Source organism: Vombatus ursinus, unplaced genomic scaffold (assembly GCF_900497805.2).
Source record: "Vombatus ursinus unplaced genomic scaffold, bare-nosed wombat genome assembly UNPS02012179.1, whole genome shotgun sequence".
Taxonomy (NCBI): domain Eukaryota; kingdom Metazoa; phylum Chordata; class Mammalia; order Diprotodontia; family Vombatidae; genus Vombatus; species Vombatus ursinus.
In genome coordinates, this window is record NW_020951957.1 from 12,671,108 (window position 1) to 12,743,196 (window position 72,089).

Consider the following 72,089-nt stretch of genomic DNA (forward strand, 5'->3'; position numbering starts at 1 on the left):
AGTGATTTAGAGCATTTGAGACTATTTCTTGCAAGGAGGCCAATAAGTGGAAAGAATGAAAAGACCCAGAGTCAGAAGATGAGAGTCTTGTTTGAATAACATCAAGGACACCAGTTTTATTGGGTCAAGATTAGTGGGGTGGGTGGGGATGGGTAGGGGAAGAGGGATCAGGTGTAAGAAGACTGGAAAGGTCATTAGGTTATGAAGGGCTTTGAATGAAAAAGGGATTTAATGTTTGATCTTCTTGTTAATGAGAAGCCATGGTAGGTTATTGCATGAGGTGTGTGGCAAGCAGGTCACAAGCTTAGACCTGTGATTTAGATCTGTGACTTTTGTACCTGATTGAGGGGTAGACTGGAGTAGGGAGAGATTTTTTCTGAGAAAGGGTCCATAGGCTCCACTAGTTGCCAGAGGTCCTTGATACTGAAAATTTTAAGAACTCTTGTTCTATAAGGAACGAAATCTATCAGTTTCCAGAGGCTTAGCTATGTGTGGCTTTTTTCTCCAAAGGCAGAATCTTACCCTTCAGCAGCCTAGAATATTCAGGACACAACCAAGAAACCACAGGCATTTAATCTATTTTTAAACAACTTCCTCCTGTTCCCTAAGACTAAGTTATCTGAGCTAAAAATCTCTGAAAGTTATTGATATTATAACTCCTGTTTAGTTGCCTTTCAGGGGAAATCTCATGCTCCAAACCAATGTCAAGGATTTTTGCAAAAGAATTACATAGGAAATGTATAGGTCTGAAGTACAGTTGATTCCATCAGCCCTCCAGTCTCCCAAGGTCATTTTGGTATCCAAAGCAAACAAATGGGAGAGGGGAAGATAAAGAACAAAGGAAAGTTAGGGAGCCCAACAAGGCACCTCTTTACACTTTAATTTTTTATTTCAATTTCCTACAATGACTATATTCAATGAATATATATATATATATATACACATACATATACACACATATACTACACAATTTTTATGTCTTCATATATACTTATTCTATAAATCATATATATAATATAAAACATGTTATTTATTTGTTAAATCTATATTGTTAGTAATAAGCCTCAGAACCTTTTAATCATGTCACTTATAAAACTTACAGGGCATTTACCTCAGAGGCAGAAGCCTCATATGTAGTGATTTCTTTTGTCTCTGCTACTAGATTGTAAGTTCTCAGGGCACAGGAACTATGTTTTATATGGTTTTATGTGTCTTTTATAACTTGAGTGTCTCAAAAAATTTCTTGAATTGAATCACATAGCAGGAGTTGATATGCTGTACTGTGCTTTTTAGTTTGCATTTTTATTTTAACTGTAAGATTTATGAAAAACAAGGCCAGTACTTTTGATATTCTGAATTAATGTCTTCTACCTAACATGCTGGATGACGGAAAGAGTTCACTTTAAGTACTGTTTACACACTGGAGGAAATGGACTAGAAGTATGATTGGAGAGAACTTCTTTTAGAAATTAATCTTCAACTTGGCCCTTGGCTTACGTGTCTTCATCCAGTATAAATAAAGAACAGTCTTGCAAGATAGAAGGCATCAGGCTCGGACATTATGCCTGAAAACAGCGTGTCTATTCTGCTACTGCTGCTCCTCTGTTGCTTTGGATGTGGGTCCTGTGGGAAGGTCCTGGTGTGGACAGTGGAGTTTAGCCACTGAATTAATATGAAGACAATTCTTGATGAACTGGCACAAAGGGGTCACATGGTAACTGTGTTAGTGCCTTTTCTTACATTTCTCATTGATTCCACTGACTCCTCAGGCCTGAACTATGAGGTTTATCCTACACCATTTATAAAACAGGACACATTAAACTTACTGGATACTTCTTTGTGGGATGTACTTTACAAAAACACTAGTTTTTCATATTGGGAAAAAAAGCAGAAAGTTTCTGAATTTTTCTACTATTTCCATCCTTTTGGAAAATCAAAGTGTGAAAATGTAGTCTCCAATCAGACACTCATGGAAAAACTGCAAAAAACTGGCTATGGTGTTCTATTTACAGATGCTGTTTTGTCATGTAGAGATCTGATAGCTGAGATGCTTGAAATCCCTTTCATAAATAGTCTCAGGAGGAGCATGGGGAATGCCTATGAGAAATACTATGGGGGACTTCCTTCTCCTCTTTCCTACGTGCCCATGCCCCTGACAAGGGGGACCTTTATGGAAAGGGTGGACAATATGCTACACTTTCTCTTCTTTGACTACTTCTGGTTCCATTCAATTCAGAAAAAGTGGGAGCACTTATACAGTGAAGCATTAGGTAAGATGGGTTGTTTTCAGGAGTGTTCTGGACTCAGCCATTTTACATTCAGTTTTGCTGCCAAGTTGAATACCATGGACTTCACTACACTAGCTTAAGATTTTCTCCTTTGTTGATCATAGAGAGACTGGGAAAACTTCAAGGACAGTCTTTTTGGTATAAAGAAGCAGGTGTGTAGAAAGTATAAAGAAGACTGCCTTAAATACAGCATCTCTATCCAGAATGACTGGGCTACCATTCTAGTACCAAATAATCTTCTTGTAGCAATAAATAACAAACAATATTCATTGGGGGAAAAACACTGGCTTAAATCAATTTTCTTTTCCTGATGTGTTGTTAGTGTTTTCCCATTCCTGATCTATCTTCATGATCCCTGAATAATCCTATGTTTCCAATTAGTATCTACCATCAAATCTTATGGGTAGTGTAACTGCCTCTCTCAATTATTTACTCACTGCCACTAAGGCCTTCTTGCAACCTGGAATTCCTTTCCACTGAGCTTTGCTTATTCCAAAAAAATAATATTTATTTTCCCCTTTTGATTTCAGCAACCTAGCTCTCTGAAATCAGCACAGAAAACTTCTTCAGCTTTCTTTTAAAAGATTTTTATTCCTAACTACTGCCATGGTTTCAAAGGACAAAGGTTAATAATTACAGAAATCTCCAGTTACTTGAAGATCTTACATGCAAAGGTGAGAACTTAACCTCTCTTACTTTCTGATCTTTTGCCTTCCTCACTATCTTCATTAAATCATTAAATAATAAGAGAAATAGAAACTTTGCAAAACAACTTTGAGCATTCACCTCACAGCCATTAGATGGGCAAAGATGACACACAGTGACAGAGTTCATGTTACAGGCAATTTGGGATGTCAGGCAAGCTAAGACAGTTCAAATGGAGTTGTAAATTTGTCCAACCATTCTAGAAAATAATGACTGCAATAATACAATAGATGACAACACAAAAAAGCCTGTAGTACCCTGATTTATTATGATGACTAGTTTCCCTCTAGGAGCTCTAATAAGGAATTAGACCTCTCTCCTGTCAGCAGAGAAGTGTGGGGCTTGGGGTATGGAAGGTAAGACTGAAGATTGCAGACTCATTAACTGTGAGGGCAAAGTTTGTCCTGATGAGGAGTTGACATTGGTAGGAACTCTTTTCACTGTTAACCACTTGTCTGTGGTTTAGTAGATGAGTCCTAGAGAATTAAGGGATTCAAACAGAGCTTAAATGACTTGCTTAAAGTCTCTAGAAGCTCAGCTCTCTATATGGGTATAAGTCTGCCTTCACAAAAGAGGCTCGTAATTCCATGTTTCAGGCAAATAGAAGAAGGAAAGAGGACTGCCTTGGACAATATTAGAGCAAAATAGACTTGATAGACAGATGGATAGACAGACAGATAGATAAAGGTAAATACATGTACATATATACCATAGATAGCTGTGTTTCTATATAATTTGTTTTCTTTATAATCTTATGTATTTTATTTTCTGCATTTGAATACATTGTTCTGAGATGGGGGCCATAGGTTTCACCAGACTGGTAAAGGGGCCCATGACACAAAAAGTTTGAGACCCTTGGTCCTTGCACACTTGTACAGGTTCCTTGTGAAGAGAGGTGTGAGAAAGGAAAGATGCACAAGCCAGAGAGAATGGTTGCTGGAGTGAGGAATTGAGAGGAGAGAAATGACTTCAAATGCTACTGTTTCCAATGAATTTATCCTGATTCCTCCCTAAGGAAATACTCTCTACTTCTTCTGAACCCTTAAAGCATCAGGTTTAGAACACTAATTAAGCTCTTTCCATTTTCTCCCTTGTAGTTATAAAGCATTTTAAAGCTATTACAAATAGCTTGTTCTGTCTTCATGACAATCCTGAGATGTAGATGTTATCATTATCCCCATTTTACAGATGAGAAAAATGAAGCAGACTGATAATTACTTGCCTAGGGTAATACAGCTAGAGCTTGAGGGTTTTTGAAAATTTGATCTTCCTAGATCTAGGTCCGTTACCTCATATTGTTGCTATCAATAAGCTAACAACAATAAGAGCAACAGCAAACTTCTCTGCTACTATATTGCAAGTAACAAGAAAAATCAATCAATTAATAGGCATTTATTAAAGATCAATAATAAGTTTGGCATTGTGGTAAGTGCTAAGAATACAAGAAAGAATTTTTTTAAAAGCCTGAAATTTCCACCAGTTAAAAATATTACATGTTAAGGAGGGAGACAACATGTAAATGCATTCATGGTAGTCTAGTTGGTAGGCTCAAGTAGCTGGGGCAGGTTCTGTTCTTGTCACTCCTACTCAGCTCTCTGAAATCACTATTCAACCCTTCTTTGGCTTTTTATTTTATTTTTATTACAAATAACCTCAAATAGGGATTGAAAATAACAAAGACAGAAAAAGGTTAAAGGTATCACAGACCTTCATGTTGATCAAAGTCTTCCATGAAGAGGTACGGGAGGACTAGATGTTAACCCTTCTCATTTAACTATTATTACTGGTGAAGCCTTTTGTCTAGATTTAGCCTATACCATTAGGGGTCCCAGTCTTCCTGGTCTATATAGTCTAGCTGAGACAGAGTCAGCTTGCCAAGGTTATGAGATTTCTAAACCAGAATTGGGATTGGGTGTAGCCAAAGTAAATAGACACCTAGAAAGTACAAAGTATAGAACCCTATCTAGGGATAATTATATAACAGAGTTAATATTATGCCCACATTTGTCTCCCTGAATTCCAGAAAATTACACTGTCTCTAATAGTTAACATTTATATTATCTTTAAGTTTTGCAAAGAACTTTGTACTCTCCCACTCTGTTTTCATAATGCCCCTGGGAGGTTGGTGCTATTTTTACATTGGTTTTCCAGTTGAGGAAACTGAGAAAGATACAAAGTGACTTACTTGGGATGGCACAATAATTGCCTAAGATAGGGTTTAAACTCCTGACTCTATGTCCAGCACTATATTTCCTTTGCTGCCTGACAGCCCAATACGTATATATTTTCTGGTAAATTGAGTCAGGTCTGCTCTACATTGAACAGCTGTGTAGTATGAAAAAAAGAATGTTAGACACAGGGTCCAGAAAATCCTGGCTGTGAGATTCTCTAGGTAAGTGACCTTAGACACTTCACCATTTTGGGCCTTAATGTATAAACTAGTTAGTCTATCAGTTAACATTTATCAGTTGCCTATTCTGTGCTAGGCACTGTGATAAACAGAGGGGGTTAAAAAAAAGAGAGCTAAAAGACAGTTCCTGTCTTCAAAGGACTCAGAAACTAATGGAGGAGACAACAAGTCGACAAAGACGTACAAACAAGCTGTGTATAGGGAAAATGCAAAATCGTTAAGAGATGGAAGGCGCTAGGAGTAAGAAGCCTTGGAAAAGGTTTCCTGTGGCAGATGGGACTTTAGTTGAGAAGCCAGGGAAGCCAGTAGGCAGAGATGGGGAGGGAGAACATTCCAGGCATGGAGGATTGCCAGATAAAATCCCCAGAGCTGAGAGATGGAGAAAAATGTTGATGATGATAATAAGAAATCCAATAGATATATCTACCTTTTCGGTTATGGAAAAGGGGATTTGTAAGTCTTAAGGTGCTGCATAAAGATGTTGAGATAATTATCATCATTCCCCTTACAGGCTCACCAGGAGGAAAGTGCTTTTAAAGTCTAAAGTTCTATGTAAATATCAGGGTTACAGATGGAAACTGGACCTGTGATTTCATTGGTATAAGGAACTACCAGTGGAGTAAACACCCTCTATCAAAGCTAATTTGCAACTTCTTAGCAATTTATAGTCCTAAAGTGTTGCCCAGAGCAGAGGTGTCAAACTCATGGTTCCATGCCCTACAAAATTCCTGTAAAGGAATTAAGTATAATTTGGAAATGTTTACCAAAACATCAAGATCATCTAGCGCAAACTTTCTCATTTTACAGATCAAGAATCTAAGGCCCAGAGAGGTTAGAGTCTTTCTTAAGGTCACAAGGGAAGCTAGGGGGCACAGTGGTTAGACAGCCAGGTTTGGAGTCAGAAATAGTCCTCTTCCTGACTTTCAAATCTGGCCTCCGACATTTACTGTCTGACCCTGGGCAAGTCCCTTAATGCTATTTGCCTCAGTTTTCCCATCAGTAAAATGAACTAGAGAAGGAAATGGAGAGCCACTCTAGTGTCTTTGCCAAGAAAATCCAAAAGGGGGTCACAAAAAACTGAAAAACAACTAAACAAAAAGGTCACAGGACTGCTATATAGCAGAGTTACGATTCTGACCCAGGTTCTCTGACTGTAAATCCAATGGTCTTTCCAGAACTCCACTCTGACTGCTATTGGGACTAATGCCAACTTCCTGTTTCTGGGATGCTTCCCAAATGACTTTACTGAACTAGGATAAGAGATGGACCAAATGCCTTTTTTAGCCACTTTCCTATTATAACCAGCAGGGGGCACCGTGGAGGGGAAAGAATTGCTGTATCTTTCCCAAGAAAACCCCGAAGGAGGTAAGAAAGGGCCACAATTAATCGACAAAACAACACCTAATTCCTTTCTATGCCGAGGAGTGGAGCAGAATCCTCCAACACCATGGGAATCTTTACCTACATGGACTAGGTTTTTGGGTGGAGTTTTCCCTCTAGTCACACCTTTTTCCCTTACTTCTCTCCCTACATTCAGAGTGGAAATTGCCTAGCTCTGCATTGTTGTTGTTGTTTAGTATTTCTGACTCTTTGTGACCTCATTTGGGGGTTTCTTGACAAACATACTGGAGTGATGATACTGGAGGGGTTTACCATTTCCTACTCCAGTTCATTTTACAAGTAAGGAACCAAGGCAAACCCGAGTTATGTGACTTGTCCAGGGTCACACAACTAGTAAGTGTCTGAGCCTAGATTTGAACTCAGGAAGATAAGTCTTCCTGTCTTCAGGCCCAATACTCCATCCACTGTACCATCTAGCTGCCCCTAGGTCTAGATTTCCTCTTCAAAATGACCTGCTTTAGCTATGAACAGTGAATGAATGATTCACTTAGGAAAAAACCCTGGTTTAAAGTCTTCTTGTTGAAAGATTTGTCAAAGTATTAATATAATAATAACATAACTTCTGAGTCTCCAGACCAGGCCCAACACCTGGTTACTAGAACAGAATGAATTCTCCTGATGTATTTTTTATTCTTGTGTATATTTCACTAGCCACTGGAATTTCCCATTAATCCCCCTCTGAACTCTACCTTTGAGTTCCTTCAAATAAGAGTGCTTGAATGCTTGGAAAAGTTGGTCAGAAGATTTTGCTGATTGCAATTCCTTGCAACATAGATTTCACGAATGCAAGAAACTAATCAAAGCCAAGAAATCAATGAAGTAATGAAAGTGATTAATAACTGAAAAAGGTCCATTACGTCAGGAAATTAAGAAGTCCTCACATAAATTGATGCAAAGCAATGTGAGCAGAAACAAGATATTTATGTTTATGCTCTAACAGCAATATTAAAAAGATGAACAATTTTGAAAAACTTAGGTACTCTTCTATATAAAATGACCAACTACAATTCCAGAGGACTCATGATGAAACATGCTCCCTACCTCCAGCTGATGGACTCAGAGTGCAGGTTGAAGCTTTTTTTTTTCCTTGAGGGTGGGGCGAAGGAGACATGGCTAATGTAAGAATTTGTTTTGCTGGATTATACATGTTTAGTGGGCTTTGTTTTTTCTTGTTTTCTTAATGGAGGGGCCAGAGAAGTATGAGGGACAGAATTCAGAACTAAAAATAAAATAAAATTGAATTCAAAATACTTTTTAAAATAGATTCAGAAATCTTTTTGGGACCATCAGCTTAGTTGAACAATGGAGAAAAAAATCTGATTGCAAAGAGTTGAGAAAGCAGTGGAAAATGAAGAAGTAGAGACCACTGAAGCTGAGACAGCTCATGTGTACTAACTGTTCTAAGAGTTTATTAATAAAGAGCAAATGAGATGATTTAGATGAAATGGTAACTGGGTGGAAAGATCTAAGGAAGTGGAAGAAATGTAGAGTGAAAGACGAAAAGGAGATGATTGATGGAAGAATCAATCACCTAATCACATCACTTGATCATAGGAACCTAGGTAGAGGCTTAATCTTGGGGAGTTGGAGAGAATGGTCAATCATATGGTAAATTTTCAGATGTGGAGAAAGAGTGATGAGGAACATCAAATAAGGTGGCCTCCACTTAAGTAAATGCAAAAACAAGATCAGCATGCTGAGAATGAGTGGTGCAGGGGTAGATTTGAAAGCCTAAAAGAGGGAAAAATGTTTGTTAACCAATGTAAGGAAAGAAAAAGGAAATACATAAAAAATGAAGAATTTAATTAAAGAATTTCCCTGCAACTGTGTGGTGCATCTATACAAATGCTGTAGCATTTTAGTGGAAGGCCAGCTCATTCTGGATAGAGTAAAATGTAAGGGCTTCAGAGTGACAAGGAATGGATAAGTAATCTCTCTGAGCTTCAAAGAGCCTATGTCTTTCAAATATATGTTAAATTAGGGGGTCAGAATAGACAATTTCTAAATTCCCTTCCAGCTCCAAAGTCTTTGTTCCTCTGATCCAATGGTAAGAAAAACAGTTTGAAACCATAGAAGTTAAGGACTGAAAAAATGCCATTGCTGATTAAAGTATCCTAGTACTTCAAGTACAGTCACCCTTTCTTCAAATGTTGGATGGCCTTCTAAAACTTTGTCAATAAGAAAATGCCTGTTTCTTTTTGATATTGATAACTCTTTTTTAAAAATTATTTATATTTTCAGTTCTCCCCAATCCTCTGAAGAGGCAAGAAATTTAATATTCATTATACATATGAAACCATGAAAGAAATTTCTCTATTAGCTATCTTCTTTTAAGAAGAATAAAAAGAAAAAAATATGCTTTAATTTATACTCTTAGTCCATCAGTTTTCTATCTAGAGGTAAATAACATTTTATATCATTAGTCCTTTGGAGTTTGTGGTGGATCATTGTAATGATCAGAGTTACTAAATCTTTCACAGTTGATTATATTTAGAATATTGCTAGGTTTTTGAGAAATAAGACTTTTATCAGATAATTTTAAATAAATTTCCCCTCAGTTTTCTGCTTTTCTTCTAATTTTGGCTTCACTGGTTTTTTTGTGCAAAAATATTTGCAATTTTATGTAATCAAAATTATCCACTTTACTTCCTGTAAACTTCTCTGTCTCTTCTTTGGTTCTAAACTCTTCCCCTTTCCATAGTACTAACAGGTGATTTCTTCCATCTTCTCCTAATTATCACCCTTTATATCTAAATCATGTACTCATTCTGAGTTCTTGGTATATGGCATGAGATGTTGGCATATATCTAGTTTCTGACAGACTATTTTACAGTTTTCCCCTCAGTTTTTGTGAAGTATAGTAAGTTCTTGATGCAATAGCTGGGATCTTTGAGTTTACTAAACACAAGCCTATTAAGATCAATTGCTTCTGTTTATTATGTACCTAATCTATTCCATTGATTAGCCACTCTTTCTTAACAAGTACCAAACTGATTTGATGATTGCCACATTGTAATATAGTTTAAGATCTGGTACTGTTAGAGGCCCTCTACCTTCACATTTTTTTTTCAGTGATTCCTTTGATAGTATTGATCATTTTTTCCTCCACATGAATTTTGTTGTTGTTATTTTCTAGCCGAATAAAGAAATTCTTTGGTAGTTTGATTGGTATAGTACTGAATAAGTAAATCAAAAATTGATTTTTTACATTGGTTCCACCTACCATGAATAATTATTACTTGTGGGAAGAGTATTTTGTAATTAAATTCATATACTTCATGTGTATGTCTTGGCAAGCTGACTCCCAAGCATTTTCTACTATCTGCAGTTACTTTACTTGGTATTTATCTTTTTATGTTTTCCTACTAGATTTTGTTGGTAATGTATAGAAATTCTAATGATTTGTGTGGGTTTTTTATATTCTGCAATTTTGCTATGAATGCTGATAATCTTTTACACAGTTCTTCCTTTCACTGAGCCCAAGTTTACTTCCCTATAACTTCTAGCCTTTGGTCCTACCTCTGCCCTTGTAGCAGCCACCTCAAGTAAATCTCCTCCTTCTGCCTAATGGCTTGGTAGGGATTTGACAGTTTAGCAGCCTAAGAATTCTCTTTTGCAGCTTTGAACATACCTAGGTCATTTAGCTGTTTCTCACAAATGCTTCCTGGTACTTTCCATTCCTGTTGTGGGAGTCCAATTTGTCCATCACTTCTCATCATCACTGTACTCTAGATCAGGTCAGACCAGTGAAGTGGAGCCACTTCTTCCTTTTTTGCTTTTCTTTTCTTTTCTTTTTCTTTTTTTTTTTTTTGCTAGACACTATATTCAGTATTTACTAGCTGCATGACTAAATCACTTCATTTCCCTGAGCCTCAGTTTCTTAATATATAAAATAAGGATAATGCTTACACTATTATCCTCTATAATACATGCATGGTAGATGTAAGGAAAATGCTTTGTAAACTTCAAGGTGCTATGTAAATGTGACTACACACATATATAAATACGTACACACATATCTCAGAAGTGATTAACTTTGCTCTTAACACATAAATACACACACACACATACACACACACACACACACACACACACACACACACACACAGAGTATCCTAAAAGTCTTAGTGCACTTTTTACCTACTAAAGCTGGAAGTTTTTAGAAGACACTGCATGTTATTTCTATTTTTGTTGTTCAGATCTGTGATTTCATCAAGGTTAGGAACTCTCTGATATTGAAGCTCCTACTGGTGCACATAAGCAAGTTGTCTGTAACTTCTAGTCTTAGAACTAGAAGTGGCATACGGAGATTAAAAACCCTTACCCAGGGTCATGTAGCCAGAATGTGTCAGAGGCAGGACTGACTCCAACACCTGTACACAGGCTTTAATTATAATTATTATTCATTTGCAATAAGTATTTTAACTCTGGTCATACTGGTGCTATACTCTTGGTTTTATTCCTGCCTCACTAAGTGCTCCTCTGATTCTTCTAAGTTTGGGTACCTTAACTGAAATTGCCCAAGGATCTGTCCTTGGCAAATTTTCTTTTTCTCTGTGTTCTTTCCCTTGACTGAAACTTCATTTCCATTACATAGATGACTCCCAAGCTGGTATCTCCAGTCCTGATCTAACCTATCTATGGAACTTCATTCTTGTACTTTCTGCTAACTTAGTAGTTCCACCTAGTTATTCCTATAGGCACCTAAATTCACCATTTCTAAAAACTGAACTCTCCCTCATTTGGAAAAGAACAACTGGGAAGCTCATAGGTTTACTGCTGCTATTTACTATCTGTGTGACCTTGAGCAAGTCACATTATCTGTGCCTCAGTGTCCTTATCTCTGAAATCTAGGAGTTAAACTGAGTGACCTTTTAGGTCCCTGATATTTCTTGTTCTGTGGTATTGTGATTCTCAGTTACTTACAATTTTTTTTTTATTTTTCAAGTAAGTTTTTTTTAATTATTAATTTATCCCTCCTAATCCCCCCACTTCCACACCCACCTTGAGCCATTTTTTTAAAAAAAATTCATTAATACATACCTACATGGTCTGGAAAAATAAATCTCCACATTAGCCATGTCCAAAAATGTATGTTTCTCTCTTCGTTTCAAGTTTGTCACCTCTTCGTCAGGAGGTGAGGGGTATTTTCATCTTCATTCTTTTGGACTTGCTGCATTGATCGTAGTTCTAAAATCTTTCAAAGTTATCTTTCTCTACAAAGTAATCATTGTACAGATTATTCTGCTTTCTTCACTATGAATAAGTTCATAGAAGCATTCCCAGTTTCCTCTGAAATTGTCTATTCCATTATTCCTTTTTAAAGACATTATTATTTATTTATTTTTAGCATTTTTTTGTTTAATATTTTGAGTTTTGAATTTCCTCCCTCCCTCCAAACTTTACCCCACCCATTGTGAAGGGAAGAAATGTGATATCAAGTATGCATGTGAAATTTTGCAAAACATATTTCTATGTTAACCATGTTGCCAAAAAAAAAAAAGAAAAGAAAGAAAGAAAACAAAAGTGGAAAAAATTGTGCTGCAGTCTACATCCAGACTCCAACAGTTCTCTCTCTGGAGTCGGTTAGCATTTTTCATGATGAGTCCTTCAGAATTTTCTTGAATCATTTCATTGATCAGAATAGCTAAATCATTCAAAGTTGATCATCATACAACATTGCTGTTACTGTGTATTATGTTCTTCTGGTTCTGCTCACTTCAGTTTGCATCAGTTCATATAAGTCCTCTCAGTTTTTTCTGAAGTCATCCTTTTCATCATTTTTTACAGCACAATAGTATTCCATCACAATTACATACAACAACTTATTTAGCTATGCTCCAATTGATGGCCAACCCCTTGATTTCCAGCTCTTTACCACCACAAAGAGTGGCTAAAAATATTTCTGTACATGTAGGTCCTTTTCGTTTTTCTTTGGCCTCTTTGGGATACATTCCTAATAGTGTATTGGTGGGTCAAAGGCCACATACAATTGTATAACCTCTTGGGCATAGTTCCAAATTGTTCTCCAGAATCAGCTTATAATTCTACCAACAGTGCACTAGAGTCCCAATTTTTTTCATATGCCCTCCAACATTTGTTTTTGTTTTCTATCATGTTAGTCAAGGGCAACTAGGAGGCACAGAAGATAGAGTGCTGTACCTGGAAACAGGAATACTCATCTTCATGAATTAAAATCTGGCCTCATATATTCTCTAGCTGTGTGACCCTGGGCAAGTCATTTAATTTTGTTTGCCCCAGTTTCCTGATCTGTAAAATGCATTAGAGAAGGCAATGGCAACCACTCTAGTACCCTTGCCAAGAAAACCCCAAATAGGGTCACGAGGAATCGGACACAATTGAAACAACCGAACAACAGCATGTAAGACAGTCTGGTGGGTGTAAGGTGGTACCTCATAGTTACTTTGATGTGTATTTCTCTAATCAATAATGATTCTGACCTTTTTTTCCTATGACTATAGTTAGTTTTGATTTCTTTTTTTGAAAACTGCCTGTTCATATCCTTTGAACATTTATCAATTGGGGTCACTTCATGATTTGTTATGACCCAGTAATATTCCATTTCATTTATATAGCAAAATTTGTTCAATCATTTCACGGTAGGACAACTCTTTAATTTCTAGTCTGGGGTTATCTCCAAAAGAGTTTCTTAAAATACTGTTGCACATATAGCTATTTTTCCTCTTTTTTTTGCTGTCTTTCTTTGGGGGTTAAGACCTAGTAGTGGGATAACTAGTACAAACACTATCATAATTTGATAACTTGATGCATAATCCTTGTGATATATTGCTGTTATCTCTTAGCTAGTATTTTATTTAAAATTTTTGCATAAACATTTATTAGGGAAATTTTCCTATAGTTTTCTTTCTCTTTTTGGCTCTTCTTGGTTTAGGTATCACCACCATATTTATGTCATAACAGGAATTTGGTAGGACTCCTTCTTTGTCTGTTTTCCCAAATACTTTATATAATATTGGGCTTTAAGTTCTTTAAAAGTTTGGTAGAATTTGCTTGTGAATCCATGTGGTCCTGGGGATTTTTTCTTAGGAAGTTCATTGATGATTTCCTTTTCCAAGATTGGGTTAAATATTCAATTTCTTCTTCTGTCAATATAGGCAATTTATATTTTCATAGATTTTCATCCATGTCACTTAGATTGTCAAATTTATTGGCATATAATTGAGCAAAATAGCTCCTAACCATTGCAGTAATTTCCTCTTCATTGGTGGTGAATTCATCCTTTTCATTCTTGATACTAGTAACTTGGTTTTCTTCTTTCCTTTTTAAAATCTTCTTTATTGATTTTTTTCATAAAACTAGTTTGTAGTTTTATTTGTTATTTCTATGGTTTTTTTACTTTCAATTTTATTAATCTCTCCTTTGATTTTCAGAATTTCCAGTTTGGTGTTTAATAGGGGATTTTCGATTGTTTTTAGTTTTTTTTAGTTGCATGCTCAATTCATTGTTCTGCTTTTTTTCTATTTTATTGATATAAGCAATTATATATATTAAATTTCCTCCAAGTATCACATTGGCTACATTCCATAATTTTAGTATGTTGTCTCATTGTCATTTTCTTTCATGAAATTATCTATTGTTTCTATGATTTGTTCTTTAATCCACTTGTTTTTAGGATTATATTATTTAATTTCCAATTAATTTTTAATCTCTCTTTCCATTGTCTATTGTTGAATGTAATTTTTATTGCATTATAATCTGAAAGGATGCATTTACTATTTCTGCTTTTCTGCATTAGGTTGCAAGGTTTTCATGTAAATTTTTGTGTAGATGCCATGTTCTGCTGAGAAAAAGGTGTATTCCTATATATAACAAACTTTTTCTGCATGAGTAATTGGCAGAATGGGGATTATTAGTTTCAGTGAAAATACTGACACCCAAATCAGGAGAGCTGGAGTTGTCCCAGATCCAGGAGATAAAGACCATATAAAAGATTACCTGTATTCTAATCTATAACAATCAAGGTAGCTGTATGGTACAGCAGGAAAAGTATCAGATCCAAATTCAGTTCTGGCTTCAAATCATGCCTCTGCTGTTTATCACCTGTGTGGCCTTGTACAAGTCACCTGACCTCTCTTTCCTCAGTTTCCTCATCTATAAAATGAAAGAATTGAACTAGATGCTCACTAAGGTCCCTTCCAGCTCTAATTCAACGATTCTATGACATATTGTTGATATACCGAGCAGTGATTGTTTTTCTAAATGCTAACTCTAAGACATTTCTCCTCCTCCCCCTCTTCCTCTCTTAAAAAGGATTTATAACCATTTACCTGTTCCTGTATCCTTTTTTTTTTTCAGACATCATACCCGTGCTGACTCCTTTTTTGTGAATCTGTCTTAAAGAGACAGACTGCTAGATGCCCTGGTCATGATAGATTGTGTATAGAACCAGTTATAGGAAGAGAAAAAAATTTAATAGGAAAGAACTGTTTTTTGGTTTAATGTATATCATGTAAGTCACTACCCTTCTTCCCATCCCCACTCCTGCCTGGAGATGACTATGTCTCAATTAGCTTCTGAAGAAACCCTTCCACCTGGACATGAAGAATACTAAACCATCAAGCTCCTGCTGCCCAAGAGCTACCATGGTGCTGCTGAAGCTCTCAGGCACTGATAAATCTTAGGCTAATAGACTTATAGTCAGAAGACAGCTTGCCAGTATCTAGTCCAACCGATTCATTGCTGTGTGACCCTGATTAAGTCATGTAACTGCTTAGTGCCTTAGTTTCCTCATCTGTAAAATAAAGGTATTGGACTCAAAGGTTCCTTCCAGCACTGGATTCTATGGTCCTAGGATCCTTTATTATACAGATAAAGAAACTGAAGGCAAGAAAGATTAAGTGATTGGCCTAATGTCACACAGCTCATAAAGGACAAGGCAGGGATTTGAACTCAGATTTTTTGACTGACTCTTGATCATTCTTTCCACTGCACCACTCTGTCTCACTTTGTTAAATGTAACTTTCATTCTAAAATTTCTTGGCCTGGTTTGCATGAATAACCTTCATTCTCTCAGGGCTCTAAGAAAAAATTGATTTGCCTAAACTGGGCTCAGAATGCCTCCTGCTGAAATATCTAAGCCATGCTTCCTTTTAAGAGAAGGTTCCAGATATTCTCAGAGCATTGGATCTCCACTTCCCCTACACCCCCATCACTTAAATTAGACCAGAAATAGCCAACTTCCATGTGGTTAGAGTATGAAATTAAAAAGGACAAAAAGCACAAAAAGAGGGGGATAGGATCAGAGTAGGGCCACATCTCATGGACTCCTGAGGGACTCAGGGTGTTATGGTGGTGGTGCCAAACTCAGATAGAAACAGGGGCCACTAAATTGTATATGAGGGCAGGCCACGTATTGCTTAGAAAAACCACATGTTCACATTCTATATGTTTTATTGTATTTTTATTTATTTTGTTAAATACTTCTCAATTACATTTTCATCTGGTTCAGGTGCACTCAGGAGTATTATGGACCACATATGGCCTGCTGAAGTTTGAACATGGTACAGTTGAGTAACTCATGCTTGTAGTTTGTTGACAGGCAATGACTAGGTTTGTTACAAGAAAAATGAACATACAGGTGGAACCCAAAGAGTTCACAATCTATCCAGAAGTTTGCATTTTTATAACAGCAGGATGAAGGAGGGAGGAAATACCAGAAATCTCCACCTACAGGGTGGAGGGGGGAAAGTTGCAGTATAGGTGGGAAAAGGACAAAACTCCTCCCAAAAGAGAAGGGCAAGATGATGGCAAAGGCCACATTCTTTTCCCTTGGGAACTGTTAGACTATGAAGATAGGATGATCTAATAATCTACAAGGACTCCAGTTGCACAAACAAGTTCTCAGCCTAGTGCACACTGACTGACACCTGTCTTATCTCCCAGGGACAGACAAGGAATCCAGTTTGAGATGCAAACAATGAATTATGTCAACTGGGTGATAGGGAGGTGGTGGTGGTGGGGTGGGGAATGGCTTCATCCTTGACAGATTCAGGGCCTCCTGCATGCTTTGAGTCCAATGTTTCCAAAAGATATGGCAACTCAGAAAGACAAATTCAGGGGACCCCTTAACAGTCCTTGACAAGTTATATACCTTGGCTGGCATCGATGTGACAGATTTATAAAACAGGGCCTCTGTCATAGTCATTCGGCATTTAGAGGGTAGTTACAAAACAACTGCTGCCTATTCTCTCAATTAGAAAGCACAGTTCTCTAACAGAAAGATCCCTCTTTCCTATGTGACTCACATGGTGTCCTAATGCCACAGGCAAAAGGTCACTTGGAAACATAAGGACAGGTTTGACAACAGATATTTATGAGAAATAATATGTAATCCATCAAATGTATTCTTTAATAGAATAAACACAAGAAAAGAGAAGTAAGGTTGGTCTAGGGCAGGGTTTACCTTGCCCTCTCAGTGGTCTTGAGTCCTTCAGGTAAATGTGGAGGAGCTCCCTGAACTTGTTTTCTTGAGTTGCCTTATTTTCCAGAGATGAACATGTTCCATCTCTCCGCACACACACACACACACACACACACACACACACACACACACACACACAAATGAATGTAACAGTAGTCTTATGCAACTGAAATCTATTAAACTTCCAGTGTCCTTGAAGCCAAGCCTGGTTCCAACCGGTCTGCCTAGACTGATAAACTGTTTGTGTATCTGGGGCCCTTTCAGATAAGCAGAATATCTTCCATCCAAGGTCCAAGGTTCCCAAACCCTCTGCCTCCCTCTCCCTCCCCCTCTCCTACTGTTCCCTTCTTCCTCCCAACTCAGTCCCATTTGGGAGAGGATTGCCCTCCACTCCTCCCAAGAGACCCCTCCCTTTTTTCTGTACTCCCTAAATACTCAAAACTCTGTCTGCATGGTGAGATCCTTTGGTATAAGGAGTTCCCACTGCATGTGCCTCTCTTTTAACAAATCAAGTAACTGCCCATGTCTCGTGGAGTCATGACTTTTGGTTAACGTAAGCAAGGCCTTGAGATAAAACATCCACAGTCACTAGCTCCCCCCAGCCTATCCATTTACATAAAGACCATTTCTCGTGGACTTAAGGAAGGGAGCTGAGGACATGGCAGGAGCCAGCAGTTGTCATAGGATTACTGTCAAACCTCCCTTCTCTCCTAGTCTTCCTCTAGAGTTCCCTAACTCAAGCAGTAGCCATGGGTGGACAAAAACAAACAAAATAAAACTCTGCACCCTCCTTGACCAGGCAGAACTTCATTTGGTTTTCTCTCTTCCTAGACTGGTAAGAACTATAAGTCCCTTGGTTTTGTGGCCAACCAACTAGTGGTCTGTGGTTGTTGCATAATGATCAACCTAAATCCTTGAGTAAAAGTTAAATACTCTTCAGTCTGACTCTTTAAAAGAGACTCTATAAGACATTTTAAAAAATTTCTGTGGAATATGGTTATACTATAAGCTGCTTAAGCACACAAAGGGGTAAGTTCTTTTTGTGTAAAATTCACTTTTTTGAAAAACCTTATCCCCCCAATAATATGAGATACTTGGGAGGCACTGATACAGTACGACAGAAAGAGCTTTGGATTGGAAACCAAGAGACAAGAAGTAGGCTTCTTCCACTTTCTAGAGCACTCTTTATCTTCCTGAACCAGTGGTCTCCCTACATAAAATAAGGTGGTTGAAATCCCCTTGAGTTCTGAGATTTTGTGACTCTAAAACTAAATTAGGCAATGCCACATACTCTACAACTTCACTTACTTGTTTACTTGTTTATTCATTCATTTGAGGCAAATTTTTATTAGAAATTCTTTCATGATCTTTTCGTGCACAACCCCTGCCTTTGCAGATAACAGAAGCTGGAAAAGTGAGTTTTATGGTTAAATGGAGTTAGGAATGATGGGCAAGATTTTCCTAGAAACATACATCACTTTTTTTTCCTTCCTAATTGTGGAAAGTATTTTACAGCTAGAGGAGTTTTGGTGTCAACAATACAAGTAAAGCAACTTCTCTCTATTTCTGGTTCAGAGTTTTCTTTGTCATCTGTTATCCAAGGCTGGTCCAACTCCAGACTGTTTGGTTTTGCCTTGAATTGAGAGATGTCTGGTTTGGTCACTAAAGGATATTAAACTAACAGTTACTGATATTTTGTGATAACTTTACTGAAAGATAGATTAGAAGTTTGAAATTGCTCAGAAGCGCCTAAAATACCCTAGTACCCAAACAGCTATGAGGCCTTCATTTAAACTTTTTAAGCTCCTTGCATGCTGGATCTGCATCCAAATGGATCACAATGACTGCAAAATCTGGGAATTAAGGAAATTTATTTTTTCCTGGCATGGTTTGTCTACCTATTTTCTTTTCATTTTGCACCAAAGTTTCATTAGGGCCACGACTGTCACATGCACATAACCCACGGTAAATAACATGCATTGTCTTCTATCTGGCCTTGTTGAAAGAGAGAAGAAAGAGAGAAGAAAGAAGCCTAGGATTGCTGTCAGATATATGTGATTTGGGACCATGAGAATGTGAAAGAACAATGTCCATCTGTCTCTCCTGTACAAAATGAAAACAAAATGGGACTGTTAGCCAGTCAATTGGATCTAGTAGTCAAGGAGAAAGCCTGCTTTAGTTAGCTTGTCTGTTCACTGATCCCAGAGCCCTTCTGAATGTCACATTACACTGCTTAGCCATAGCTTACCAATTTTTAAAGCTACTTTTCTATAATGAGCAAGTCCAAAGTAATTTACTGATTGATTTGACAAGGACCCCGATTAGGCAATTGTTGGATGAGCAAATGCTGAAGGTAGATGAGATGTGCTGTTGTACACTAGGGTTAGGGCTTTGAGACGGGATGCAGAACCACCAGATCACCACCAGGCTTTGATACTCTTCCCTATTATACCAGCAACTCAGGACCTAGTTCAATGGCATCCTCTTACCAGATACTTGTGACTGTCTATTACTGAGGCATCTATCACCACCTACAGCTTGTAGGGAAGAATTATGACTCTTTCATACTACATCTTTCTTGCTTTTCTCCCTGAGGACAGGGATGATCTTTCAGGATGTTTTAAAAGGGATCATGGAATCTCAGATTAAATCTGGTCAGTAACTCAGAGTCCAACTTGTCCATATCCCTCTTTTTATAGAGGAGGAAATTGAGAATAACTCAATAGTAACAGTTAATTATAATTAAAATATATAAAATATATTTTTTATATATAAAATAGTAACAGTTAAAATTAAGATAAACTGAGGCACAACGTGCTAAGCATGATCAATTTATTAGTAAGGTATGAATTTACCAGTAGATAGGATTTCTGTTTCTTCAGCAAAGCTTAGACCCTGAATGATGAGGATGACTCTCTTTTATAGATTTTGGGGAGTACAGAACAAAGAACAGGGCTTTGTAGGTGGGTTACAAGAGCTCAACATCATGAATGGTGAAATCAATATAATTAGTTACAGAGCTGAAGTGTGGGGAACAATATGATTGGTTGGAAATTGTGAATGAGAGGCTAGCAACAACTCACTCCTTCCCTCCTGTCACTAAGAAATGTGCATTGTTTGAGGCCACTTGCAAAGGCAGAGTCAGTGGACCAGACTTCTTGGAATAACAAACCAGACATCCTTGGTTTAGTGATGTGATGGTGCTAGATTAGACTCTCTGGTATCCACCCACTTCTCTCAAGGATAGCAGAGTTTCTTGAGGCAAGAATAGAACAGCGATTAACAGCACAACTGAATTTCTAAACTTAACTCACTGCAAGCCAGCTGAATTTCTGAAGTAAGTTCAGAGGCAAAGAACCATGACTTAGACAGTTACAACACAAAATAAATCAACTGTAAATAGCTTTGATTAAAAGATGATATAGAATCAATCTGATCATTTCATTACCCAAAGTCATGCAGGGAGTGTTAGAGGTCAGATATGAATCTAGCTCCTCTGACTCCAGTGCTATTGCTCTTTCCATTAAACTATGTTTCACGTGCCACATGGGAAACATAGTGGAAGAGGTGGGTGGCATAACAATTAAGAAGAGTAACTTACACGTTTATACATCTTTTCCTTCAATTCTAATCTCCTATTCAGCCTCCAAACATTTATCCCTTCAGAATCTCATCTTCAGAATCTCTAGCAGAACCCCATCTTCTCTTAAATCTTATTCCCAGAGCTGACTTTATTAAAAGTTAGCCCATGTGTTGGCCTCAATCCATTAGCATTCTCTTGGCAAAACTCTAGGGACTTAATTTTTGTAAAATGAATTTCTCCAGCTTGGCACAGTGGGTAGTTACTCCTCCACCCCACCTCAGCCATACACAAAGGTGGTCATACCCTCAGTCTTGCCATCATCCACAAATGTACCACAAATTCTGAATATCAGTATGAAGAATTCTGAAAAGCCCTTATCTGACCATGATCCATAGGCTTTTTACCTCTCCCTCTGCCTTCTCTTACAAAGCTCTACTATTTGTAGCACCCTGATCTCTAATCACTTGATCCCTCAATAATCTTCCAGGTCATCTCTTCTGCACTAGACATTCTCTCCTTTTCTCTCCCTCTTGACCTCTTGGTGAACCAATTCAACTCTACTGTCCTTTTCTTTTGAAACTGTGGCCCTTCTTCCATATCACCTATTATGCCCAGCCAAGTCTCAGCCTTAGACCACACCCACTATTCATCACCTCATCTATGTAAGTGCTGCTGAGGAAAGATGGAGAAAAAGCACACAATCACTCTGGCTGAGATCATTGCAAATTTATGTTATGTAACCTCAACTGGGTGCTTACCACTGCTAGGCAATCCTACTATATCTCCCTTATGAATTCACTATTCCACCATCCATATCTTCCAAACCTTCTCAAACCTTCAATGTATGCCCCTCCTCCTCCTACTTTTTTTTCGCTGAGTACCTTTTATCATATTTTATAAGAAGCAATTGAGTTCATTTGCCATGAACTCCCTCTTCAACTCCTTTCACTCAGGTGCCTTCTGCCTCTTTCTTCTTCTTTACCCCTGTTTCCAGTAAGTGCCCTTACTCCTTACCAAGGCTAATCCCTCTGTACTTGTTCAAATGATCTCATTCCATCCTGTCTTTTCCAATAGAAGGCTCCTCTTTCATTCCCAATCTTTCACTTATTTTCATCTCTTCCTCTCTACTGGATCATTTCCTACAAACATGCCTATGTTTCCTCTATCCTCAAAAAATCCTCCCTTGATCTTTCTACCCCTGCCAACTACTGGCCTTTGCAGCTAAACTCTTTGAAAAGTCTATCTACTTGGAACCCTTCACTTTCTCTCCTCTTACTAATCCCTTACAATCTGGCTTCTAATCATATCATTCCACCAAAACTACTGTCTCCAAAGTTACTAATTATTTCCTATTTGCTAATTCCAACGGCCTTTTCTCAATCCTCATTCTCCTTGACCTCTTTGTGGTCTTTGACATTGTTGATCGCTCTCGCCTCCTTGATACTCTCTACTTTCTAGGTTTTTAGATCACCTCTCTGGTGGTTTGCCTCCTGCCTATCTGACCACTTCTTCCCTGTCTCCTTTGCTGAATCCTCCTCTAAGTTATGCCCTCTAACCATAGATTTCCTTCAGGCCTCTGTCCTCAGTCCTCTTCTCTTCTCCTTCTTTACTACTTCACTTGGTGATTTCATTAGCTTCCATGGATTTAATTACTATCTCCACGCTAATGATTCTGAAATCTTCCTATCTTACCCCAATCTGGCTGCTGACTTCCAATCCCGTATCTCCAACTGCCTTTCAGATTTCTTAAATTGGATATCCAGTAGACATCTTGAATTTATTATGTCCATAACAGAACTGATTATCTTTGCCCCTAAACCTTGCCCTTCTCCTACATTACCATTTACTTAAGAGGGCAACACTATCCTCCCAGCCTCTCACGCTCACAATGTAGAAGTCATCCTGAATCCCTCATTATCTCTCACCCTCCACATTCAAGCTGTTTGAATACATCCCTTTGTCTTCCCTGACACTGCCACCATTCTATTGAAGGCCTTCACAGACTGCTGGTGGGTCTGCCTGCCTACTCCAATCCATTCTGCATTCAGCCACTAGTGTGATTTTCCTAAAATGCAGATCTGATCATATCACCCTCTATTCAATAAACTCCAGTGGCTTCCTATTGCCTCCAGGATCAAATGCAAAATGCTCTGTTTGGCATTCAAAGCCCTTCATAACCTAGTCCCCCCTACCTTTCCAGTCTTCTTATACCTTATTCCCTGACATGTGCACTTTGATCCAGTGACACTGGCCTCCTGACTCTTCCACAAACAAGACAATCCATCCCTTGACTCAGGGCTTTTTCTCTGGATTTCCCCCATGCCTGGAATGTTCTCCTTTCTCTACTCTGACTACTTATCTCTCTGGCTTCCTTTAAATCCCACTTTCTAAAGGAAGTCCTCCTCCATCCCTCTTAATTCCAATTATTTTCCACCTTTAATTATTTCCTATTTATCCTGTATATAACTTGTTTTGTATATATTTGCTTGAATGTGGTCTCCCAAATTAGATTATCTCAAATTAGATTGAAAGTTCCTTGAGGGCAGGGACTACGTTTTGTCTCTTTTTCTATCTGCAGCATTTAGCATGGTGCCTGGCACTTAGCTAATAATAAATGTTTATTGAGCAAATGAATGCAAGAGTGATAAAGAGCAAGCCTAAACTGGATTCAAGCTCTGCCTCTGAAACTCTTGCTCTGTTACTTTGGGAATGACACTTAACCTTTCAATGTCCTCAGGCAACTCTGTGGTTCATAAAATTGTAGATCTAGGGCTGAAAGAGACCTCAGAAGCCACCTATTCTAACCACCCCAAAGCTGCTGATCTACTTTGGTAGAGGAAGCATGCTTCCTGTCCACTTATCATCCTTCATTCTTGTTTCGTGACCACCCCATCTTCTAATCTTTTTATATTGTTTCCCTGATAATGTATTTTATTTCTATTCTTCTTTGGAGGACCTTATTGGTTATAGGTGGCAGTCAACTAACATCTACCATCAGTGTCTCCTTTGCCATGTGAGATACTCATTTTAACTTTTTTTGGACGCAGTTGAATTCTGAATTTCTCTGCCATGCAGCAAAACTGGTAGAGTGTCAGTATTTTTTCTGTAAAGCCATCTAGACTTCTCTCTTCCTCCTCTTAATCTCTGAGGCCAACTCATTGTCCATCTGTACTCTAGTGGCACAGTAGATAGAGTGAATCAAACACTTACTAGCTATGTGACCCTGGGCAAGTTGCTTTACTCTTTTTTGTTTTAGGCAATTGGGGTTAAATGACTTGCCCAGGGTGACACAGCTAGTAAGTGTCAAGTGTTTGGTTTTTGGACTCAGGTCCTCCTGACTTCAGGGCAGGTGCTCTATCCACTGCGCCACCTAGCTGCCCCTGTTACTTTATTCTTTCCCTCAGTTCCCTCATCTGTAAAATGAGCTGGAAAAGGCAGTGGTAAACCATTCTCATATCTTTGCCAAGAAAACCCCAGATGGAGTCATGAAGAGTTGGACATGACTGAAATGACTAAAAAACTCTCTGTCTCAAATACACATACTAATGGACAAGCTCTATAGACTGTCCATCCAAATGCATGTTGAAATCTAGGCAATAGACATTTTTCATCCATTTAGTGTTTCCTGGGTGATTAGATGATCCAAATTCCTTTGAATCATTACTATTTTCTTCTAGGAGGCTCTGCAGTATCCTGGGGCTTAATGTAATCAGGAAAATTCCAGTTCCTCTTATTGGAAATTATGCTGGGACTTTTCAAAAATGAGATGAATACCTTTGGGGAGCACTTATCTCTCTAGTTTTTATGCTTCAATTGGTTTTCATTATCAGAGGATGTTTGAAGAAGCTATTTTTGCTGTTGAATCTTTTTACATTTTTCTCAATGAACAAATATGTCTTTTCTCTTTTTCCTACTACCTGCCTATTGAAAAAGAAAAAAGATAAACAAAACCCTAGTAACAAATACACAGAGTCAAACAAAACAAATTCCCACATTGGTCATGTCCAAAAATATTTTCTGCATCTTGAGTTTATCACCTCTCTGGCAAGAGGTGGGTTGCATGCTTCATTTGTTCTCTGAAATATGATTGCCCATATTAGTGATCATAATTATTAAGAGTTTCAAAGTTGTTTATCCTTATAATATTCTTATTTTAGTCATATAAATTGTTCTCCTGACTTGGCTCACTTTATTATGCATAAATTCATAGATGCAGGTTTCTGTGACATTCTCCCTTTGATCACTTCTTATGACACAATAGTCTTCCATTACATTCATATGCATGATTTGTTCAGCTATTCTCCAAACGATGGGAGCCCCTTCACTTGCCAGTTCTTTGCCACTGCAAAGAAAGCTGCTCTAAATAGTTTTGTAGATATGAATCCTTTTTTTCCCTTCTCATAGTGAAGTGAATTTTAAAGGGTATGCACAGTTTTGTGACTTTAGGGGTATACTTCCAAAATGTTTTCCAAAGTGGCTGGTCAATTAACAGCTCCTACCTCTTTTCCCGTAGACCTTTCAACATTTGTGATTTTTCATTCTTCTTTTTTTTATCTTCTATGCCAGTCTGATGGATGTGAGGTGGAACCTTAGGTTTGATTAAATTTTAATTTCTCTTGTTGTCGGTGTTTTGGAACATTTTTTCAATGGTTGGATTTGAAAAAAATGGAAAGTTTGTATTTCTTCCATTAAAAATGCCTGTTTAGATGGCTAGTATGGAATTGTAGCTCAATTAATTTAGACAGAACATTTAAAAATTTTGAAAAAAAGAAAAACACCTGTTCATATTATTTGGCAACTTATCACTTGGGAAATAGCTCATATTTTACAAAGTTTTATCAGTTCTTTTAATATCTTGAGACCTTTACTAGAGAAATGATGTCTCTGATATCTCTCTTCTAATATGTCTCCATTCTAATTTTACCAATATTAAATTTGTTTATGGAAAAACTTTTAAATTTTATATAATCAAATTTTCCTTTTAATCTTCTGTGGTCCTCTCTGTCCCTTGTTATATTTTCTAAGGAAACTTGAATTATTTTGACAAATGGGTGGGGGACATCTTGTATAAGAGGTTGTGTTTATGTTCTACTAAATCAAATGATTCTTCATAATAAAAAAAAGTAAGCACAGTGGGATCACATATTCTCCATGTCTTTCAGTTAACTGTTCAATTCAGGTTAATTTTTAGCTTGCTTATTGACTTAACTCTAGATTTTCACTTATTAACGGTAAAAGCAGAACAACAAGTACAAAATGTATAAACTCACAAAGGTCATGTCTGAAAAGTTGGTTTCTGTTCTGCTGCTCTTGAATATCTGTTGCTTCCATTTTTCAACTTGTGGGAAAGTGCTGGTGTGCCCTATGGAGAATAGTCATTGGATTAATTTAAAGACCATCTTGGATGAACTCACACAGAGGGGACATGTGGTGACTGTGTTGGTACCTTCTATTACACTTCTCATTGAACCCACAACATCTTCAGGGCTTCACTTTGAGGTTTTTCCTGCACCATATATCGAAGAGGAAATAAAAAACTTTGTTGAAATGCATTTGAAGGATTTGATTTATATGATACCAAGTATGCCATACTGGAAATCAATGATAAAACTTCATGAACAGAAAAGCTTTCTTAATCAGTTTTTGAAATTAATTTGTGAGAGTGCAGTGTTTAACCAGGAGCTCATGCAGAAGCTCCAAGACACTGGTTATGACTTGCTGATCTCAGATGCTCTGTTTCCTTGTGGGGGTCTGATAGCTGAGAAGCTTGAACTTCCTTTTGTGCACAGTCACCGGTTCAGCTTGGGAAACAATTTGGAGAAATATTGCGCAAGACTTCCACTTCCACTTTCCTATGTACCTATTCCCCTAGGAAGACTGACACACAAGATGACTTTTATGGAGAGGGTGAAGAATACGATGCTTTCCTTTCTCTTTGATTTTGGGTTCCAGTCATTAGACAAAATATGGGACCAGCTTTTCACTGAAGTATTAGGTAAGGCTGCATGTTTTCAGAGGGGCTTTGCACAAAGTAATGCTACTTTTTGTTCTGTCCCTCAAGGGAATTACTGCTCACTACTCCATGCTATAACTTGCTCATTTGAGAACATACAGAGACTGGAAAAGTTTCAACAGAAGTCTTGATTAGTGTAGGGAAGCCAACTCTTGGCATATGTTAACTTTATCTAATGGAACTGGGCTACTTATTTGCCAGTCAAGAACAAGTAATTTTCATTAGAAAAATCCTTGATGGAAATCAACTCTCAATACCAGAGAGTCCTTGTGTTTCACCTGTCCTAATATACAGCTTTATGACTCCCAAATAGACTGTTATAGGACCACCGTTTATCATTCTATTAGCTAATTCCAAGGTTTGGATCATTCATTCTTTTATTGGTTCTTCTGTGTCACCACCTAACCCACCTCCCCACCTCTCAACTCTGAAACCTTAACTTGAGAATCCTTGACATCGAACCTTGCTTATGAAGGGTGATGGAGCTTCTGTTCTTTTCTCTGCTACTCAGCTCTCTGAAATTACCATTCAATTCTTCTTTGAATTTTTGTTTTACTTTGATTACTAATAACTTCAGGTAGGGATTGAAAATAACAAAGACAGAAAAAGGTTAAAGGTGTCACAGACCTTCAGGATGATCCAAGTCTCCTATGCAGAGGTACAGGAGGACTAGATGTTAATCCTTCTCATTTAACTGTTATTTCTGGTGAAACCTTTTGTCCAGATTTAGCCATTGCCTTTAGGGGCCCCATTCTTCCTGGTCTATATAGTCTAGCTGAGACAGAGTCAGCTTGCCAAGGTTATTAGATTTCTAAACCAGAATTGGGATTGGGAGTAGCCAAGGTAAATAGCCACCTAGGAAGTGCATAGAACCCCATCCAGGGATAATCATATAACAGAGTTAATATTATGCACATATTTTTTTCTCTTAATTCCAGAAAATTACACTGTCTCTAATAGTTAACATTTATATCATCTTTTAAGTTTTGCAAAGAACTTTGTATTCTCCCATTCTATTTTCCTAATGCCCTGGGAGATTGGTGCTGTTATTATATTGATTGTCTTTCTGGTGTGACACAATAATTGCCTAAGGTAGGGTTTAAACACAGTTATTCCTGACTTCAAGTCCAGTACTGTATCTCCTCTGCTACATAACTGCCAAATACATATATATTTTTTCTGGTAAATTGAGTCAAGTCTGCTTTACATTAAACAGCTGTATAGTATGTTGAAAAGCATGTTAGATATAGGGTCCAGGAAATCCTGGCTGTGTCAATCTCTAGGTGTGTGACCTTGGACACTTAACACCTTTGGGCCTGCATCTATAAACTAGTCAGTCAATCTCAATATTTATTAAATGCCTACTCTCTGCCAGGCACTGTGATAAATAATGGGGATACAAAAAGTAGCAACAAGTCAGTGCCTGCCTTCAAAACACTCACAATCTAATGGAAGAGAAAACAAGCCAACAAAGATGTACAAACAAGCTGTGTATAGGGAAAATGCAAAACCATTAAGAGACGGAAGGTGCTAGGAGTAAGAAGCCTTGGAAAAGGTTTCCTGTGGAAGATGGGACTTTAGTTGAGACTCAAAGGAAGCCAGGGATGCCAGTAGGCAGAGATGGGGAGCAAGAACATTCCAGGCATGGAGGACAGCCAGAGAAAATGCCCAGAACTGAATGATGGAGAATAATAAATATAAGATAATACTAAATATAAGAGATATTTTATATCTACCTTGTAAGTTATGGAGAAGGGGATTTGTAAGTCTCAAGGTGCTGCATAAAGATGTTGAGATAATTATTATCATTCCCCTCATAGTCTTACCAGAAGGAAAGCACTTTGTAAGTCTTACAGTTTTGTATAAATATTAGGGCTAGGGATGAGACTGGACCTGTGATTTCATTGGTATATGGAACTGCTAGCTGAGTAAACACTCTCTACCAAAGCTGATTGGCAACTTTGCAGCAATTTATAGTCCTAGAGAGCTGCCCAGACATGGTCCCAAATACTACAAAATTCCTGTAAAGGAAAAAAATATAATTGGGAAATGTTTACCAAAATATTAAGATCACCTAGCCCAATGTTCTCATTTTGCAAATGAAGAAACTAAGGCTATAATTAAGAGGTTATCTAATCTTTCTTAAGGTCACAGGAAAAGCTAGGGGACACAGTGTATATAGGGCCCGGCCTGGAGTCAGGAAGAATTCTCTTCCTCAAATCTGGCTTTGGACACTTACTATCTGACCCTGGGCAAGTCACTTAAGCCTATTTACCTCAGTTTCCTCATCATTAAAATGAACTGGAGAAGTAAATGGCAAACCACTTCAGTATCTTTGACAAGAAAACCTACAAATGAGTGAGAAACAACTAAATAAAATGTCATAGGATTGCTACATAGCAGAGTTAGGATTTTGACCCAACTTCTCTGATTATAAATCCAGTGGCCTTTTTAGAACACCACTCCGACTGCTGCTGGAACATTACTTCTTTCTGTGATGACATTTGGAAAAGAAATACCATGTAGCAAATGCCTTTTCTAGTCACTTTCCCATTGGAACTAGCAGGTGGTACTGGGCAGAGAAAAGTTCCTTTCAGTGGGGGTGCTTGAGTGCCAGGAGAGGCTCGTGAAATGATTTTGATGATTGCAGGATCTGAAAATATAGATTCCAGGGATAGAAGTGTCCAGTCTAAGCCAAGCAATCAGCGAAGCACCAAGAGCTTGACTTTTCAGTCTTAGCCTGAGAAAAGCACCGTCACCTGTAAAGATTAGCGACAGTGGAGAGACCAGTTTCAGTTGAACTTTGGAGAAAGAAGTCAGATTTTAAGGAGTTGAGGATGAAATGGTAGGAGACAAGGCAGAGACAGCTTGTGTGGGCTAAGTGTTCTAAGAGTTTATTAATAAAAAGTAGAAAAAGAGAAGCAATAGATGAAATGGGTAATTGTTGAAAGATCTAGTAAAGTGGAAGAAATGGAAAATGAAAGGAAAAGAGGTGTTAGATGAAACATCCTAGAGGTCAGAGAGAGTAGTCTCAAGGGCAGGGAGGGAGTTTAATCTTGGGCAGTTGAAGGCAAAGGAAATGATAAGGTACACTTTTTAGATGTGGAGGAAAAGAGTTGAGAAATCTGAAAACAAGTGTCTTCAATTTAAATAAATAAAAAAAAGTAAAATGAGCATGCTGAGGATACAGATGTGGAGGCTTGGGAGGGGGTGAGGTTTGGAACCAAATAGGGAAAGAAAAAAAGTAAACAAAAGAAATTAATAAAATGATTTCCCCCTGGCTATGTAGGGTATTCATGCAAGTGCTTTAGGAATTTAGAAGAGAGACAGATCAGTTTGGAGAGTGAATATAAAGGTTTCATGAGGGACCTAGTGCATCAGGCACTTAGCACCTGAGTGATCTGCACAAGTAATCTCTGTCAAAGAGAAACCTACTTGAAATGGAAAGAACTGAAGAAATATGATTGTTTCAAGGCAATTTTCAAAGAATTCTTCAGAAGAGCGGCACAGGGTTCTGTGCTTGGTGCAGCACTGTTTAACCTGTTCAGCAGGGATTCATACATTCTAATCAAATCTGTTGAAGCCCTGGGCCTTTTTAGCCTCCCCTTTGCCTTGCCTTGTTAAATAAGAACCTTCAGTGCCAGGTCTCTAAAGGTCTTCCCCATGCTTCAGGCCTTCCTGTGTTGATCTGCTGTCAGGTACATTTCAGTAATTCTGTCTGCTGCCTTTTCACTTATTTTTGATGCATTCCTTTGTGTCCTGAGGACTTTTTCTGAAGTAAATCATTAGCAAGCATTATGACTGGTTCTATCTTTGGTGGAAAAATTGCCTCTTCCATCAGCCTGCATCTGAGCCTGTCTCTGAAAGTAATGTGGCACAAGCCTGTGAGTTCTAGGCCTTCGTGATCCTTGAACCTGGTTATCACTTGCCTGCTTTCTTCAAACTCTCTCACTGCAAACTAAACTTCTTTTCCTATTCAAAATTTGTACTCTCCTGACAGGATCCAGGACTGGAAGACAACTTTAGGGAACATCTAAACCAAACCATTTGTTTGTTAGATGAGGAAACTCAGGGCCAGAGAAGTTGGAGCTTTTCCTAGGACACAGGAATAGTACATGGAAGAGCTAGGATTTTGACCCAGGTTCTCTGACTATATATCCAGTGGTCTTTCCAGAACTCCACTCTGACTGCTATTGGGACTAACGCTGACTTCCTGTTTCTGGGATGCTTCCCAAATGACTTTACTGAACTAGGATAAGAGATGGACCAAATGCTTTTTTTAGCCACTTTCCTATTATAACCAGCAGGGGGCACCGTGGAGAGGACAGCATAGTTACATCTTTCTCAAGAAAACCCCAAGTGTCAGAACAACAACAAATTCCTTTGTATGCCCTCCTCTCTTCAAAGAGGGATGGAGTAGAATGCTCCCATGCCATGGGTGTCTTTACTTGTAAAGACTTGGTTTTGGGTGAAGTTTCCCCTCTAGTCACACCCTTTTCCCTTACCTCTCTCTATAGATTCAGAATAGAAATTACCAAGGTCTAGATCACACCTGCTGAACTTGGCAGTAGGTAGAGGCCAAAATTAAAATAGAATAAACTACTTCAGGGGAAGATAGGTATTTAGTGTCTCACTTTCTAAGTAATGGTATAATTATTGATTAAACTGGTTTGCAAATAAACCATATTAAAAGAAAGGGGAATTTTAATTAATATCAATTAATTACAATTTTTACTTATGATTTTTATTCATCATGAAATTTTAACATTAATGTTAAAAAATTACTTTGCTAAGCATTACAAGTTTTAATACATTTTTCAGGTTTTCTTACTGTTTACATTTAGTTAATGGGACGTATTACACTTCTTGTCAGCAATCACTTTATCATACTCCGGAATCATGTTTGAGATTGATTTTTTTAAGAAATTTGAAAACTAACCTTAGTAGCCACCTCATTTTCTGAGTTTACTTTCTTGAAAAACCATTGTTTCCCACTGAGATTTTTCAATAATTTGGATGCTTTGATTTGTTTTTCATTGGTGTCCAATTTGCTTAAGTCAGGATGTTTTGATTAGAAATGGTAATGAAGATTGTATTCCTTCGGAAAGGCTATTACTTCTTGGCAAACAAGGCAAAATATTTCTCGTGTAAGCAGAGAAGTATCTATTAATCCACTCCAGATTAAACACTCTATGCTCAATTTGATCTTCTGTTTCTTTTTATCACCCATTTTACAAAGTCACCCCAAAAACTTTAATGTTAGAACCAAAAAACCTCTAGAGCAACTGCTCACATACAAAGAAATACTTAACTGAGTGTCTGACCTTGGAGAGAACTCCAGACCCTCCTGTACCTTGGAGGGTGACCACGCAGCAAGGGAGGGGAAGAAGCCCTCCTGTTGTTGCTAATCATCCCACAGCAGGCATCAGCTGCATCGGTGCTCAGCTGCACTCACTTTGTCCCTGTTCAATGCCAGTAACAACCAAAAACACAGCAAAAAAAAAAAAAATACAACCCTTGCTCCTTTCAGACTAGAGACAGAATGAGTAGGGTTTGTTGTCACAGGTCATGTGACAAACAAGAGTGCACAGTGGCAACCCATCCGCCAAGTTACATGATGAGCACTTAGTGACTAGTGAAACAAGGGTTAAGTGGGGCATGGACAAATCACTCATTACATCTTTACTTTCTTTCACATCCTCTATATTTTTAATGGACAGCCCAAAATGCTTTGGTGGGCTGCAAGCGGCCTGCAGGCATGTTCTAGTTTGTTGTTGTTGTTTAGTTGTTTCTGACTCTTTGTGACCCCATTTGGAGGTTTCTTGGCAGAGGTACTGGAAGGGTGATACTGGAGTGGTTTACCATTTCCTACTCCAGGTCATTTTATAAATGAGGAACTGAGGCAAACAGTGTTAAGTGACTTGTCCAGGGTCACACTACTAGTAAGTGTCTGGGACCAGATTTGAACTCAGGAAGATGAGTCTTTCTGTCTTCAAACCCAACACTCCATCCACTGCACCACCTAGTTACCTCTAGGTCTAGATATCTTCTTCAGAATAACTTGTTATTGCTATGAACTGTGAATAAATGATTCACTTAGTTAAAACTCTAGTTTAAAGTCTTGTTGAAAGATTTGTCAAAGTATTAATATAACATAGCTTCTGAGCCCCCAGACAAGGCCTAAGATCTGGTTACTAGAACAGAGTGAATTCTCCTGATGTATTTTTCATTCTTGTGTAAATTTCACTAGCCACTGGAATTTCCCATTAATTCCCCTCTATACTCTACCTTTGAGTTCCTTCAAAAAGGAGTACTTGAATGCTTGGAAAAGCTGATCGGAAGGTTTTGCTGATTGTAATTCCTTATAACATAGATTTCATGAATACAAGAAACCAGTCAAAGCCAAGAAATCAATGAAGAAATGAAAGTGATTAAGAACTGAAAAAAGTCCATTACATCGAGAAATTAAGACGTCTTTTTATGAATGGAGAGATGCAAAGTGACGTGAGCAGAAACAGGATATCTATGTTTCTTCTCTAACAGCAATATTATAAAGATGAACAACTTTGAAAAACTTAGGTACTTTGATTAACAAAATGACCAACCACAATTTCAGAGGACTCATGATGAAACATGCTGCCCACCTTCAGACAGAGAGCTCATGGACTCAGAGTGAAGATTGAAGCTTTTTCTTTTCTTTCTTTTTCCAGAGTGTAGAGGTAAGGAGACATGGCTAATTTAGGAATTTGTTTTGCTGGCTTATACATATTTGCAGGGTTTTGTTTTTCTTGCTTTCTCAGTGGAGGGAAGGGAGAGGTGTAAGGTAGAGAATTCAGAGCTAAAAATAAAATAAAATTGAGTTCAAAATACTTTTTAAAATAGATTAGGAAATCTTTTGTCACCATGGAAAGATCAGCTTAGATGAACAATGGAGAAAAAAGTCTGACTGCAAGGAATTGAGGAAGCAGTGGAAAGTGAAAAAGTAGAGACCGCTCAAGAAGCCAAGGCAGCTCATGTGGGCTAACTGTTCTAAGAGTTTATTAATAAAGAGAATTTAGATGAAATGGGTAACTGGATGGAAAGATCTAGGGAAGTGGAAGAAAAGAGTGAAAGAGAAAAAGGAGATGATTAATGGAAGAATCAATCACCTGATCACATCACTTGATCATAGGAGCCTAGGCAGAGGTTTAATCTTGGGGAGTTGGAGAGAATGGTCAATAATATGATAGATTTTTAGATGTGGAGGAATAGTGAAGAGGAACATCAAATGAGGTGGCCTCCATTTAAGTAAATGCAAAAACAAGATCAGCATGCTGAGAATGAGTGGTGCAGGGATAGATTTGGAGGCCTAAAAGGTAAAAAGGTTTGTTAACCAATGTAAGGAAAGAAAAAGGAAATAGATAAAAAAAATTAAGAATATAATTAAAGAATTTTCCTGCAGCTGTGTGGTACATATATACAAATTCTGTAGGATTTTAGTGGAAGGCCAGCTCACTTTGGATAGAGTAAAATGTAAGGGCTTCAGAGTGACAAGGAACGGACAAGTAATTTCTCTGAGCTTCAAAGAGCCTATATCTTTCAAATATATGTTAACTTAGGAGGTCAGACTAGACAATTTCTAAATTCCCTTCTAGCTCTAAAGTCTTTGTTCCTCTGATCCAATGGTAAAAAAATAGTTTGAAACCATAGAAGTTAAGGACTGAAAAAAGGCCTTTGCTGATTAAAGTATCCTAATACTTCAAGTACAGTCATCCTGTCTTCAAATGTTGGATGGCCTTTTAAAACTTTGTCAATAAGAAAATGCCTATTTCTTTTTAATACTGATAACTTTTTTAGAAATTATTTTTATTTTCAGTTCTCCCCATCCTTTGAAGAGGCAAGAAATTTAATATTCATTATACATATGAAACCATGAAAGAAATTTCTCTATTAGCTATCTTCTTTAAAAAAATTAAAAAGAAAAAATATGCTTTAATGTATACTGTTAATCCATCAGTTGTCTCTCTAGAGGTAGATAACATTTTATAACATGAACCTTTTGGAGTTGTGGTAAATCATTGTAATGATCAGAGTTACTAAATCTTTTACAGTTGATTATGTTTAGAATATTGCTAGGTTTTTAAGAAATAAGACTTTTATCAGATAATTTTTTAATAAATTTCCCCTCAGTTTTCTGTTTTTCTTCTAATTTTGGCTTCACTGGTTTTGTTTGTACAAAAACCTTTTTAATTTTATGTAATCAAAATTACCCACTTTACTTCCTGTAAACTTCTCTATCTATTCTATGGTTCTGAACTCGTCCCCTTTCCATAGAACTAACAGGTAATTTCTTCCATCCTCTCCTAATTATCACCCTTTATATCTAAATTGTGTACCCATTTTGAGTTCTTGGCATATGGCAGGAGATGTTGGCATATATCTAATTTCTGCCAGACTATTTTATAGTTTTCCCCTCAGTTCTTGTGAAATATAGTAAGCTCTTGATGCAATAGCTGGGATCTTTGAGTTTACCAAACATAAGCCTACTAAGATCATTTGCTTCTGTTTATTATGTACCTAATGTGTTCATTTGCTTTTGTTTATTATGTACCTAATCAATTCCATTGATCAGCCACTCTACTCAACAAATACCAAACTGACTTGATGATTGCCACATTGTAATATAGTTTAAGATCTGGTACTGTTAGAGGCCCTCTACCTTCACATTTTTTTTTCATTTATTCCCTTGATAGTATTGATCTTTTTTTCCTCCACATGAATTTTGTTGTTGTTTTTTTTTAGCTTAATAAAGTAATTCTTTGGTAGTTTGTTTAGTATAATACTGCATAAGTAAATCAATTTACATAGTGTTGTCATTTTTTACATTGGTTCCACCTACCATGAATAATTATTACTTGTGGGAAGAGTACTTTATAATTAAGTTCATACACTTCATGTGTATGTCTTGGCAAGCTGACTCCCAAGCATTTTCTGCTGTCTGCAGTTACTTTACATGGAATTTCTCTTTCTATGTTTCCCTATTAGATTTTGTTGGTAATGTATAGAAATTCTAATGATTTGTGTGGGTTTATTTTATATTCTGCAATTTTGCTATGAATGCTGATAATCTTTTACACAGTTCTTCCTTTCACTGAGCCCAAGTTTACTTCCCTATAACTTCTAGCCTTTGGTTCTACCTCTGCCCTTGTAGCAGCCACCTCAAGTAAATCTCCTCCTTCTGCCTAATAGCTCGGTAGGGATTTGACGGTTTAGTAGCCTAAGAATTCTCTTTTGCAGCTTTGAACACACCCAGGTCATTCAACCATTTCTCATTCAATGCTTCCTGGTACTTTTCATTCCTGTTGTTGGGGTCCAATTTGTCCATCACTTCTCATCATAACTGTTTTCTAGACAAGGTCAGACCAGGGCAGTGGAGCCACCTCTTCCTTTTTTGCTTTTCTTTTCTTTTCTTTTTCTTTTTTTTTTTTTTGCTAGACACTATATTCAGTATTTACTAGCTGCATGACTAAATCACTTCATTTCCCTGAGCCTCAGTTTCTTAATATATTCTGTAAACTTCAAGGTGCTATGTAAATGTGATTATACCTATACATACATACACACACATATTTCAGAAGTTATCAATGTGGCTCTTAACACATAAATGCACACACACACACAGTGTCTTAAAAGTCTTAGTGAGCTTTTTACCTACTAAAGCTTGAAGTTTTTAGAAAACCCTGCATGTTATTTCTATTTTTGTTGTTCAGACCTGTGATTTCATCAGGATTAGGAACTCTCTGATATTGGAACTCCTACTGGTTCAAATAAGCAAGTTGTCTCTAAATTCTAGTCTGAGAGAATTATCTGTGGCATATGGAGGTTAAAAACCTTACCCAGGGTCATATAGCCAGAATGTGTCAGAGGCAGGACTGACTCTAACACCTAAACACAGGTTTTAATTATAATTATTATTCATTTGCAATAAATATTTTAACCCTGGTCATACTGGTACTACACTCTTGGATTTATTCCTGCCTCACTAAGTGCTCCTCCTCTGACCCTTCTCATTTTGGTAACCTTAGCTGAAATTTCCCCAGGCTCTGTCCTTGGCAATTTTTCTTTTTCTCTGTGTTCTTTTGCTTGACTGAAATGTCATAATTTCCATTATATAGATGACTCCCAAGCTGATATCTCCAGTCCTGATCCAACCTATCTATGGAATTTCATTCTAGTACTTTCAATTACTTCAGAAGTTCCACCTGGTTATTCCTATAGGCACCGAAACTCAACATGTCCAATACCTGAACTCATACTCTCCCTCATTTGGAAAAGGACAACTGGGAAGGTCATAGCTTTACTTCTACTATTTCCTACCTGTGTGACCTTGAACAAGTGACATTATCTATGCTTCAGTGTCCTTATATCTGAAATCTGGGAGTTAAACTGAATGACCTTTAAGGTACCTGATATTTCTCATTCTCTGGTAATGTGATTCTGTTTTTTAATTTTTTTTTTTTATTTTTCAAGTAAGTTTTTTTTTATTATTAATTTATCCCTCCTACTCCCCCCACTTCCACACCCACCCTGAGAAATTTTTTAAATAATATTCATTGATACATACCTGCATGGCCTGGAAAAAGAAATCTCCACATTAGCCACATCCAAAAATGTATGTTTCTTTCTTCATTTCAAGTTTGTCACCTGTTCTTCAGGAGGCGAAGGGTGTTTTCATCTTCATTCTTTTGGACTTGTTGCATTGATCATAGTCCTAAAATCTTTCAAAGTTATCTTTCTGTACAATGTAATCATTGTACAGATTATTCTGCTTTTTCGCTATGAAACAGTTCATAAAGGTTTTCACAATTTCCTCTGAAATTGTCCATGCCATAATTCCTTTCTTTAAAAAAAATTATTATTTATTTATTTTTAGCCTTCTTTTAAAAAATATTTTAAGTTCTGAGTTCTCTCCCTCCTTCTAAACTCTCCCCTACTCATTGTGAAGGAAAGAAATGTGATATTAATTATGCATGTGAAATCATACAAAATATTTCCACGTTAGACATGTTGCCAAAGGAAAAAAAAAAGAAAACGAAAGTGGAAAAAAATTGTACTTCAATCTACATTCAGACTCCATCAGTTCTCTCTCTGAAGTCAACATTTTTCATAATAAGTCCTTCAGAATTGTCTTGGATCATTGCATTGATCAGAATGGCTAAATTATTCAAAGCTGATCATCATACAGCATTTTTCCTACAACTATAGATAACATCAACAATCACTTCCATAAGCTTTTGAGTTTTAAATTTTGCTGTTTTTATGAGGGGGTGGATAGAATAGAGGAAACCAGATGAATGTATAAAAAGGTGGGGAGTTAGCTTAAACAGCAAGAAGACATATCTAACATAAAGATGCATTTGTCTATAAGGCTGTGGAATCATTAACTGTTCTCCTGTGGTTATGATATTTGCCATTACTTTTGACACAGTGTGAAATGAACAACCAGCCCTAGAGAAGTTGACTATGTCTTCCCAGCTACTAAGAGTGCTAGTAGCTACCACCAAGCAGTGGCTGTGGGATACTGGGGAAAGAACATTGGTTTTGGGGTTAGAACATTTTGACTCAAATATTGACTCAGCCACTTGCTCCTTGGGTGACAGTAATCAAGCTACTTCTCTGCATCTCACTTCAAATATCTGTAAGTTGAGGGAATTGGAATAGATCAAGGAACCATGGAATTTGAGAGCTAAGAGGGAACCTTGATATCAATCAAGTCCATCTTGGACACAAAAGGAATCTCCAGTATAACATAGCTAATGAGTTATCATACAGCCTCTTCTTTAAGACATCCAAGAAGAGGGAATCCACTATCTCTTAAGGCTAGTTACCAAGTTTAGGGCAGCTCTAATTGTTAGGAAGCTTTTCCTGACACCAAGCCTAAATTTCCCTCCTTGCAATTTCCACCCATTGGTTCTCTCAGTTCTCTCTAGGGTCAAACAGAAAAAGTCTAATCCTTCATCCATATTAGCCCCTTAAATACTTCCACAAAGCTATCATACTACTCCCATCCCCATCTCCTTTGCCCGAGGACAAATGCTTAGTCACTTCAGCTGATCCTTATGTGTTAAGGACCCAAGGCTCTTCACCATCCTAGTTTCCTTCCCCTGATCACAAAGCTTATGGAAGTGATTGTTGATGAATCAAAATAAATTTAGAGCTAGAAGGGACTTCCATCTTTGAAGACAGACAAAAACTTCTGTCTTTGAATTTGTGATAGAGAGATAAGGAAAAGTGAGAAATACTCTGACATATACCCTTGATTATGTAAGAGCAAATTTTAAAGTATTAAAGGGAAAGGATAGGATGTCATGAACTAAAATTCTATAGGAAAAATAGGGCTAGGAACAATGGGAATAATTCAAAATGAAATTTTTGATAATGCCAAGAATAAAAGTTTTGATAAGGAAGAAAAAAAGGACAATTGTATAAAAAGAGTAGTAAGAGTAAACAGAAAACTCACTGACGATTTAGTTCTCTTTTTTTTTTTTGATCAAATATATGGAAGCTATAGAAACAAGAGAAGACATGAGGGAAAGAAGTACAAAGCATAGCATGATTCTGAAAAAAAAAATACTTGTCAGGACATGCTAAATCTCAGAATAACCTGAAGTTGTTATGGATTGGTAAAGATAAAAAGAGTTTTTTCATTTCATTTTTAAAACTACAATAGAGGGGATAAAAAGGGGATGAAAGTTTTGCTTTGGGTGGATGGAACTGTGGTATTTGATGAAGAGAAGAGAGAGTTGTTCAATTCTTTTTCTCTTTCCATTTTCTCTGTCAAAGAAAAAACTATTTGAAATGGAAAGAACTAAATAAATATGACTAATGTGGATCCAGTTCCCAAGAAGAGTAAGGAGATACTGAGAAAGCATCTAGTACCCTTGATGAGTTCAAGTTTTCTCACCCTGATTAACCAGATTCCTGGGTACTAGAAGAATTTCTGGATGTGATTACTGTACCATTCAGTGATATTTTCAAGGTGATGGAGAATGAGAGAGATATCATAAAATTGGCAGACATTTTTCGTAAAATTGGCAGATGATGGGGCAGCTAAGTGTCGCAGTGGACAGACCGCTGGCCCTGGAGTTGGGGGTACCTGAGTTCAAGCCTGGCCTCAGACACATAACACTCACTAGCTGTGTGACTCTGGGCAAGTCACTTGACCCCAACCATGGCCTCACCAAAAAAAAAAAATTGGCAGATGATTTTCAAAGAGAGGGAAAGAATAGAAACGGCATACTATAAAGATGAGTGGCACTGAAGGATGACAAATAGTGCTTGTGGCTTCATTAAATATAGGTCATTCTAGACCATCTTCATTTCCTTTTTCATTGGGTTACTGAACTAGTAGATCAGAGCAATGTGATAGACAGAATTTAAGTTACATTTTACCAAAGCATTTGATGAAGTCTCTCAAGCTATTCTTATGGAAGAGATAAATAAATGTGGGCTAAATGTTACGTAAAATTAGGTGCATTAGGAACTGGTTAAATTTCTAGACCCAAAGCTTAGAAACTGATGGTTTCGAGGCAATTTGGAAAGAATTCTCCAGAAGGGTAAGCCAGGGTTCTATACTTGGCACTATACTGTATAGCATATTTAGAAATCTATGGATGACATAAATCTAGGGAAAAACAACTAACAAAATGAATAGCACATGATGACTAGTCAGGATCAAAAAAGTTCTTAAAAGAATAAATCACTGGGCCAAATCAAAAAAGGTGAAAGTTAAAGTCTTATAATTGGACTCCAAATGTCAGCTTCCCTTTGACAAGATTCCGGGGAATTTGTGGTACAAGGTCAACATGAGTTGATAGTGTGATATAGGAGACAGGAAAACCATTGCTATTTGGGGGCTGCTTTAAGAGAGGCATGGCTTCTAAGTCTGATTATTGCACTGTAATCTGCCTTGGTCTGATAACATCTAGATGACTGTTCCATTTTGGACTCCATAATTTAGAAAGGGCATTAACTAACTAGAAAGCTTTGATAGGAGAGCAGCCAGAATGGTGAAGGATCCTGTGTTCATGGCCTATGAAGAGTTATTTAAGGAACTAGGACAGGGGTTTTTAACCTTTTTGGAGTTACAGATCCCTTTGACAGTCTATTGAAGCCTATGGAACCTTTCTCAGAATAATATTTTTGAATACATAAGATAATATACATAGTAACAAAATAAACCAGTTGGTGCAGCAGAGTTATCAAAATGTAAAACAAAAAATTCATGGACCTAGATTAAGAACCTCTTGAACTAGAAATAATTAGCTAGGAGAAGATAATATTGTATAATAGGTGTGAGTACCTGTCCTGTGGAAGGATTAGATGTTTCAGGACCATAGATCATGAATTGTTTTTAGCTGGAAGAAGGGAATGTAGAGGAGTGAGGTTAAATGAAATTACCCAAGGGCACATAGGTCCTAGGGCACACAGGAGAAGTTCAAATCCAGGTATTCTGAGTCCAAAAAACTAGGAACTGTGACTGGAAGTTGCAATGAGACAAACAATGCATAGCAGTCACGTAAGAAAAAGCTTCCTAAAAAATAATGCTTTCCAAAAGTGAACTGGTCTGTCCAAGGAAGTACTGTTGGGCACCAGCACCGCCTCATTTATGGTATTCAAGCAAAGTCTGTACGGTGATTTGTTGGTCCCTTCCAAATTTGAATTCCTACAATTAATTCTGTTGGTCTGTGAACTTAGATGTTGAGGAAGAGGTGAAAAATATGTTGTTTTATGGTATACTTTATGCAATACGGAGAGTACATAAAAGCAAACTATATTTCAAACACACAATATACCACAAAGTGTCACATCATACAAGGAGAACTGGGCTGGTGGTTCCTGCCTCTTCACTGTTAAAAGTAATTGGGGATCATGGGGATTGGCCACTAGGACAGAAACATTTCATACCAAGATCAGGAAGAGAGAAACATTTTATAGAAAGGTCACTAAGACAACGGAGCGCTCTGAACTTACGGAGAAAGGCATTTTTTTTTTCTACCTCATTCTTGGTATTAACCACAAGGTTGAAACTTTTAACACACAATTGATGTGCAACTGTTTTGTTTTGTTGTGTTGTGGTTTTTACAATTTGCTAGCATAAACATCAGTTGCTTTTTAATATATATAGTAGTGGATATGTGTGCCATAAAAGCAATATTACAGACTGCAATATTAAGAACTTGAGATGTGTCATCTGCATGAGGCTAATGCTAAGAAGCCTCAGTCCAAGGTTGGTCTTTCTAATAAGCTTCTGCTCATTTTTGGAAATAAGCTTGGGGTGAATAGTTGAGAGTGGTTATAGCAGAGAGAGGGAATAAGAAGCAGAGGAATCCAGAATGGGAAGAGGGGAAGTAAGGATGTTCAGAGAAGGCTTTTCGTGGTTGGTTGTTTCTTGTCCTGTTGCTTGGAACCTTCCCAATTTCAGCTACTCCATCATTAGGATTATGAGAGATTATTGGCTGTAGCCAATGCTAACAAAATTTGGGTAGGGGTGGTGTCCTGTCCTTTCTGATGTGGCTCCCCCAGTCTCCTGGTCAATGCAGGGCATTTCAGGTGCACATATACATGGTTGCAGAACTCTCTGCTTCTAGCTCCTGAGCTTCAGCAAGAGTCCCCAGCTGAGGTGCTCTCCCTTTCCTATAAAAGGAGCTCTGCTGTATCTATTTTAATACTTAGCTCAGAGATTGGGGCTTTAAGCTCTTCCAATGGAGAGAGGCCGACCTTTCCTGAGCTTGGCCGTCAAACTAGAAAAAAAGCCTTATTTAGTCATTCTCTATGACAGAAGTCCCTAACCCAGGTCCTGAGACCTGTCATATTTCACAAGCCAACAAACTTGCATGGAGATAAAATTAAATCTTTGTGTCAATACAATTCTTTTTCTTTGCAATCATGTGTATTTTAGACTTCACCTTTAAGTCAATCAATCAGTCAATAAATATGAGTTAAGCATTCACTCTGTGCCAGGCCCAGTGCTATGGAATGAGAATACAAGAAAGGTAAAAGAGCTCTTGAGTAGCTAGCTCACAATCTAGTGAAAGAGACAGCTTACAAACAACCATGTACAAATAAGCTACATAAACGATAAAATAGAGGGAAAAAAAACAGCAGGAGAGATATAAAAAGTGGGATTTTAGCTGGGACTTGAAGGAAACCAGAGGAGCCAGGAGGCAGAGATGAGGATGAAGACTATTTCTTGCATGGAGGACATTCAGTAGAAAGGCTATCAGAAGATAGATTTGAAGAGTCAGTGGAATCAACGAGGAATATATCAGAAGACACTAATACAGTCACCATGTTACCCCTCTGTGCCAGCTCTTCAAGAACTATTTTCATATTAATCCAATGGCTATATTCCAATGGCCATGCCAAGACCTTCCCACAGGACCCACATCCAAAGCAGCAGAGCTGCAGCAGCAACAGAATAGACCCTCACTTTTCAGTTCAAATCCAGCCTCAGACACTTAACACTTACTAGCTGTGTGATCCTGTGCAAGTCACTTAACCCCCCAATCGCCTCACCAAAAAGAAAAAAAAAATTAGATTGTCATAATAATTCCTGTTTAATTCAATTATACGGAGAATCTCCTGCTCCAAATTAGGGTCAAGGATTTCTGCCAAAGAATCCCATAGGAATTGTAAAGGGCTGAGGTAGAATTATTTTCCATCAGATATCTAGTCCACTAAGGTCCTTTTGGTGTCCCCAGCAAATAAATGGGAGGGGGGAAGATAAAGAACAAAGTAAAGGAGCACCAGTAAGGCATCTCCCTTCACTTTAATTTTTTATTCTAATTTCCTAGAATGACTACATACATTGAATACATGGAATATACATACATACATACATCATGCATACATACAAACCTAGATACACAGAATTTATATATATCTTTTGTATACATGATATATAATATACATGTAATATATTTATTAAATATTTATTGTTAATAATAAGCCTCTGAACCTTACAATTGTAAAACTCTTAAGGCCTTTATCATATTTTGTCTCATATGTAGTGATGAGGAGACTTGTTTTCGTCTTTGCTACTAGATTGTGAGTAATTAGGGCATAGAAACTGTCTTTTATATGGCTTTGTATGCCTTTTATAACTTGAGTATCTCATAAATATTTGTTCAATGACTTGGTAGGTATAAATGTGCTGTATTATGTTTCTTGGTTTGCTCTTTCTATTTGAATTGTAAGATTTAGGAAAAGGAAGGCCAGCACTTTTGATATTCTAAATTTGTGCCTTCACCTAACATATGCTGGATTGTGGAAAGAGTTCACTGGAAGAAGTGTTTACATACAGGGACATGGGAGTTACCTTGGGCTAAAGTACTATTGGAGAGAACTTCCTTTAGAAATTAATCTTCAACTTGGCCCTTAGCTTGCCTGTGTGTCTTCATCCAGCATACACAAAGAGCAGTAGTGTACCGGAAGGCATCAGGCTCAGGCACTATGACTGAAAAGTGGGGGTCTATTCTGCTGCTGCTGAAGCTCTGCTGCTTTGGATGTGGGTCCTGTGGGAAGGTCCTGGCATGGCCATTGGAATATAGCCACTGGATCAATATGAAAACAGTTCTTGAAGAGCTGGCACAAAGGGGTAACATGGTGACTGTATTAGTGCCTTCTGATATATTTCTCGTTGATTCCACTGACTCTTCAGGACTGAACTATGAGGTATTTCCTGTACCGCAAATAAAAGAAGAACTGGCAGACAAATTGGAAATTTTTTTGGGGGTGATGATTAACCAAAAACCCACTTTTTCAGACTGGGAAAGACTGTGGGTATTTCAAAAATCTTTCAATAATTTTTTTCCTATTGTAAAATCAAGGTGTGAAAATGTAATCTTCAATCACACACTCATGGAGAAACTGCAAAAAACTGGCTATGATGTGCTATTTACAGATGCTGTGTTTCCATGTGGAGATCTGATAGCTGAGATGCTTGAAATCCCTTTCATAAACAGTCTCCGGTGGAGCATGGGGAACACCTATGAGAAATACTATGGGGGACTTCCTTCTCCTCTTTCCTATGTACCCATGCCCATGGGCAGACTGACTGACAAGATGACCTTTATGGAAAGGGTGGAGAATATACTACTGTATCTGTTCTTTGACTACTTCTGGCTCCATTCATTTGAGAAAAAGTGGGAGCAGTTTTACAGTGAGGTGTTAGGTAAGAAGGGTTTTTTCAGGAGTGTTATGAGCTGTCATTTTATTTTCAGTTTTGTCTGCCAAGCTGATTGTCACGGACTTCACTACACTAGCTTAAGATTTTCTCCTTTGTAGATCATAAAGAGACTGGGAAAGCTTCAAGCCAAGTCTTAGTATGAAAAGCAAGTACATATCTGCCTGGAGTATAAAGTATAAAGAACACTGCCTTAAATATAGTATCTCCATCTAGAATGACAAGGATACTATATTAGTAACAAATAATCTTCATGCAGCAATAATTAATAATTTTCATTGGAAAAAATAACGATCTAAATCCATTTTCTTATCATTATGTGTTGCTTGTATTTGACAGCTTCTGATCCATCTTCATGACCTTTGAATGTCTTCTTTTCTACTCCTATTATCCTATGTTTCCAATTTGTGTTTACCAGCAAATCTTAAGGCTTGGGTGACTGGATCTCCCAATTAGTTTCTCACTGGCACTAATCCCTTCTTGCAACCTGGAATTCCTTTCTACTGGGCTTTGCCTGTATCAGATGAGAGAATATTTATTTATCCTTCTGATTTCAGCAACCTAGGTCTATAAAATCAGCATGGAAACCTTCTTTAGCATTTTTTTAATAAGGATTTTTTTTTAGAGTCTACTAGGTTTTTTTTATTTAAAGGTTTGAGTTATAATTTCTATCCCTCCCTTCCTTGCTCCCCTACTCCCTTCCTGAGACAGTAAACAATCAGATATAGGTTATATATGCACAATTATATAAAACATTTCCATGTTAGTCATTTTGCACAAGAAGACTTGAAGGAAAGAAAAAATGAAAGAAAGAAAGTGAAAAATAGCATGCTTCATTCCATATTCAATCAATACCAGTTCTTTCTCTGGAGGTGGATAGTGTGCTTGCTTTACCATTAGCCCTTTGGGATTTTCTTAGATTATTGTATTGCTAAGAATAGCTAAGTCATTCACAATTCTTCATTGAATAATATTGATGTTTGAGTGTATAACATTCTCCTGGTTCTGTTCATTTCATTGGGCATCAGTTCATAGAAGTCTTTCCAGGTTTTTGTGAAATCACCCTGCTTTTAATTTCTTGTTTCCCACTTAATAGATTTAATTTTTTCCAATGACATTTAGAGATAGTTTTCAACATTCACTTTTGTAAGATTTTGAGTTCCAAATATTTTTCTCCCTCTCCCTTCTCCTCCCCAAGATAGCATGTAATCTGATACAGGCTATACGTGTACAACCATATTAAACATATTTCCACATTAGTCATGTTGTGAAAGAAGGATCAGAATAAAAGAGAAAAACCACGAGAAAGGAAAAAAAAGAAAACAGTATGCTTCTATCTGCATTCAGACTCCATAGTTCTTTCTCTGGATGTGGATAGCATTTTCCATCATGAGTCTTTTGGAATTGATCATTATATTGCTGAAAAAAGCTAAGTCTATCAAAGTTGGTCATTGCACAATGTTGCTGTTAGTGTACAATGTTCTTCTGAATCTGCTCTCTTCACACAGCATCAGTTCATGTAAGTCTTTCCAGGTTTTTCTGGGATCTGCCTGCTCATCATTTCTTATAGAACAGTAGTATTCCACTACATTCAGGTATCACAATTTGTTCAGCCATTCCCCAATTGACGAGCAACTCTTTGATTTCCAATTCTTAGTCACCACAAAAAAAGCTGCTATAAATATTTTTGTACTAATAGGTTCTTTCCCTACACACATTCTTTTTTTTTTAATGTCTTTGGGATATACATCTAGCAGTGGTATTGCTAGCTCAAAGGATATGCACAGTTTTATAGCCCTTTGAGCATATTTCCAAATTGCTCTCCAGAATGATAGGATCAGTTCACAACTTCACCAACAGTACATTAGTGTCCCAGTTTTCCCACATCCAACATTTTCTTCTTTGTCATATTAGCCACTTTGACAGGTTTGAGATGGTATGTCAGAGTTGTTTTCATCTGCATTTCTCTGATCAGTATTGATTTAGAGCATTTTTTCATGACTATGGATATCTTTGATTGTCTGAAAACTGCCTGTTCATATCCTTTGACCATTTCTCAATTGGTGAATGACTTGCATGTTTATAAATTTGACACAATTCTCTATATATTTGAGAAATGAGGCCTTTATCAGAGATACTTGTTGCAAAAAAATTCCTCCAGTTTTATGCTTTCCTTATAATTTTAATTGCATCGGTTTTGTTTGTGCAAAAACGTTTTACTTTTATTTAATCAAAATTATCTATTTTACATTTTGTAATGCTCTCTATATCTTCTTTGGTCTTAAATTCTTCCCTTGTCCATAAATCTTTCAGATAAACAATTCCATGCTCTCTTAATTTGTTTATGGTTTTACCCTTCCTGTGCAAATCATGTACCCAGTTTAAACTTATCTTGGTATAAGGTGTGAGATATCGGTCTATACCTAGTTTCTGCCATACTGTTTTCTTGTTTTCCTAGCAGTTTTTGTCAAATACTGAGTTTTTGTTCCAAAAGCTTGGATCTTTGGCTTTGTCATATACTAGATTACTATGGTCATTTCCTATAATGTAATTTGTACCTAATCTATTCCAATGATCTACCGCTCTATTTCTTAGTACCTGATTGTTTTAGTAATTACTGTTTAATAATATGGTTTGAGATCTGGTAAGGCTAGAACACCTTCTTTTGCATTTTTTTCATTGATTCCATTGATATTCTTGAGCTTTTGTTCTTCCAAATGAATTTTGTTATTATTTTTTCTAGCCCTATATAATAATTTTTTGATAGTTTAATGGTATGGCACTGACTATATATAGATTCATTTTAGTAGAATTGTAATTTTTATTGTGTTGGCTTGGCCTACCAATGAGCAATTAATATTTTTCTAGTTGTTTAGATCTGATTTTAGTTGTGTGATAAGCATTTTATAGTTATGTTTATATAGTTCCTGCATTTGTCTTGGCAGGTAGGCTCCCAATTATTTCATGTTGTCTACAGTTATTTTAAATGGAATTTCTATCTCTTGCTGTTGGATGTTGTTGATAATATATAGAAATATTGATGATTTATGGGGGTTTATTTTGTATCCTGCAACATTGCTAAAGTTGTTAATAATTTTAAGTGGTTTTTTAGTTGAGTCTCTAGGATTTTCTAAATATAACATCATGTCATCTGCAAAGAGTGATAGTTTTGCTCCCTCATTGCCTATTCTAAGTCCTTCAATTTCATTTTCTTCTCTTATTGCTCTAACTAAAATTTCTAGTACAATATTATATAATAGAGGTGATAATGGGCATCCTTGATTCACCTTGGATCTTACTGGGAAGGCTTCTAGCGTATCCCCATTACAGATAATGCTTCCTGATGGTTTTAGATAAATATCACATCATTTTAAGGCAATCTCCATTTATTCCTATGCTCTCTAGTGTTTTTAGTAGGAATGGGTGTTTTATTTTGTAAAAGGCTTTTTCTGCATCTGTTGAGATAATCATATGATTTCTGTTTGTTTCTTGTTGATATGGTCAATTATGCTTATAGTTTTCCTAATATTGAGCCAACCGTGCATTCCCAATATAAATCCTACCTGGTCATAGAGTATGATGCTTGTGATACATTGCTGTTATCTCTTTGCTAGTATTTTATTTAATTATTTTGCATCAATATTTATTAGGGAAATTGGTCTATAATTTTCTTTCTCTGTTTTGGCTTTTTCTGGTTTAGGTATCAGCACCATATTTGTGTCATAAAAGGAAGTTGGTAGTACTCTTTCTCCTTTTTTTTCCAAATAGTTTATATAATATTGAGATTAATTGTTCTTTAAATGTTTAGTAGAATTTGCTTGTGAATCCATGTGGTTCTGGGGAATTTTTCTTAGAAAGTTCATTGATGGCTTCTTCAATTTCTTTTTCTAAGATTGGGCTATTTAAACATTTTATTTCTTCTGTTAATATGGGTAATTTATATTTTTGTAGATATTCATCCATTTCACTTAGATTGTCAAATTTATTGGCATATAATTGGGCAAAATTGCTCCTAACAATTGCCTTAATTTCCCCTTTATTAATGGTGAATTCACCCCTTTCACTTTTGATACCAGTAATTTGGTTTTCTTCTTTCCTTTTTTAAATAAAAATCAACCAATGTTTTATACATTTTATTGGCTTTTTCATAAAACCAGTTTCTAATTTTATTTATTAGTTCAGTGGTTTTCTTACTTTTATTTTTATTAATGTCTCCTTTGATTTTCAAGATTTCCAATTTGGCGTTTAATTGGGGATTTTTAATTGGTTCTTTTTCTAGTTTTGTTTTTTTTTTTTGGTTGCTTGCCCAATTCATTGATCTGTTCTTTCTATATTTTATTGATATATGCAATTAGAGATATAAATTTTTCCCTATCACTTTGGCTGCATCCCATAAATTTGGTATGTTCTCTCATTGTTGTCATTTTAATGAAATTATCAATTGTTTCTATGATTTTTGACCCACTTTTTTAGGATTAGATGATTTAATTTCCAATTAATTTTTATTCTATCTTTACATTGTCCATTATTGAATGTCATTTTTATTGCATTATGACTGAAAAAAGATGTGTTTACTATTTTTGCTTTTCTGGTATTTGGTTGAGGGTTTTTATGTCCTAAGACACAGTCAATTTTTGTGTAGGTGTCATGAACTGTTGAGTAACAAGTATAATCCTTTCCATTCCCATTTAATTTTGTCCAAAGATATATCATATCTAACATTTTCAGAGTTTTATTCATCTAGTATAGTTTTATTATCTATTTCTTCCTGTAACTCATTCAACTTCTTATTCATAAATTTAGATGATATACCAAATGATGCATATATGTTTAATATTGATATGACTTCATTGTCTATGGTACTGTTCAGCAAGATGTGGTTTACTTCTGTATCTCTTTTAATTTGATCTGTTTTTGCTTTTGCTTTGGCTGAGATCATGATTTCTACCCCTGCTTTCCTCGTGTCAGCTGAAGCATAATAAATTTTGGTCTAGCCCCTTACTTTTACCTTGTGTGTATCTCAGCTTCAAATGTGTTTCTTGGAAACAACATATTGTAGGATTCTGGTTTTATAGCAAGGGAACCTCCAACAATTGTCAGAGAGTACGATTATGAGAAAGGAGAAAGACAAATAATTTTGTTACAGATTATGTGAATTAAGATTTTCACAAGCTTTGATACACTAGTTAAGCTAGATCATGTTACCTGACAACCCACACTAAACTCAGGACTTTAATTTCTAACTTCTTCAACTAGTTATACAGGGCCTTACATTTCTAATACTATCAAAATTCTATCTAACAACCCTGAAGAATGATTAATCAAATCATTTAACCAAAGCCTTAGGGCTTTGCATTTCCTGCATGCCACCCAATAACTGCAATCCTAGGATTTCTGTTTACATTCCTTATTATTTTTTCATATCCAGAAATACCATCTGACCTCCTTCAGGATATAACCCAAAAAGGGTGTTAGGTGTATTGACTAAAGGATGGGTGAGACTTAGTGGGAAAAAAAAATAAGCCAGTCTGACTATTTGCAACAATTTGAGAAACAACCACAGATATAACTAATCTCTTAAATGGGCCTAAGAATAGTTAGAAACCACATAGATGGATCAGAATACACAAAGCAAAATGGCAGACATTTCTGGTAGAAAACCAAGTACTGGGGGTCAAGATAGAAGAGTGAGAGTTACCATTTTTACTCAAATCATCTGACACACTTTCTTCACAACAACTTAAAAACGTAATCCACCAAATTCTGATTGAGAAAGCTGAGAACAAGTCATAGTAAGTCATTTTTCCAGTCCAGGGTACCTTAGGACAGTGAGGTCTATAGATACTGGGGTTGGGGTTGTCCAGGAGCACAATGCTACAATGGCTGAGGCAGTATCCACAGCAACAGTGGGGAGCATTCTAGCATCCAGGTATGGTAAGGTGACTAGGACTGAACCAAGGCTAGAAGCAAAAAGAAATCCCAGAATACACCTCAACCAATACTGTGAACCAGAACAGGTGACAGCAGGTAGCTCTGTTGATCCTCTATTACCTAGTTTCAGGTCACCATTCCAGGGAAGGGAGGACAGGTCAAGGTCACAAACAGAAGAGACCTTAGCTATGTACAGAGAAAGAAACAAGTTTCAAAAATTTAGCTGTGTGGATCTGAGCCCAAGAACAGAAGAGGATCATAGGTTTAACCTCTAGCCCATCACATAAGCTTACAGATGGAATAACCTGGGTAGAAAAACAACATGAAAGGAAAGTCAAGCAGTTCAGTCACTCTGAACCTACAGAACCTCCCAGAAGACCAACAGTAACTGAGTCTAGCAGCTGTCTACTGAAAAGCAACCACACACAATCCAATAGATTCAAATCTGGGTCAGGAGTTCATAGAGTTCATCCCAGAAGAGCAGTGAGCTAACCTCTCTCAAGATCACACCACATGGAGGCACTGAAAACTTGTATTACCCTAAACTTAGCTGAGAAAACAGCAGAAGGATATAAAAAGATAGAAACTTAGAGCAGACATGCCACCCCCACCCTCCCCCAGAAGGGAGCATGGCCCAACACTAACATAAAATCCAAAGTCAAGAAGAGGGCTAAAAGAATGAGCAAAAAAAAAAAAAAAGAACCCAACCATAAAGAGCTACTGTGGTGATAGGGAAGCTCACATAGAACACAGAAAACACAAATGACAGTAACTTGAAAACATCTACAAGAAAAGCCTCAAAGAAAAATGTAGATTGGACATAAATTCAATGAGAATTCTCAGATGACTTAAAGAGGTTTTTAAAAAAAAGAGCAAAAAAAAATTTTAATCATATAAGAATCAGGGAGCAAAAATAGGAAAAAAAATGAGTGCTATAAAAAAGTTATGAAAAGAGATAACAGCTTGGTTAAGGACATTAAAAATGTTACTGAAGGAAATAATTCCTTAAAAATTAGAATTGGCCAAATGGAAGCAAATGACTCCATGAGACATTAAGAAATAATAAAATGAAGTCAAAAAACTGAAAAAATTTAAAAAAATGTTAAATACCTCATAAGAAAAACAATTGACTGGGAAAATAGATTCAGGACAGATAATTTAAGAATCATTGTATTACCTACAATGTCCATGAACAAACATCATAATTCAAAAAACTATAAAGGAAAACAGTCTGGATATCTTAGAACCAGAGAGCAAAATAGAAATCAGAAGAATTCACTGGTCATCTCCAAAAAGAAACCCCAAAATGAAAACTCCTAGGAATATTATAGCCAAAATCCAGAACTTCTAAGTCAAGGAAAGAATACTGCAATTACCAGAAAGGAATAGTTCAAATATAAAGAAGCCGCTATCAGGATCTCACAGGATTTAGCAGCCCTCACTGTAAAAGACAGGAGAGGCGTTTCTGATATTCCAGAAGGCAAAGATCTAGGATTACATCCAAGATAACCCATCCAGCAAAAATGCATATTATCCTATGGGAGGAGGGGGAGAAAGGAATGGACATTTATTGAATTATAACAGTGTCAAATATTCCTAATAAAAAGACCAGAAAATCAAGTACTATTAAAATAAGACATAATTACAAATAGAACAATAAGATGGATGGTAGAGATTATTCTAATTCATTCATACATTGAACTAATATACCAAGTCAGAGTTGGTTATCCATGAACTCAGGCCCATGTGTTGCCGTTGTTGTTATTCAGTCGTTTTCAGTCATGTCCAACTCTGTGATGCCATTTGGGGTTTTCTTGGTAAAAATATTTGAGTGTTTTTGTCATTTCCTTCTCCAGTTCATTTTATAGATGAGGAAACTGAGGAAAACAGTGTTAAGTGACTTGCCCAGGGTCACACAGCTAGTAGGAGTCTGAGGTCAGATTTATTTTCAAGAAGATGTGTCTTCCTGACTCCAGGCCTGGAACTCTATCCAGTGTGCCACCTAGCTGCCCCCAAGCCCATATGCTTCATGATAATCACTTAAAAGAATATCTATTCCAGTTTAAGATCCAAAATAACGGAAGTGGAGGAAAAACTTACAATAGCAGCTTCCCCAGTAGGATCAGGAATTGACCTCCATTGGGACCCAACAACGTACAACTCATTGAGACTGTCTGAGGGATGTACTCACAATCCTTAACTCATTTTTCTCAGCTACTCCTCAGAGGGCTGTGCTGGTAAGATGTCCCATCTTGAAATCTAAGGGCAAGGAAACTTGAGATACAAGTGAGATAGATTGAAAGGATACCATTTTGCTATAAAACCTGTATGCCTGAAATAAATAAATAGTATGCATATTTAAACGCAGAGAGATTAAAAACTGTTCTCTGATTCATGAAGAAGTCCCCTTGTTAAAGTACCAATAAGTAAAGTGCCATAAGACCATGAACTTTTGTGAACTTGGGACTTTGATGATACCAGCTAAGTTTTTTTCTCTGACGTGAAAGCCATGGCATGTATTAACTTATTGTCAAATTGAGCAAGACCACATTTTGGCTAGGACTAACTGTGCCTATTTGGATAAAGAATTTAGAAATATCAGTTAAATTTTAACCTCCTTGTTGGTGATATAAAGGGGGGGAACTCATGATGGAAGGAACCAAGTAGTTTGTAAAGCAGGAATAACCATGAGGTCTGAGAGTTGGGTTTCAGCTCCTTTGGTGCTGCAGCTCTGTTGCATTAGTTGTGGATCCTGTGGGGAGGTCCTGGTATGGCCTATGGAGTATAGTCACTGGATCAATCTAGAGGCCCTGCTGGATCATAAAAGTCTCTGGGATTAAAATCTAAAATATGGACATTCAGATTGACAATGGGATAGTGGGAGAAAACCCCCTCCCCCCAAGTGCCAAACTTATTAATGAGAGACTGTCCTTGAGTTGACCTTTAACTGCTTAGTTTCTTCGGAATATATTAAGGAACACTCCTGTACATGTGTTGGACTACAGTGGGTAGGAAGGGAAAAGGAATACTACCAGAGAAGAACTAAAAGTTGGCAAAAGTCTGAACCCAAAGGGGAGTTCTTTGATAGAAACATCTTTCTCCTTCTGAGCCTTTGGTAATAGAAGGAAAATACGTATTGTAGATCTTTGGAGGACAAGACATGAAATTGGGCTGCTGCTATGTTTGATGATTGTTTCTGTTCCTTGCTCCCCTGCTCTTGGAAAACCATGGTAGGATGATGTTCAAAAACTATTCCATCATTTAAAATGCATTTTAATGAAGCAAAGAATCTCTCATCATGGACCAGTCATTGATCAAAAGATGAGGAAGGGCACCAAGGTTCCAAATAATTCTTATCAGTTGATACAAGGGATTAAACAAGTCTAAAACGTATGGTCCAAATCACAACTGACCTCAAGGAGCTTAAGGCCTAGGTGGGATTTTTAATCCCTGAGGTTCAGAGAAAAAAGAGGAGAAATAAAGTCAAGCAATGATAGATCACAGCTGATTTTAATAAGAGAAGGTATTTAACTTTTACCCCTGAACCACGTGTGTGTGGTATACAGTAGAAAGTTAGGGGGAAAGTACCAATGGAGAAATCTCACCTCCATGAAGCCTTCCTAGATTAATTCAGGCTATAGTGATCACACTTCTCTCTGAGGTAGAGAACTTGTTTTTCTTGATCATTCATTTAAAGCTATTATTTATTTATTTAATTGGTTACTTAGTTTATTTCACATGTCTCTTGTCTAGCCACTTTAGTCTTTTCAGGCAGAAGTTATGTACAGTACCTTTTATTTCAAGCAGCTAGGTGGCAGAACAGATGAGAGTGCTTGGCCTAGAGTCAGAAGACTTGAGTTCAAATCCAGCCCCAGACCCTTAGTAGCTCTCTGATCCTGGACAACTCACTTGACCTCTGTTTTCCTTGGTTTCCTCATCTATAAAATGGGGATAGAAAGAGCACCTACCTCATATTATTGTTTATGATCAAATGGGATAATAATTGTAAAACACTTAGCCAGTCCCTGGCACAAAGTGGAGCTTAAAAAGGTGTTTGTGTTCTTTCCTAAGTATAAAGTATCATGCTAACAGGAGTTGTTCTTCCAGATTAAATACTCCCGGAATGGAAATGATTTAGCTAACAGTTCTTTATGGAAGAATACAAAAAGCAATATAGAAGATTTGGCAAACTAATAGATAAGTTTAAACTGAACATACATCTACTTTTTATGCCTTGTGGTATTGAAAAAGTCATGTCCTACAGAAAGTCTTTTCTGACACTCTCAGTTATTAGCTATGTTCCCAAACCTTCCCATAAATTGCTTTGCATTCTGTATATGTGTATATATATGTGTGTGTATGTGTATGTATATATTCGTATGTGTATGTGTCTGTGTATATATAGGTATTATCACAAATATACAAATTTATACCCCCAACCCGTGGGAAGCATAATCCTCCTCTACCTGCATTGCCTCAGTCTCTTGGGAGGGCAAGGGGATTAGGTTCGTAGCTTAGCTCAGTTCCAATAGAACGTGATTCCAGTTCCAAGTCCAAAATCTCCCTAGGACTCTTGCCCCAGGATCCCTGGCTTCTCAGGGTTTCCATGCTGTCCTGACTGACTGTGTTGCCACCCTGCCTGCAATTGTGGTACATCAACTCTAACACAATTAAATTCAGAGACTTCTCAAGGTGGAAGCAAAAAGTTACTCTTTATTAGAGTCTCGCGAGAAGGGGTGTCTACCCCTCCAGTACACTACCAGCAGGAGAGAGGTGAGGAACAAAGGGTAAGGCAAGGTTAAACGCAAACAAGAAACTCCCATCCCGCCACTATCCCTTACTCCCATTGGCTGGGAAGCGGGCTTACATTTTAGGCATGAAAATCTTTCCCATTCCCAAAGAACAAGGAAACAGGGTATAGCCAATCCAAACACACATGTCCTTATTTAGTATACCTAATGCTTATATGGCAGTGGCAATACGGAGAGGGTTTAGGGCCGAAATAAACTTATGGCCTGTTCCTTCTCTCAGAGCCTATCTCTAGTTTTGAGACAGTCTTTTCATCAACACCCTGCGAAGTCTTCACAGAGGTTATATCTCATTCAGTACCAAGGTCACCATGACTTAAACTCCTGTTCCCAGCACCTGAAGACAAACAACAGAGCAGAAAACACAGCCAGGCCCATTTCTGGAGCAGAGGTAAAAGAATAGGAACAGGGAAGGATTTTCCTACCCTTCTCACTGGTTCAGTTCATTGGTCCAGTTCGTGGTGTCCATGCTGGATACAGCAGAGAAGGAGTCACCAAAAAGGGCTAAGCTGAACAATGGTGGAAGAGAGCAGCCAAAAAGGGCAAATGGCTCAGGCTTACCAGTTTTAAAAACATAGGGAGCTATTCAAAGGAAGCTATCCCTCCCCTGTGGTAGGGGATACACCAGGCTTAGATCATGTTAGGTAAACTGGACATGCTCAAAAGGCCTCTCTTAAGGGAGTGTCCACCTCTATGGTAGAACTGAGCATGCCCAGAGAGGGTGAGGATACACAGTATTATCTAGGTTTTATTGTATTTTTATTTATTTTGTTAAATATTTTCTAAGTATTTTAAACTAGTTCACATGGCACTTGGTAAGACTGTGAGTTTTCACATGGCCCATCATGTTTGCCACCTCTGGTCTACATTGTTAAGTGTGGAAAGGACAATAATATATAACAAGTTTTGAAAGACAAGATAGAGTCAAGTTGTGAGGTCTTTAAAAGCCAAAAAGGAGAGTATATATTTTATTTCTAAAGCAAGTAAGGGCGGCTGGCATTTACTGAATACAGCAGTAATATGATCAGGTCTTTACTTAAGGAAATCCACTTTGGCAGTCATGTGGGGATGGATTAGAATGCAGAGAAACTTGGAAAGAGAGATCAATTAGGGTCATTGCAATAGCTGAGATGAGAGCTGATGAGGGCCTGAGCTGAAATAGTGACTGAGTGAAAAGAGAGAATTGGTGTAAGGGAATTTGTGAGAAGAGAAAATGGGGGAGATTCAAGAGATGCTGTGTAGTTAGAAAAAGTAAGATCTGTTACAGGCAATGGGGTATAGAAATCTATCCTGCCCTGCAGGAAAATAGAAAGGGAAGGGGATAAGAGAAGGGGGGAGATAGAAGGGAGCACAGATTAGGAGAAGGGGTATTCAGAATGCACACCGTCTTGGGGTGGGAGGAGGGACGAGATGGGGAGAAAATTTGGAACTCAAATTCTTGTGGAAGTGAATGTTGAAAACCAAAAGTAAATAAAGAAGAAAAAAGAAAAAGAGAAAGCAAGATCTGGCAACTGATTGGATATGTGAGAGTGGAGGTGAGGGAGAGCAAGGAGTTGAGAATGATGCTGAGGTTGTAAAGGAAGGAGACAGGAAGAATGGTAGTGTCTTTAACATAATTGGCAGGGGAAATGGAAGAGGGGAGAAAGATGATGAATTTTAGGGGAAAGATATTGAGTTCTGCTTTAACATGCTGAGTTTGAGATGTCACTTGGATACCCTGTCTTAAGAGTCCAATAGGCCAGCACTAAATGTAGGTATAAGAGTGGTCCTGGGTACATAGGTAAGTGAGTCATCTGCATAAAGATGATAATTAAACTCATAGGGGTTCTGATGGAGTTACCAAGAGGCCTATTGATAAGAGAAGAGAGAAAAGGCTTGAGGACAGAGTTGTCAGGAATACCTCAAGCTGCATGTAGACAGCAAAGATGATTGACAAAGTGTGGTTACATACATAGGAGGAGCACTAGGAGAAAACTGCATTAAGAAAACCTACAGAGAAAAACTTGGGGGTGGGGGGAAGAGGGGAGGGTAGGAATTTCTTAGCCATAGGGCAAGAGAACTCAGGGGACACTGTCACAACCTGAAGGCAGCATTCCAAAATTCCAGAATGACAAAGGGTTCTCTGGCAGAGTTCTCAAACTAATAGCTCCCAAATTAAAATGTAAATGGGAAATGTTTAAGGAAATAAATAAAAATACAGTAAAACATAGATAATGCAAACGAGGTATTCTAAAACAATATGCTCCTATAAGGATATATTTCTATTTCCCTTTGATATCACTGCTTCTAGAGGTTAACAAGTTTTAGATTCCTGACTCTTCATTCCTAAGACATCTGAGGATAGCTGCTTTCTAGTATCTCATTTCCCAAAGATAAGCAGATATCAGGTACCTCTGGTATACAGGTTCCATGACCTTTAAATTTTTTTCTATATCTTAGTAAAATTAGCTTTCTTTTTTGACCCCATGTGTTTTACATTATGCATTAAAAAACATAATACTAAGAATGGGTCCATGGACTCCACTGCACTGCTAAAGGGATCAGTCCATAACACAGGATTAAGAAATCTTGCTCTGTAGGCATCTTGGTAGAGTTTGCAATACTAGACTTTGAGTGGGGACAGACACAGGTTGAATCCTAACTCCAAGAAATTATTAGATGTATGATTATGTTCAAGTCATTTCTTTGTCTGTGAAAGAGATAATCCTATTAGGATACCTACCTCACAGACTGGCAAGAGCCTCAAATGTAAAGCATTTTGCCAACCTTTAAGCCCTCTCTTAATGTCAGCCTGGAGGCAGCCTACTGAAAGGGAAAGAATATAGGTTGTGGAGTCAGATGACCTGTAAAATGAGGGGTTGGGGGTATAGCAGTGGGCAGCTTGAGGCCTCTAGGCCACATGTGGCCGTCTAGCTGCTCAAGTGTGGGCCTTTGACTGAATCCAAACTTCACAGAACAAATCCCCTTAATCAAAGGATTTGTTCTGTAAAATTTGTACTCAGTCAATAGGTGGCTCTCAAGGACCCAGAAGGCCCCATGTAGCCTTGAGGTCACAGGTCTCTCAAGCCTGGAGATTATATCTGATGATACTGTCCAGTGTTCCTCATTATTTCTTCTAGAGTTTTTGCTTGTTAATTTGGTTTTTTTTTAGTTCTCTTCTCTTGAACTGTCTTGATGAGAATCTTTTGGATAATGAAGAGACATATCTCAATAACTGATGGCCTTTAAAATAATCTGATCTGTCCCAATCATTCTGAGTTGTAAATTCAGGATCCAAAACCAGGTCCTCTGTGATTAAATTTAGCATTCCGTTTACTGCACCTCATGGACTCCAAGAGGGAGTATAATTTTTAAAACTTCAAGTGACTGGTGAAGGTCCAATACATACTGCTACAACTTGGCCTAGGCTTGCTTTTTCAAGTCCAAAGAAGATGATAGAACCTTCAGCTTAATATAATTGGTGATGTGGTGGGGAGGGGTAGAGACAGGGAAACCTTATCATTTCAGAACTGAAGTGTGACTATCAGCAAGGAGGTGGCTATCAGACAGAGTTCGGCCATGCTATACTAATCCCCTATAGAGACATGTATGTTGTTCATGAAGTATCTGACATTGCTACTAGTAAAGGGAGAGTACCCCAGGCTACCTCATGCTACCACAAACTCCAGAATTCCTGTTTCAGGTACTTTCTTAGGCAGGCCCTAAAAGCTTTCAAAGAAACTGGCATTGAATCCACAACAAACTGGAAAGCTTTGGCCCTTGTTAGTAATTGCAAATCAAGAGAAAGGAAGGAAATTGTTTTACAAGCAAGATAGCTGGGTTGGCTTGGTTACTTTAAAAATTCTGTGCAAAATGGCTTGCCAGCCAGTTGAGAAAGTATGAGGGATGTTGAAGTTCGTGAAGCTAGGAGAGATTCCTTATCTGAGCAAGGTTGGTTGCTCAACTTTCCCACCTCTACGAAGAGATCAGGATTTTGACACAAGAATCCATCATCAAACAGGAGAAAGAAAATTCCATTTATCCAGGGACAGAAGCAATTTAGACAAAGAATTTCATTCTACATTTTGATGCAGGTCATGTTCACTGACAACCTAGGCAAAAATTATCAGAGACAGGACGTTCTATTCTACCACTTTTACCCACCTGCTGTAGATCTTCAAATTCTTAGTGTTACCGCACTTCCCTTTACCATCCACAGACAGAAGGTGGTTATTAGAATGATTCACTCAAATTCTTTTTTTTTTTTTTGCTAGGCAGTGGGGTTAAGTGACTTGCACAGGGTCACACAACTAGCGAGTGTTACATGTCTGAGGCCGGATTTGAACTTGTCACACTGTTGTTTTTACCCCTCATTGTCACGGCTAAAGTTAAATGTGCAACCATTGGTGTAAGTACTGAGATCTCTCCATACGCTTCCCGGCCCTCCCAGCTAACTCACTTTAAAATTACACTTCTCTTAGATTCCTGACTCTCCTTTCTTTAGCCTGCTCTCTTCAGTTCCAGCCATCCACAGGTTGGAGATGGTTCTGTTCCAGTTGACACTGGCAGTTATTGACTCAATTTTCTCAGGGACTTCTGGGAGGACAATACTGGTAAGATAGCTCATCCTGGAATCTAATGGCACTAAGGTTTAGGATACATTTCAGAATAAAATCTGTATGCCTTTAAAGAAGAAAACAGTATTAATATTTAAATAATGTTAAACCCTGAACAAATTAAATTATTCCAAGTAGTCCCTGGTTAAAGTACCAATAAACAACAGAAATATTAGATTTAGTACAAACTGGGAACTTTGCTGCCAGCTAAGTATCCTCCATTGACACTTTTTTTTCAGTTTTTAATAATTTATTTATTTTTAGTTGTCAGCATTCACTATTATAAGATTGTAAGCTCTAAATGTGTTTTCCCCTCTCTCCTCTTCCCCTTCCCCAGACAGCATGCAATCTGATATAGGCTATGAGTGTACAATCATATTAAACATATTTTCACATTAGTCATGCCCCCTGAACCCTAAAGCTCTGCTATATATTAACTCCTCGCCTAATCAGGGCTTCCCTTTATACAACCCAAAGTTCCTTTTTTGCAGGAGGAATTTAGAGATATCAGTTAAATTTTAACCTTTTTATTGATTCTTTGGTGATATAAAGAGGAACTCACGAAGGAAAAAATCTAGTGGTTTGTAAAGCAGGAACAACCATGAGGTCTGAGAGTTGGGTTTCAGCTCTTTTGGTGCTGCAGCTCTGTTGCATTAGCTGTGGATCCTGTGGGAAGGTCCTGGTATGGCCTATGGAGTATAGTCACTGGATCAATCTAAAGGCCCTGCTGGATGGGCTCGTGCAGAGGGGCCATGAGGTGACTGTGCTGACACCCTCAGCCACTGATTTTGTTGATCCTGGTAATTCGTCACCTTTCCATGTTGAGGTTTTTCCTGTGGAGATAACTCCAGAGGACTTGGCTTCATTTTTTGAAAACTGGATCACACTTTGGAGTTATGAGGTGCCAAAACTTTCAGCATTTGAGCATGGTAGAGTCGTGCAAGAAATATTACAGAACTATTCAAGGTTTGTAAAACAGCAGTGTGAGAGCGCTGTTCTCAACAAAGACCTTATGAAGACACTGAAGGATGCCAAATATGAAGTTATTATTTCTGATGCTATATGTCCTTGTGCTGAGCTCATGGCAGAGATACTTGGAATACCCTTTGTCTATAGTCTACGTTTCTCCATGGGCAATACCCTTGAAAAGTACTGCGGAGGACTCATCTCCCCTCCTTCTTATGTGCCTGTACCCCTGACAGTATTGACTGACAAGATGACATTTATGGAGCGGGTGAAAAATATGCTTTTCTTCATTTACTTTGACTTTTGGTTTGAGAATTTTGATGTGAAGGATTGGGATCAGTTTTACAGTGATGTGTTAGGTAAGTCTGTGGTCCCTTTGTGATTTACATGTTTAACCTGTTCAGTGATTCCTTGACATCCTTATTCGTCTGAGTGTGAATGGGCAGGAGTTTAATGTCATGTAAAAATCAGTTGTTTGGTTTTTTTAATTTTAATCAGATATTGAATGTTTTATGGCCAAATGATTCACTTATCCATAAAACATGAAAACTGCTATTTAATGGTTGCTAAATAAGCTTAAGTTTAAATCTTTAGTCAAAACAGAAAAGCAGGTTAATAAGCATAATGAATCAATGAAGGAGTGTAAAAGCTTTTATTAAGCACCTATTACTCACAAAACACTGCGCTATGTTCTGGGATATAAATAGAAAAGCAAGACAGCTCCTTGCTCTCCAGGAGCATTTAGTGGGAAACAGTGCACATGGGACGTTTCAGTTGTAAGTCCAACAGAGAGGCCTCATGGTCCTAGTGAGATGGAGGGGTGGGGAGTATAGAGCAAAGCAGAGGATAATGCATCCTCTTTAGTGTTATTACTACTGACACAAAACAAATCCATATCTAATACTGAACAATCTGACAGGACTTCGGTGGGGAGAGCTTACTTTTTGAGGTCCTTAGTAGATGTGGCCATTGAGGAGGCTGGGATTATAGCTCCAATGGAAACAGGCATCCTGTTTATCATTATTGCTGTTGAGTCATTTCAGTCATGTGCAACTCTATGTTACCCCACTTAGGATTTTCTTGGCAAAGATCCTAAAGTGGTTTGCCACTTCCTTCTTCAGCTCATTTTCCAGGTGAAGAAACAGAGGTAAACAGGGTTAATGACTTGCCAAGGGTCACACAGCTGGTATGTGTCTGAGGTCAGATTTGAACTCAGGAAGATGAGTCTTTCTGACTTCAGGTTGGCGCTCTATTCACTGCGCCACCTAGCTGCCCTTCATCACCTGCCTTCATCTCCACTAAGACTGATTTCCTGGACGATGTGGGAGTTGGACTAGAAGCAAGGTCAGTGGTGTGGGATGCATTACTGCTCCAAGAGTTCTTGGGCATATTTCTCTGTTGATGGTAGTTAAGCATCCATTGGTATTGATGGGAGCAAAGATTGTTGCTCTCTTCTTCACGACCCCTCGGTGAAGGATGGAAAAGTGGAGGCAGTGGGGACGGGAGGAGCAGAATGGAAGCAGACCTGTGCTCTCATCAGGGATGCTGCTAATGCTGGATCTCTTGGGCTCAGAGTCCTAGGCTGTCTCCATCATGGGGAAAGGGGAGGTGGTGGTCAAGGTGGGGGCAATAGCTTTACTTACCTGCCACACCCTGTCCCTTTGTCAGGGTGAGCCCTGAAGTCAGGAGGACCTGAGTTCAAATCCGGCTTCAGACCAAACTTAACACTTACTAGCTGTGTGACCCTGGGCAAGTCACTTAACCCCAATTGCCTAAAAAGAAAGGAAAATTCTCATTGATCCCACTGACTTTTCAGGCCTGAACTATGAGGTTTATCCTGTACCATATACAAAAGAGGAAATATTGAGCTCATTAGATAGTTCTTTGGGGGAGCTGATTAACAGAAACCTCAGTTTTTCCCCTATGGCAATTTCCTGAATTTATTATCCATTTTTTCCTTTTGAAAAACCAAGGTGTGAAAATGTAATCTTCAATCAGGTACTGATGAAGAAACTGCGAAAAACTGCAAAAAACTTTCTATGATATGCTATTTACACATGCTGCATTTTCGTGTGGGGTTCTGATAGCTGAGTTGCTTGAAATCCCTTTCATAAATAGTCTCTGGTGGAGCATGGGGAATGCCTATGAGAAATACTGCAGGGGACATCCATTTTCTCTTCCCTATGTGCCCCTGGCCCTTGACAGACTGACCCACAAAATGACCTTCATGGAAAGAGTGGAGATATGTTACTGTCTCTCTTCTTTGCCTACTTCTGGTTTGACTCATTTCAGAAAAAGCGAGAGCAGTTTTATAGTGAGGCATTAGGCAAGATGAATTGTTTTCAGGAGTGTTTTGGACTCAGTCATTTAACATTCCATTTTTTCTTCCAAGCTGATTATCATGGACTTCACTACACTAGCTTAAAATTTTCTCCTTTTAGATCATAAAGAGACTGGGAAAGCTTCAAGGAAAATCTTTTTTAGTATAATGAAGCAGGTGTACAGAAAGTATAAAGCAGACTGCCTTAAATACAGCATCTCTATCTAGAATGACTGGGCTACCATTCTAATAACATGTAATCTTCATGTAGCAATAAATAACAAATAATATTCATTGGAAAAAAACATTGATTTAAATCTATTTTCTTATCATTATGTTTTATTTGTATTTTCTCATTCATTTTGTATCTTTGTGATCCCTGAATGTCTTGCCTTGTGATCCTATAATCCTATGCTTCTAGTTTGTCTCTACCAGCAAATCTTATGGTTTGGGTGACTGGATCTCCCAATTACTTCCCAACTGCCAGTAAGGCCTTCTTGCAACCTGGAATTCCTTTCCAATGAGCTTTGCCTATTCCAAAGAAGAAAACATTTATTATCTCCTTTTGATTTCAGCAACCTAGCTTTCTGAAATCAGCACAGAAAACTGCTTTAGCTTTTATAAAAATTTTTAATTCCTAATGATTGCCATGGCTTCAAAGGACAAAAGTTCAGAAATGCAGAAATCTTCAGTTACCTGAAGATCTTACATGCAAAGGTTAGAATTTAACCATTCTCACTTAGAAAGTAAGCCTTCCTCACTATCTTCTTTAAATTATTAAATAATAAGAGAAACAGAAACTTTGCAAAACAGCTTTGTGCTTTTACCTCACAACTATCAGATAGGCAAGAAGGACACAGTGATAGAGGTCATTATGCAGAAAATTTGAGGTCTTAAGCAAGCTAACACAGTTCTCATGGAACCGTTTCAGAAAATAATGACTGTAATAACACAAGAGATAACAAAACAGAAAAGCCTGTAGTATCCTGGTTTATTTTGATGACTAGTTTCCCTCTAGGAGCTCTAATAAAGAATTAGATCTCTCTCCTGTCAGCAGAGAAGTATGGGGCTTTGGGTATGAAAGGTAAGATGGAAGACTGCAGATTCGTTAACTGTGAGGGCAAAATTTTATCTTGATGAGGAGTTGACATTGGTAGGCACTCTTTTCACTGTTAACCACTTATCCGTGTTTTAGTAGATGAGTCCTAGAGAATTAAGGGATTCAAACAGAGCTTAAATGACTTGCTTAAGGTCTCTAGAAGCTCAGCTCTCTATTTGGGTATAAGTCTGCCTTTACAAAAGAGGCTTGTAATTCCATGTTTCAGGCAAATAGAAGAAGGAAAGAGGACAGCCTTGGAGAATGTTAGAGCAGAATAGACATGATAGACAAATAGATAGACAGACATACAAACAGACAGACAGATAGACAGACAGACAGACAGACAGACAGACAGATAGATAGATAGATGGAGGTAAATACACGTACATAAGTACCATAGATAGCTGTGTTTCCATACCATTTGTTTTCTTTGTAATCTTACGTATTTTATTTTCTGCATTTGAATACATTGTTCTGAGATGGGGGCTATAGGTTTGACCAGACTGGCAAAGGGGCCCATGACACAAAAAGGTTAAGACCGTTGGTCCTTGCATACTTATACAGGTTTCTTGCAAAGAGAGCAGTGAGAAATGAAAGACGCACAAGCCAGAGAGAATGATTGCTCGAGTGAGGGATTGAGAGGAGGTGGCAGGGGAATGACTTCAAAAGCTCCTGTTTCCAATGAATTTACCCTGATTTCTCCATCAGGAAGGAATCTCTGCTTCTTCTCAACCCTTTAAGTACCAGGTTTAGAACACTAATAAAGCTCTTATCATTTTCGACCTAGTAGATATAAAGTACTTTGAAGTATGAAAAATAGATTGCAAATAGCTTTTTCTGTCTTCCCAATAGTCCTGAGATGTAGATGTTATCATTATCCCCATTTTACAGGTGAGAAAACTGAGGCAGACTGATAATTACTTGCCTAGGGTAATACAGCTAGAGCCTGAGGGTTTTTTGAAATCTGCTCTTCCTGGATCTAGGTCCATGACTTCATACTATTGCTATTAATAGGCTCACAAAAACAGCATCGGCAATAGCAAACTTCTCTGCTACCATATTGCAGGTAACAAGAAAATCAATCAGTTAATAGGCATTTGTTAAATACCCACAATAAACCTGGCATTGTGGTAACTGCTAAGGAAACAAAGAAAGATTTGTTCCAAAAGTCAAAAATTCCCTCCACTTAAGAATCTTCCATGTTAAGGAGGGAGATAACATGTGAATACATTTATAGTAGTCAAGCAGGTAGGCTCAAGGAGCTGGGGCAGTTTCTGTTCTTTTCATTCCTACTCAGGTCTCTGAAATCACTTTGGATTTTTGAGAAGCCCTTCTCTGGATTTTTATTTTATTTTTATTACAAATGCCATCAGGCAGGGATTGAAAACAACAAAGACAGAAAAACGTTAAAGGTGTCACAGACCTTCAAGTTGATCCAAATCTTCCATGCAGATGTACAGGAGGACTAGATGTTAATCGTTCTCATTTAACTGTTATTCCTGGTGAAGTCTTTTGTCCAGATTTAGCCATTGCCTTTAGGGGCCCCAGTCTTCCTGGTCTATATAGTTTAACTGAGACAGAGTCACCTTGCCAAGGTTATTAGATTTCTAAACCAGAATTGGGATTGAGAGTAGCCAAGGTAAATAGCCACTTAGAAAGTGCAAAGTTCAAAACCTGATCTAGGAATAATCGTATAACAGAGTTAATATTGTGCACATATTTTTCTGTCAATTCCAGAAAATCACCCTGTGTCTGATAGTTAACACTTTTATCATCCTTTATCTTCCTGGAGCCTTTGGTAAGGTCACAGGAAGAGTACATAGAAGAGTTCTCTGACTATATATCCAGTGGTCTTTCCAGAACTCCACTCTGACCGCTATTGGGACTAACCCCAACTTCCTGTTTCTGGGATGCTTCCCAAATGACTTTATAGAAACAGTACAAGAGAGGGACCAAATGCCTTTTCTAACCACTTTCCCATTTCAAGCAGTAGGTGGCACTGTGGAGAGGAAAGGATAGCTGAATCTTTCCCACGAAAACCCAAAATAGGGGTCACATAGGGCCACAACTAATCCACGAAAAAACAACAAATTCCTTTCTATGTCCCCTCTCTTCAGAGAGGAGTGAAGTAGAATCCTCCCACACCATGGTGGTCTTTACCTGCATGGACTTGGTTTTGTGTGTTTTCCCTCTGGTCACACCCTTTCCCTTACCTCTCCCTATATTCAGAATAGAAGTTGCCTTGAGTTTAGATCAGACCTGTGCAACTTGGTAGTAGGTAGGGGCCAAAATAGGCTAAAAAAAAAAAGTGTTCGTCAGTCTACATTCAGACTCCATCAGGATGGCGGAGGGAAAGCTGTGACTTGCTTGAGCTCTCCCTCAAACCCCTCCAAATACTTATAAAAAATGGCTCTAAACAAATTCTAAAGCAGCAGAACCCACCAAAAAACAGAGTAAAACAAATTTCCAGCCCAAGAAAACCTGGATGGTGAATCAGGAAGGTATATCACACCGGGCTGGGAGAGCAGCTCAGTTCATCGTGGGCACGCAGGCCTCAGAGACTGTGGAGCAGGCCTCACAGGCCTGATTCACGGGCAGCAGTGGTGGTTTCCAGATTTCTCAACCCATGAACACCAAAGACAACTTAGAAGGTCAGTGGGAAAAGTCTGTGACTGCGGTGAGAGAAGAAGCTAGGTCTCAGCCAACACGAGGGCAGCAGCTGCCTCCTGAGCTTCTGGCCCACAGACTGAGGGGGGATTGAGTGGCTGATCAGAGGGGGATTGCAAGGATCTCTTTGCCAGTGCTGAGGCAGGAATCTCTTGCTCTGCCCGTGCTTGAATCTGGGTCACAGTTCTGAGGGGCAGTCCTGGGGTAAGAAGGAGCGCTGGCGTGGTGGAGCTTGTTGTGGCTGTGGAGAGGAAACACCTCATCCCTTATCATAGCACCTTGGAAGAACTGAAAATTTTCAGGTCCCTAGAAGTATCTCTGAAAACAGCTGTACAAACCCTTGAAACTTGGGACAGTACATTCTCCACATTGGTAGCAGACTCTTACCTTAACAGACTCCATCAGTTCTCTCTCTCGAGTCAGTTAACATTTTTATGATAAGTCCTTCAGAATTGTCTTGAATCATTGCATTGATCAGGATAGCTAAATCATTCAAAGTTGACCATCATACAATATTGCTGTTACTGTGTACAATGTTCTTCTGGTTCTGCTTACTTCAGTTTGCATCATTCATACAAGTCCTCTCGGGTTTTTCTGAAGCCACCCTTCTCATCATTTCATATAGCAAAACAGTATTCCATCACAATTACATACCAAATTTATTTAGCCATTCTCCATTTCATGGTCATCCTCTTGATTTCCAACTCTTTGCCACCACAAAAAGAGCTGCTAAAAATATTGCTGTACATATAAGTCCTTTTCTTTTTTCGTTGACCTCTTTGGGATACTCTCCTGGTAGTAATATTACTGGATCAATGGGCATATACAATTATATAGCCCTTTGAGGATAGTTCCAAACTGTTCTCCAGAATGGTTGGATCAGTTTGCAATTCTATCAATTGTGCCTTAGTGTCCCAATTTTTCCATATCCCCTCCAACATTTATTATTTTTCTTTTCTGTCATATTAGCCAAGGGCAACTAGGTGGCATAGAGGATACAATGCTGGACCTGGAATCAGAAATTCTCATCTTCATGAATTCAAATCTGGCCTTATATATTGCCTAGATGTGTGACACTTGGTAAGACACTTAACCGTGTTTGCCTCAGTTTCCTCATGTGTAAAATGAGTTGGAGAAGGCAATGGCAAACCACTCTAGTATCTTTTGCCAAGAAAACCCCAAATGGGGTCACAAGGCATCAGACACAATTGAAACAACTGAACAACAGCATGTTAGCTAATCTGGTGGGTTTGAGGTGGTGCCTCAGAGTTATTTTAACTTATTTTTCTCTAATCAATAGTGACTTTGAGCATTTTCGCCTCTAACTATAGATAGTTTTGATTTCTTTTATTGAAAACTGCCTATTCATATGCTTTGACCACTTGTCGATTGGGGCATTTCATGATTTGTTATGACCCAATAATGTTCCACTTCATTTATATAGTACAATTTGTTTAATCATTTCACAGCAACACAACTGTTAAATTTCCAATTTTTGGCTATCTCCAAAAGAGTTCCTATCAATATTGTCACACAAATAGATACTTTTCCTCTTTCTTTTCTTTCTTTGGGAGTTAAGGCCTAGTAATGGGATAGCTAGTTCAAACACTTTGCCAATCTGATGATTGTGAGGTAGAATCAGTTAGTTTTAATTTTCTTTTTTCTAATTATTAGTGGTTTGAAGCAATTTTATATGGATATAGATAGCTTAGGTTTCTTATTTTGAGAACTATGTGTTTATAGCCTTAACCATTTATCAACTGAAGAATGGCTCATATTCTTAAAAATAATACCTCGAGCCTGCTTTCTACAAGTTCTCCCACTGCAAACTAAACTTCTTTTCCTATTCAAAATCTATACACTCCTCACAGGATCCAGAACTGGAAGACACAGTTAGAGAACATCTAACCCAAAATTTTTATTTGTTAGATGAGGAAACTAAGGCCTAGAGAAGTTGGAGTCTTTTCTAAAGTCACAGGAATAGTACATGGAGGAGCCAGGATTTTGACCCATGTTCTCTGACTATATATCCAGTGGTCTTTCCAGGACTCCACTCTGGCTGCTGTCAGGACTGACACTTGAACATGGTTACTCTGAAGCCCTTACATTTCACTCTATCCAGAGTGATCTGGCCTTCCCCTAAAATCCCACAACATTTTTATATATACACTACATAGCCACAGGAAAATTCTTAATCTTAATCAGTTCCTTATATATCTCGAAACCTTTAGCAGAGAAATGATGTAAATGTTTTTCTCTTAGCCACATTGGATTTGGTTGTGGAAAATCTTTTGAATTTTATGTAATTAAAATTGTCAATTTAGTCTTCTGTGATGCTTTCTATCCCTTGTTTATATCTTCCAAAGTAACTTAAAATTTTTTTAACCTATGGCAGGAGAAATCTTGTTACAAAAAAGTTTGTAAAGTGGTGTTTTTGTTCTACCAAATTAACTGCTTTGGGGGGATTTAAAAAAAAACAACAATAATCACAATGACATAGCACATTCTTTATGCCTGTCAGTTAATTTTAAGTAACATGTAATCTTTAGTTTACTTTTTGATATCCCTTTGTACTAGTAAACAGGGCAAAATATTGTGGATAAAAATATGCAAACATGCAGGTGTCATGTCCAAAAATGGGGTTCTAGGCTGCTGCTGCTACAACTCTTTTGTTACCTGTTTCTCTTCTAGTTGTTACTCCATTAGATTTGTTCATTAAGAAAACTTCATAATTTTATAGAATCAAAATAATCTATTTCATCTTGGGGGTACCATAAGTATATTGACAAACTAGAGAGTGATCAGGAGAAGGAAACCAGGATGGTGAAGAGCCTTGGGTCCTTAACACATAAGGATCAGTTGAAGTGACTTATGCTTATAAATATGCCTATATATGTCCTGGAGCAAAGGGGGAAGGCAGGGGGAACATGAGCTTTGTGGAAGTATTTGACAGGCTAACATGGATGAGGGATTAGACTTTTTCTGTTTGACCCTACAGAGACCTGAGAGAACCAATGGGTGGAAATTACACGGAGGAAAATTTAGACTTGGTATCAGGAGAAGCTTCCTGACAATTAGAGCTGCCCCAAACTTGATAACCAGCCTTCAGAGGTAGTGGATTCGGCTCATGCTCCTCTGGCTCAAGCCGCTGTCTGCACTTCTCTGCTGTCCAGGCCCCTGCTCCCCAGGAGTGGTCCCTTCCCTTTAAATCGCCTTTCTCGTGGACTCCCGCAGCCACTCATGGATCCTTTCTGCGTGCAGCAAAAGGACTTTTCTGTACAGAAGAAATTCAAAAAATTTCAGAAATGTGAAATTGATTTCCATGGAAACCTCATCATCCTCTGATGATAGTTGTGACAGTTTTGCTTCTGATAATTTTGCAAACACCAAGCCCAAATTGAGGTCAGATATCAGTGAAGAACTGGCAACTATTTTTTATGAGAACTCTGATAAAGAATCTTTCTGTGGCCTTCCAGAAAGTGAGACACAAGACCTAAGAGGGGATTGTGGAATTTTACACAAACCCAGACTCAGGCCAGATATCACTAAGGAACTGGCTGTTGTTTTTTGTGCCGACTCTGATGACGAATCATTCTGGGGCTTCTCAGAAAGCGGCATAAAAAATGGAATGAAATTGGATTCTGATGATGAAGGCAGTAGCACTCATAGTCATACCAAACATTTGGGTTCTTTGCAAGTAGCTCTATAGTTTCCAACCGGGCCCAAAGCCCCAGAGTTCCCACTTCCAATTCTGATTCTGTCTCCGTAAATGAGAAAGGCTCCAGGTTTTTTTGTTTGTTTGTTTTGTTTTGTTTTGTTTTGTTTTTGGAAAAGAAGGCACTAAATATAAAGAAAAACAAAGCAAGGCTGTCAAAACTAATGTCAGAATTACAAAGTTTCCCGGGATTATTTACTGAAAGGAGATCACTTCCAGATAGTAGCCCACAGTGAAAGCCAAATCGAAGGCGCTACTTCCCAAGAGACCCCTCAAGGAGAAACCTTGAACAAAGAGCTCCCGCACATGCCAGGTCAAGATCTCTGCTTGAAGGACTCTCAGATCAGCACTTAGGAGATGAAATAGTTTTTGAGGACAAGTACATGTTAGTGAGAAAAAGCAAGAGCATCGATGGCTATATGGATGATGATGCCACACCTAGAAGTCGTGGCCAGCTACCCTGACCCTTCTTCGTATCGTTCATCCAGTGGAAGAGATTACAGAAGAAGAGCTGGGAAACATGTCCATCTACAACAGGGACAAGATCTACAACCGTTCATTACGTTCCACCTGCCACCAATGTCACCAGAAGACTATTGACATCAAGACAAACTGTAGAAACCCAGAATGGTTTGGAGTTCGAGGACAGTTCTGTGGCCCCTGTCTTCAAAATCCATATGGAGAAGAGGTCAAAATAGCATTGCTGGACCCAAATTGGCATTGCCTGCCTAGTCGTGTAATCTGCAACTGAAGCTTTTGTACGCAGCGAGATGGACGATGTGCAACTGGTGTGAAGGTATATTTGGCCAAGTACTGTGGTTCTGGAAATGTGCATGCTTGTTTGAAAGGTCTGAAGTGGGAATTTGGAATGGAGGCCGAAAATTGACGAAGGATTCACTG

The 72,089-nt window shown here is 37.9% G+C and overlaps 1 protein-coding gene and 2 pseudogenes across 1 annotated transcript; all 3 read left to right on the forward strand.

Annotated features, from left to right (window-relative positions):
* The first annotated feature begins 26,149 nt into the window (after nucleotides 1-26,149).
* LOC114039720 (UDP-glucuronosyltransferase 2A3-like) lies at nucleotides 26,150-33,321 on the forward strand. Its single transcript, XM_027857577.1, has 2 exons — nucleotides 26,150-26,844; nucleotides 33,236-33,321. The coding sequence occupies exons 1-2, from the start codon at nucleotides 26,214-26,216 to the stop codon at nucleotides 33,277-33,279; spliced, it is 675 nt and encodes a 224-aa protein (XP_027713378.1). The 5' UTR covers nucleotides 26,150-26,213; the 3' UTR covers nucleotides 33,280-33,321.
* Nucleotides 33,322-61,011: 27,690 nt separating this feature from the next.
* On the forward strand, nucleotides 61,012-61,864 carry LOC114039726 (annotated as a pseudogene).
* Nucleotides 61,865-70,213: 8,349 nt separating this feature from the next.
* The window catches only part of LOC114039718, a 3,148-nt pseudogene continuing 1,272 nt past the window's right edge, over nucleotides 70,214-72,089 (forward strand).

Excerpts from the sequence above, each read along its gene's own strand:
- LOC114039720 (XM_027857577.1), top strand. The coding sequence starts at position 26,214 with ATGGAGAATAGTCATTGGATTAATTTAAAGACCATCTTGGATGAACTC. Across the intron at positions 26,845-33,235 it reads GCTTTTCACTGAAGTATTAG|ATTTCATGAATACAAGAAAC; the intron begins GTAAGGCTGCAT and ends CTTATAACATAG.